The sequence below is a fragment of the Oncorhynchus mykiss genome, chromosome 15 (genome assembly GCF_013265735.2).
Source record: "Oncorhynchus mykiss isolate Arlee chromosome 15, USDA_OmykA_1.1, whole genome shotgun sequence".
Taxonomy (NCBI): Eukaryota; Metazoa; Chordata; class Actinopteri; order Salmoniformes; family Salmonidae; genus Oncorhynchus; species Oncorhynchus mykiss.
In genome coordinates this window covers 10,884,480-10,956,568 of record NC_048579.1, presented here as the reverse complement: position 1 = coordinate 10,956,568, position 72,089 = coordinate 10,884,480, and positions in this window count along the sequence as shown.

Sequence of the window (72,089 nt, the reverse complement as noted above, 5' to 3'; positions counted from 1 at the left end):
GCAGCTCTTTGTGTAGATTAAGTATATGTGGGTCTGTAATGTTTGACTTCCTCTCTTCCTCTCTTGAATAAACTCTTATTAACTGGATGAAATAGTAACAGACGGAAAATGAAATAAATCTCTGTCTCATCTTCAGTTGATTCATTTCAATACTCCCTGCCAGGTTATTGTTAATGTGGCATCTGAGATGCAGGTAGAGAGTGGAGGTGGGTGGAGGATTGCATAGTTTCATTCTCAAATTCATTTAAATGTCAGAGAAGGAAATAATATGTGTGTGTAATGGTGTGTGTGTGTCCGTGTGTGTGTCTGTGAGGCACAGGATTTTTATACCATTGTGAGGTAAAAGGCTTGTTAAAAACACTTTAGCTTTTAGTGTTACCTCCATAATGGGAGAGAGATGAAGAGAAGGGGAGAGTAAGGAGACAGAAAACGAATGGGGAGGGAGAATGAGAGAAGGGGAGAGTAAGGAGACAGAAACAGAATGGGGAGGGAGATTGAGAGTGGAGATGGGAGATGGAGGGAAAAGTGTGAAAGGGAGAGGTGGGGTGAGACATGAAGAGAGAAGGAAGTGGTGGAGATAGAGGGAGGGAACATGAAAAAGCTAGAATAAGAGAGGGAGAACAGGAAAAAGCAAGAAGAGAGAGAGAGAGGGAGAGAACAGGAAAAAGCAAGAAGAGAGAGAGAGAGGGAGTGAACAGGAAAAAGCAAGAAGAGAGAGAGGGAGAGAGAACAGGAAAAAGCAAGAAGAAGAGAGAGGGAGAGAACAGGAAAAAGCAAGAAGAATTGAATTGAATTGAGAGAGAACCGGAAAAAGCAAGAAGAGAGAGAGGGAGGGACCAGGAAAAAGCAAGAAGAGGGAGAGAACCGGAAAAAGCTAGGAGAAGAGAGACAGGGAGGGAAAAGGAAAAAGCAAGAATAAGAGAGAGAGGGAGGGAGGGAAAAGGAAAAAGCAAGAAGAAGAGAGAGAGGGAGGGAAAAGGGAAAAAGCAAGAAGAAGAGAGAGGGAGGGAACAGGAAAAAGCAAGAAGAAGAGGGAGAGAACCAGAAAAAGCTAGAAGAAGAGAGAGAGAGGGAGGGAAAAGGAAAAAGCAAGAAGAAGAGAGAGGGAGGGAACAGGAAAAAGCAAGAAGAAGAGAGAGGGAGGGAACAGGAACAAGCAAGAAGAAGAAAGAGGGAGGGAACAGGAAAAAGCAAGAAGAATAGAGAGGGAGGGAACAGGAAAAAGCAAGAAGAAGAGAGAGGGAGGGAACAGGAAAAAGCAAAAAGAACAGAGAGAGAGAGAAAATGAAAAAGCAATAAGAAGAGAGAGGGAGGGAACAGGAAAAAGCAAGAAGAAGAGAGAGAGAGAGAGAACAGGAAAAAGCAAGAAGAAGAAGAGAGAGGGAGAGAGAACAGGAAAAAGCAAGAAGAAGAGAGAGAGAGGGAGAGAACAGGAAAAAGCAAGAAGAAGAGAGCGAGGGAGAGAACAGGAAAAAGCAAGAAGAAGAGAGAGAGAGAGAGAGAACAGGAAAAAGCAAGAAGAAGAGAGAGAGAGAGAGAACAGGAAAAGGCAAGAAGAAAAGAGAGAGGGAGAGAACAGGAAAAAGCAAGATGAAGAGAGAGAGAGAGAGAACAGGAAAAGGCAAGAAGAAGAGAGAGAGAGAGAACAGGAAAAAGCAAGAAGAAGAGAGAGAGAGAACCGGAAAAAGCAAGAAGAAGAGAGAGAGAGAGAGAACAGGAAAAAGCAAGAAGAAGAGAGAGAGAGAGAGAGAGAGAGAGAACAGGAAAAAGCAAGAAGAAGAGAGAGAGAGAGAGAGAACAGGAAAAAGCAAGAAGAAGAGAGAGAGAGAGAGAGAGAACATGAAAAAGCAAGAAGAAGAGAGAGAGAGAGAGAGAGAGAGAGAGAGAGAACAGGAAAGAGCAAGAAGAAGAGAGAGAGAGAGAGACATAAATTTCAACATACCGATTAGGATTTGGCTAAAAATACTTGAATCAGTCATAGAGCCCATTGCCCTTTATGGTTGAGAGGTCTGGGGTCCGCTCACCAATCAAGACTTCACAAAATGGGACAAACACCAAATTGAGACTCTGCACGCAGAATTCTGCAAAAATATCCTCCGTGTACAACGTAGAACACCAAATAATGCATGCAGAGCAGAATTAGGCCGATACCCACTAATTATCAAAATCCAGAAAAGAGCCGTTAAATTCTACAACCACCTAAAAGGAAGCGATTCCCAAACCTTCCATAACAAAGCCATCACCTTCAGAGAGATGAACCTGGAGAAGAGTCCCCTAAGCAAGCTGGTCCTGGGGCTCTGTTCACAAACACAAACACACCCTACAGAGCCCCAGGACAGCATCACAATTAGACCCAACCAAATCACGAGAAAACAAAAAGATAATTACTTGACACATTGGAAAGAATTAACAAAAAAACAGAGCAAACTAGAATGCTATTTGGCCCTACACAGAGAGTACACAGCGGCAGAATACCTGACCACTGTGACTGACCCAAAATGAAGGAAAGCTTTGACTATGTACAGACTCAGTGAGCATAGCCTTGCTATTGAGAAAGGCCGCCGTAGGCAGACATGGCTCTCAAGAGAAGACAGGCTATGTGCTCACTGCCCACAAAATGAGGTGGAAACTGAGCTGCACTTCCTAACCTCCTGCCCAATGTATGACCATATTAGAGAGACATATTTCCCTCAGATTACACAGATCCACAAAGAATTCGAAAACAAATCCAATTTTGAAAAACTCCCATATCTACTGGGTGAAATTCCACAGTGTGCTATCACAGCAGCAAGATTTGTGACCTGTTGCCACGAGAAAAGGGCAACCAGTGAAGAACTAACACCATTGTAAATACAACCCATATCTATGCTTATTTATTTTATCTTGTGTCCTTTACCATTTGTACATTGTTAAAACACTGTCTATATATAATATGACATTTGTAATGTCTTTATTGTTTTGAAACTTCTGTATGTGTAATGTTTACTGTTAATTTTTATTGTTTATTTCACTTTATATATTTACTTTATATATTATCTACCTCACTTGCTTTGGCAATGTTAACACATGTTTCCCATGCCAATAAAGCCCTTGAATTGAATTGAATTGAATTGAGAGAGAGAACAGGAAAAAGCAAGAAGAAGAGAGAGAGAGAGGACCAGAAAAAGCAAGAAGAAGAGAGGGAGGGAGAGAACAGGAAAAAGCAAGAAGTAGAGAGAGAGATAACCGGAAAAAGCAAGAAGTAGAGAGAGAGATAACCGGAAAAAGCAAGAAGAAGAGAGAGAGAGAACCGGAAAAAGCAAGAAGAAGAGAGAGAGAGAGAGAGAGAGAGAGAGAACAGGAAAAAGCAAGAAGAAGAGAGTGAGGGAACAGGAAAAAGTAAGAAGAATAGAGTGAGGGAACAGGAAAAAGCCAGAAGAAGAGAGAGAGAGAGAACCGGAAAAGCAAGACGGAGAGAGAGAGAGAACCAGAAAAAGCAAGAAGAAGAGAGAGGGAGAGAACCGGAAAAAGCAAGAAGAAGAAAGAGAGAGGGAACCGGAAAATGAAGGAAGAGAGAGGGAGGGTACAGGAAAAAGCAAGAAGAAGAAAGAGGGAGAACCGGAAAAGCAAGGTGAAGAGAGTGAGAGAGAACAGGAAAAAGCAAAAATAAGAGAGAGAGAGAGGGAACCGGAAAAAGCAAGAAGAAGAAAGAGAGACGGAACCGGAAAAAGCAAGAAGAAGAGAGAGGGAGGGTACAGGAAAAAGCAAGAAGAAGAAAGAGGGAGAACCGGAAAAAGCAAGAAGTAGAGAGAGAGAGAGAACAGGAAAAAGCAAGAAGAAGAAAGAGAGAGAACCGGAAAAAGCAAGAAGTAGAGAGAGAGAGAACCAGAAAAAGCAAGAAGAAGAGAGAGAGAACCGGAAAAAGCAAGAAGAAGAGAGAGATGGAGAGAACAGGAAATAGCAAGAAGAAGAGAGAGAGGGAGAGAACAGGAAGTAGCAAGAAGAAGAGAGAGAGGGAGATAACAGGAAATAGCAAGAAGAAGAGAGAGAGTGCGAGAAGAAATCATAGCATCTTCACCATGCTGCTGTTGGTTCCACAGTGGTCGGTCTTTGTTAGCCAGTGTGTATGTAAATCTTTGAATAGAGTTTGTGTTAGAGATTATCCATATGTAAACACAGGCAATAAACCCTGTTCTCTTGTTACCGGCTGACTGTGTGTGTGTGTGTGTGTGTGTGTGTGTGTGTGTGTGTGTGTGTGTGTGTGTGTGTGTGTGTGTGTGTGTGTGTGTGTGTGTGTGTGTGTGTGTGTGTGTAAGGGCGGTGGGATAGAAACCCACAGGAGTTTTTGATCCAGCAGCCAAGTGAGTTCATTACGGGTGTTACATACACAGAGAGAGAGAATGGCCACTCTTGCCGACAAAATCCAACACAACGTAGGAGAGAAAAGTCAATGGGATGTTTACACTAGAAAACTATACATTGATGCGGGACTGAACACACACACTCAAACTGAACAAACACACACTCACCCTGAACACACACACTCACCCTGAATACACACACTCACCCTGAACAAACACACACTCACCCTGAATACACACACTCACCCTGAATACACACACTCACCCTGAACAAACACACACACTCATCCTGAACAAACACACTCACCCTGAATACACACACTCACCCTGAACACACACACTCACCCTGAACAAACACACACTCACCCTGAATACACACACTCACCCTGAATACACACACTCACCCTGAATACACACACTCACCCTGAACACACACTCACCCTGAACAAACACACACTCACCCTGAATACACACACTCACCCTGAACAAACACACACTCACCCTGAATACACACACTCATCCTGAACAAACACACACTCACCCTGAATACACACACTCACCCTGAATACACACACACTCACCCTGAATACACACACTCATCCTTAACAAACACACACTCACCCTGAATACACACACTCATCCTGAACAAACACACACTCACCCTGAATAAACACACACTCACCCTGAATACACACACTCCTCCTGAACAAACACACACTCACCCTGAATACACACACTCACCCTGAACAAACACACACTCACCCTGAATACACACACTCACCCTGAACACACACACTCACCCTGAATCCACACACTCATCCTGAACAAACACACACTCACCCTGAATACACACACTCACCCTGAACAAACACACACTCACCCTGAATACACACACTCATCCTGAACAAACACACACTCACCCTGAATACACACACTCATCCTGAACAAACACACACTCACCCTGAATACACACACTCATCCTGAACAAACACACACTCACCCTGAATACACACACTCACCCTGAACACACACACACTCACCCTGAATACACACACTCATCCTGAACAAACACACACTCACCCTGAATACACACACTCATCCTGAACAAACACACACTCACCCTGAATACACACACTCATCCTGAACAAACACACACTCACCCTGAATACACACACTCACCCTGAATACACACACACTCACCCTGAATACACACACTCATCCTGAACAAACACACACTCACCCTGAATACACACACTCATCCTGAACAAACACACACTCACCCTGAATAAACACACACTCACCCTGAATACACACACTCCTCCTGAACAAACACACACTCACCCTGAATACACACACTCACCCTGAACAAACACACACTCACCCTGAATACACACACTCACCCTGAACACACACACTCACCCTGAATCCACACACTCATCCTGAACAAACACACACTCACCCTGAATACACACACTCACCCTGAACAAACACACACTCACCCTGAATACACACACTCATCCTGAACAAACACACACTCACCCTGAATACACACACTCATCCTGAACAAACACACACTCACCCTGAATACACACACTCATCCTGAACAAACACACACTCACCCTGAATACACACACTCACCCTGAACACACACACACTCACCCTGAATACACACACTCATCCTGAACAAACACACACTCACCCTGAATACACACACTCATCCTGAACAAACACACACTCACCCTGAATACACACACTCATCCTGAACAAACACACACTCACCCTGAATACACACACTCACCCTGAACAAACACACACTCACCCTGAATACACACACTCATCCTGAACAAACACACACTCACCCTGAATACACACACTCACCCTGAATAAACACACACTCACCCTGAATACACACACTCATCCTGAATACACACACACTCACCCTGAATACACACACTCATCCTGAATACACACACTCACCCTGAATACACACACTCATCCTGAATACACACACTCATCCTGAACACACACACACTCACCCTGAATACACACACTCACCCTGAATACACACACTCATCCTGAACAAACACACACTCACCCTGAATACACACACTCACCCTGAATACACACACTCACCCTGAACAAACACACACTCACCCTGAATACACACACTCACCCTGAATACACACACTCACCCTGAATACACACACTCACCCTGAACACACACACTCACCCTGAACACACACACTCACCCTGAACACACACACTCACCCTGAATACACACACACTCACCCTGAATACACACACTCACCCTGAACACACACACTCACCCTGAACACACACACTCACCCTGAACACACACACTCACCCTGAATACACACACACTCACCCTGAATACACACACTCACCCTGAATACACACACTCACCCTGAACAAACACACACTCACCCTGAATACACACACTCACCCTGAATACACACACACTCACCCTGAATACACACACACTCACCCTGAATACACACACACTCACCCTGAATACACACACTCACCCTGAATACACACACTCACCCTGAATACACACACTCACCCTGAATACACACACTCACCCTGAACAAACACACACTCACCCTGAATACACACACTCACCCTGAATACACACACTCACCCTGAATACACACACTCACCCTGAATACACACACTCATCCTGAACAAACACACACTCACCCTGAATAAACACACACTCACCCTGAATACACACACTCCTCCTGAACAAACACACACTCACCCTGAATACACACACTCACCCTGAACAAACACACACTCACCCTGAATACACACACTCACCCTGAACACACACACTCACCCTGAATCCACACACTCATCCTGAACAAACACACACTCACCCTGACTACACACACTCACCCTGAACAAACACACACTCGCCCTGAATACACACACTCATCCTGAACAAACACACACTCACCCTGAATACACACACTCATCCTGAACAAACACACACTCACCCTGAATACACACACTCACCCTGAATACACACACTCATCCTGAACAAACACACTCACCCTGAACACACACACGCACCCTGAATACACACACTCACCCTGAATACACACACTCACCCTGAATACACACACTCACCCTGAATACACACACTCATCCTGAACAAACACACTCACCCTGAACACACACACTCACCCTGAATACACACACTCACCCTGAATACACACACTCACCCTGAATACACACACTCACCCTGAATACACACACTCACCCTGAATACACACACTCACCCTGAATACACACACTCATCCTGAACAAACACACTCACCCTGAATACACACACTCACCCTGAACACACACACACTCACCCTGAATACACACACTCACCCTGAATACACACACTCACCCTGAATACACACACTCATCCTGAACAAACACACACTCACCCTGAATACACACACTCACCCTGAATACACACACTCACCCTGAACACATGGAAATAGATATTCATACACCATCTGGGCCTAGCTCCAGCAATCAAACGTTGTACCACATATCCCACACCAATTTTCTCTCTCTCTCTCGCCCTCTCGCCGTTGATTCCTCTACCTCGTTAATCTGCCATAATAGGCCGTTTCAACGGACCAATGACAGCCATAATTGTAGACAAATTACACCAATTAGATTGCTTTATTACACATATTTTAACTGGCTAGATTGCTAGATTATTGAATCTATGTCCCCCTCTCTATCTTTCACTGTCCCCCTCTCCCATTCCTTCTCTCCCTCACTCCTTTCATCCCCATGTCTATCCTCCGCTCTTTCCCCCCCTCTATCAGCTCCGTTGCTATGCGGAGGATGTTCCTCAGAGGAGTGAGTCATTGTTTTAGTGTTTAAAGTGCAGGTGCAGAGCTAGGTCCCACAGCTTTACACCCAGGCCTACAGCTGTAGACTCAGGCTAGCACGCCACACTAGGCAGGCAGCCAGGAGACCAGCCCCACATAAGGTGCACCAGGCTGGTGGAGGGCAGCAGCTGGGGGGTGAAGAGGAAGGAGAGCTGACCGGTAGGGGAAGGGTAGACGTGCCTCACAAGAGGAACATAGGGAGTGACGACGGAGGGGGAGGGAGGGAGGTAATATACTAACAGGCAGCGCAGAGACAAGGGAGGCATGTGGGAGAGTGAAGGAGAGAAGGGAGACATGGAGGAGATGCGGGTAGAGAGAAGGGAGATATGGGGAGAGTGAAGGAGAGAAGGGAGGCATGTGGGAGAGGTGGGTAGAGAGAAGGGAGGTGTGGGGGAGAGGCGGGTAGAGAGAAGGGAGGTATGGGGGAGAGTGAAGGAGAGAAGGGAGGCATGGGGGAGAGGTGGGTAGAGAGAAGGGAGGTGTGGGGGAGAGGCGGGTAGAGAGAAGGGAGGTATGGGGGAGAGTGAAGGCGAGAAGGGAGGCATGGGGGAGAGTGAAGGAGAGAAGGGAGGCATGTGGGAGAGTGAAGGAGAGAAGGGAGACATGGAGGACATGCGGGAAGAGTGAAGGGAGGCATGTGGGAGAGTGAAGGAGAGAAGGGAGACATGGAGGAGATGCGGGAAGAGAGAAGGGAGGCATGTGGGAGAGGCGGGTAGAGAGAAGGGAGGCATGTGGGAGAGTGAAGGAGAGAAGGGAGGCATGTGGGAGAGTGAAGGAAAGAAGGGAGACATGAGGAGAGGCGGGTAGAGAGAAGTGAGATATGGGGGAGTGAAGGAGAGAAGGGAGGCATGGGGGAGAGGCGGGTAGAGAGAAGGGAGATATGGGAGAGTGAAGGAGAGAAGGGAGGCGTGGGGGAGAGGCGGGAAGAGAGAAGGGAGGCATGGGGAGAGGCGGGTAGAGAGAAGGGAGGCATGGGGAGAGTGAAGGAGAGAAGGGAGGCATGGGGGAGAGTGAAGGAGAGAAGGGAGGCATGGGGGAGAGGCGGGTAGAGAGAAGGGAGAAATGGGGGAGAGTGAAGGAGAGAAGGGAGGAATGGGGGAGAGGTGGGTAGAAAGAAGGGAGGCATGGGGAGAGTGAAGGAGAGAAGGGAGGCATGGGGGAGAGGCGGGTAGAGAGAAGGGAGGCATGGGGAGAGTGAAGGAGAGAAGGGAGGCGTGGGGGAGAGTGAAGGAGAGAAGGGAGGCATGGGGGAGAGGCGGGTAGAGAGAAGGGAGAAATGGGGGAGAGTGAAGGAGAGAAGGGAGGCATGGGGGAGAGGCGGTTAGAGAGAAGGGAGGCATGGGGAAGAGGCGGGTAGAGAGAAGGGATGCATGGGGAGAGTGAAGGAGAGAAGGGAGGCATGGGGGAGAGTGAAGGAGAGAAGGGAGGCGTGGGGGAGAGTGAAGGAGAGAAGGGAGACATGGAGGAGATGCGGGAAGAGTGAAGGGAGGTGTGGGGGAGAGGTGGGTAGAGAGAAGGGAGGTATGGGGGAGGGTGAGGGAGAGAAGGGAGGCATGGGGGAGAGGCGCGTAGAGAGAAGGGAGATATGGGGGAGAGGCGCGTAGAGAGAAGGGAGATATGGGGGAGAGGCGGGTAGAGAGAAGGGAGGAATGGGGGAGAGGCGGGTAGAGAGAAGAGAGGCATGGGGGAGAGTGAAGGAGAGAAGGGAGGCATGGGGGAGTGAAGGAGCGAAGGGAGGCATGGGGGAGAGAAGGGTAGAGAGAAGAGAGGCATGGGGGAGAGTGAAGGAGAGAAGGGAGGCATGGGGGAGTGAAGGAGTGAAGGGAGGCATGGGGGAGAGGCGGGTAGAGAGAAGGGAGGCATGGGGGAGAGTGAAGGAGAGGAGGGAGGCATGGGGGAGAGGCGGGTAAAGAGAAGGGAGGCATGGGGGAGAGTGAAAGAGAGGAGGGAGGCGTGGGCGAGAGTGAAGGAGAGAAGGGAGGCATGGGGGAGAGTGAAGGAGAGGAGGGAGGCATGGGGGAGAGGCGTGTAGAGAGAAGGGAGGCATGGGTGAGAGTGAAGGAGAGAAGGGAGGCATGGGGGAGAGGCGGGTAGAGAGAAGGGAGGAATGGAGGAGAGGCGGGTAGAGAGAAGGGAGGTATGGGGGAGAGTGAAGGAGAGAAGGGAGGCATGGGGGAGAGTGAAGGAGAGAAGGGAGGCATGTGGGAGAGTGAAGGAGAGAAGGGAGACATGGAGGAGATGCGGGAAGAGTGGAGGGAGGTGTGGGGGAGAGGTGGGTAGAGAGAAGGGAGGTATGGGGGAGAGTGAAGGAGAGAAGGGAGGCATGGGGGAGAGTGAAGGAGAGAAGGGAGGCATGGGGGAGAGTGAAGGAGAGAAGGGAGACATGGAGGAGATGCGGGAAGAGTGAAGGGAAGCATGTGGGAGAGTGAAGGAGAGAAGGGAGACATGGAGGAGATGCGGGAAGAGAGAAGGGAGGCATGGGGGAGAGTGAAGGAGAGGAGGGAGGCATGGGGGAGAGGCGGGTAGAGAGAAGGGAGGCATGGGGGAGAGTGAAAGAGAGGAGGGAGGCGTGGGCGAGAGTGAAGGAGAGAAGGGAGGCATGGGGGAGAGTGAAGGAGAGGAGGGAGGCATGGGGGAGAGGCGGGTAGAGAGAAGGGAGGCATGGGGGAGAGTGAAGGAGAGAAGGGAGGCATGGGGAGAGGCGGGTAGAGAGAAGGAAGGAATGGGGGAGAGGCGGGTAGAGAGAAGGGAGGCATGGGGGAGAGTGAAGGAGAGAAGGGAGGCATGGGGGAGAGTGAAGGAGAGAAGGGAGGCATGGGGAGAGGCGGGTAGAGAGAAGGGAGGAATGGGGGAGAGGCGGGTAGAGAGAAGGGAGGAATGGGGGAGAGGCGGGTAGAGAGAAAGGAGTAATGAGGGAGAGGCGGGTAGAGAGAAGGGAGGCATGGGGGAGAGGTGGGTAGAGAGAAAGGAGGAATGGGGAGAGGCGGGTAGAGAGAAGGGAGGCATGGGGGTGAGGCGGGTAGAGAGAAGGGAGGCATGGGGAGAGTGAAGGAGAGAAGGGAGGCATGGGGGAGAGTGAAGGAGAGAAGGGAGGCATGGGGGAGAGGCGGTAGAGAGAAGGGAGATATGGGGGAGAGGCGGGTAGAGAGAAGGGAGGAATGGGGGAGAGGCGGGTAGAGAGAAGGGAGGCATGGGGGTGAGGCGGGTAGAGAGAAGGGAGGCATGGGGGAGAGTGAAGGAGAGAAGGGAGGCATGGGGGAGAGGCGGGTAGAGAGAAAAGAGGAATGGGGGAGAGGCGGGTAGAGAGAAAGGAGGCATGGGGAGAGGTGGGTAGAGAGAAGGGAGGCATGGGGGAGAGGCGGGTAGAGAGAAGGGTGAAATGGGGGAGAGGCGGGTAGAGAGAAGGGAGGCATGGGGGAGAGGCGGGTAGAGAGAAGGGAGGAATGGGGGAGAGGCGGGTAGAGAGAAGGGAGGAATGGGGCAGAGGCGGGTAGAGAGAAGGGAGGAATGGGGGAGAGGCGGGTAGAGAGAAGGGAGGAATGGGGGAGAGGCGGGTAGAGAGAAGGGAGAAATGGGGGAGAGGCAGGTAGAGAGAAGGGAGGCATGGGGGAGAGGCGGGTAGAGAGAAGGGAGGTGTGGGGGAGAGGCGGGTAGAGAGAAGGGAGGCATGGGGGAGAGTGAAGTAGAGAAGAGAGATGTGGGGGAGAGTGAAGGAGGGAAGGGAGGTGTGGGGGAGAGTGAAGGAGAGAAGGGAGGTGTGGGGGAGAGTGGAGATAAGGGAGGTGTGGGGGAGAGTGAAGGAGAGAAGGAAGGTGTGGGGGAGAGGCGGGTAGAGAGAAGGGAGGTATGGGGGAGAGTGAAGGAGAGAAGGGAGGCATGGGGGAGAGGTGGGTAGAGAGAAGGGAGGTGTGGGGGAGAGGCGGGTAGAGAGAAGGGAGGAATGGGGGAGAGTGAAGGAGAGAAGGGAGGCATGGGGGAGAGTGAAGGAGAGAAGGGAGGCATGTGGGAGAGTGAAGGAGAGAAGGGAGACATGGAGGAGATGCGGGAAGAGTGAAGGGAGGCATGTGGGAGAGTGAAGGAGAGAAGGGAGACATGGAGGAGATGCGGGAAGAGAGAAGGGAGGCTTGTGGGAGAGGCGGGTAGAGAGAAGGGAGGCATGTGGGAGAGTGAAGGAGAGAAGGGAGGCATGTGGGAGAGTGAAGGAAAGAAGGGAGGCATGGGGGAGAGGCGGGTAGAGAGAAGGGAGATATGGGGGAGTGAAGGAGAGAAGGAAGGCATGTGGGAGAGTGAAGGAGAGAACGGAGGCGTGGGGGAGAGTGAAGGAGAGAAGGAAGGCATGGAGGAGAGTGAAGGAGAGAAGGGAGGCATGGAGGAGAGGCGGGTAGAGAGAAGGGAGATATGGGGGAGTGGAGGAGAGAAGGGAGGCATGTGGGAGAGTGAAGGAGAGAAGGGAGGCGTGGGGGAGAGTGAAGGAGAGAAGGGAGGCATGGGGGAGAGGCGGGAAGAGAGAAGGGAGACATGGGGGAGAGGAGGGTAGAGAGAAGGGAGGCATGGGTAGAGTGAAGGAGAGAAGGGAGGCATGGGGGAGAGGTGGGTAGAAAGAAGGGAGGCATGGGGAGAGTGAAGGAGAGAAGGGAGGCATGGGGGAGAGGCGGGTAGAGAGAAGGGAGGCATGGGGAGAGTGAAGGAGAGAAGGGAGGCATGGCGGAGAGTGAAGGAGAGAAGGGAGGCGTGGGGGAGAGTGAAGGAGAGAAGGGAGGCATGGGGGAGAGGCGGGTAGAGAGAAGGGAGAAATGGGGGAGAGTGAAGGAGAGAAGGGAGGCATGGGGGAGAGGCGGGTAGAGAGAAGGGAGGCGTGGGGAAGAGGAGGGTAGAGAGAAGGGAGACATGGGGAGAGTGAAGGAGAGAAGGGAGGCATGGGGGAGAGTGAAGGAGAGAAGGGAGGCGTGGGGGAGAGTGAAGGAGAGAAGGGAGACATGGAGGAGATGCGGGAAGAGTGAAGGGAGGTGTGGGGGAGAGGTGGGTAGAGAGAAGGGAGGTATGGGGGAGAGTGAAGGAGAGAAGGGAGGCATGGGGGAGAGGCGCGTAGAGAGAAGGGAGATATGGGGGAGAGGCGCGTAGAGAGAAGGGAGATATGGGGGAGAGGCGGGTAGAGAGAAGGGAGGAATGGGGGAGAGGCGGGAAGAGAGAAGAGAGGCATGGGGGAGAGTGAAGGAGAGAAGGGAGGCATGGGGGAGTGAAGGAGCGAAGGGAGGCATGGGGAGAGAAGGGTAGAGAGAAGAGAGGCATGGGGGAGAGTGAAGGAGAGAAGGGAGGCATGGGGGAGTGAAGGAGTGAAGGGAGGCATGGGGGAGAGGCGGGTAGAGAGAAGGGAGGCATGGGGGAGAGTGAAGGAGAGAAGGGAGGCATGGGGGAGAGTGAAGGAGAGAAGGGAGGCATGGGGGAGAGGCGGGTAAAGAGAAGGGAGGCATGAGGGAGAGTGAAAGAGAGGAGGGGGGCGAGAGTGAAGGAGAGAAGGGAGGCATGGGGGAGAGTGAAGGAGAGGAGGGAGGCATGGGGGAGAGGCGGGTAGAGAGAAGGGAGGCATGGGGGAGAGTGAAGGAGAGAAGGGAGGCATGGGGGAGAGGCGGGTAGAGAGAAGGGAGGAATGGAGGAGAGGCGGGTAGAGAGAAGGGAGGTATGGGGGAGAGTGAAGGAGAGAAGGGAGGCATGGGGGAATGTGAAGGAGAGAAGGGAGGCATGTGGGAGAGTGAAGGAGAGAAGGGAGACATGGAGGAGATGCGGGAAGAGTGAAGGGAGGTGTGGGGGAGAGGTGGGTAGAGAGAAGGGAGGTATGGGGGAGAGTGAAGGAGAGAAGGGAGGCATGGGGGAGAGGCGCGTAGAGAGAAGGGAGATATGGGGGAGAGGCGGGTAGAGAGAAGGGAGGAATGGGGGAGAGGCGGGGAGAGAGAAGAGAGGCATGGGGGAGAGTGAAGGAGAGAAGGGAGGCATGGGGGAGTGAAGGAGCGAAGGGAGGCATGGGGGAGAGAAGGGTAGAGAGAAGAGAGGCATGGGGAGAGTGAAGGAGAGAAGGGAGGCATGGGGGAGTGAAGGAGTGAAGGGAGGCATGGGGGAGAGGCGGGTAGAGAGAAGGGAGGCATGGGGGAGAGTGAAGGAGAGAAGGGAGGCATGGGGGAGAGTGAAGGAGAGGAGGGAGGCATGGGGGAGAGGCGGGTAAAGAGAAGGGAGGCATGGGGGAGAGTGAAAGAGAGGAGGGAGGCGTGGGCGAGAGTGAAGGAGAGAAGGGAGGCATAGGGGAGAGTGAAGGAGAGGAGGGAGGCATGGGGGAGAGGCGGGTAGAGAGAAGGGAGGCATGGGGGAGAGTGAAGGAGAGAAGGGAGGCATGGGGAGAGTGAAGGAGAGAAGGGAGGCATGTGGGAGAGTGAAGGAATGAAGGGAGACATGGAGGAGATGCGGGAAGAGTGAAGGGAGGTGTGGGGGAGAGGTGGGTAGAGAGAAGGGAGGTATGGGGGAGAGTGAAGGAGAGAAGGGAGGCATGGGGGAGAGTGAAGGAGAGAAGGGAGGCATGGGGGAGAGTGAAGGAGAGAAGGGAGACATGGAGGAGATGCGGGAAGAGTGAAGGGAAGCATGTGGGAGAGTGAAGGAGAGAAGGGAGACATGGAGGAGATGCGGGAAGAGAGAAGGGAGATATGGGGGAGAGGCGGGTAGAGAGAAGGGAGGCATGGGGGAGAGTGAAGGAGAGAAGGGAGGCATGGGGGAGAGTGAAGGAGAGGAGGGAGGCATGGGGGAGAGGCGGGTAGAGAGAAGGGAGGCATGGGGGAGAGTGAAGGAGAGAAGGGAGGCATGGGGGAGAGGCGGGTAGAGAGAAGGGAGGAATGGGGGAGAGGCGGGTAGAGAGAAGGGAGGCATGGGGGAGAGTGAAGGAGAGAAGGGAGGCATGGGGGAGAGTGAAGGAGAGAAGGGAGGCATGGGGGAGAGGCGGGTAGAGAGAAGGGAGATAAGGGGGAGAGGCGGGTAGAGAGAAGGGAGGAATGGGGGAGAGGCGGGTAGAGAGAAGGGAGGAATGGGGGAGAGGCGGGTAGAGAGAAGGGAGGCATGGGGGAGATGCGGGTAGAGTGAAGGGAGGCATGGGGGAGAGTGAAGGAGAGAAGGGAGGCATGGGGGAGAGGCGGGTAGAGAGAAGGGAGGCATGGGGGAGAGGCGGGTAGAGAAAAGGGAGGCATGGGGGAGAGGCGGGTAGAGAGAAGGGAGGCATGGGGGAGAGGCGGGTAGAGAGAAGGGAGGAATGGGGGAGAGGCGGGTAGAGAGAAGGGAGGAATGGGGGAGAGGCGGGTAGAGAGAAGGGAGGTGTGGGGGAGAGGTGGGTAGAGAGAAGGGAGGCATGTGGGAGAGTGAAGGAGAGAAGGGAGGCATGGGGGAGAGGCGGGTAGAGAGAAGGGAGGAATGGGGGAGAGGCGGGTAGAGAGAAGGGAGGCATGGGGGAGAGTGAAGGAGAGAAGGGAGGCATGGGGGAGAGTGAAGGAGAGAAGGGAGGCATGGGGGAGAGGCGGGTAGAGAGAAGGGAGATATGGGGGAGAGGCGGGTAGAGAGAAGGGAGGAATGGGGGAGAGGCGGGTAGAGAGAAGGGAGGAATGGGGGAGAGGCGGGTAGAGAGAAGGGAGGCATGGGGGAGAGGCGGGTAGAGTGAAGGGAGGCATGGGGGAGAGTGAAGGAGAGAAGGGAGGCATGGGGGAGAGGCGGGTAGAGAGAAGGGAGGCATGGGGGAGAGGCGGGTAGAGAAAAGGGAGGCATGGGGGAGAGGCGGGTAGAGAGAAGGGAGGCATGGGGGAGAGGCGGGTAGAGAGAAGGGAGGAATGGGGGAGAGGCGGGTAGAGAGAAGGGAGGAATGGGGGAGAGGCGGGTAGAGAGAAGGGAGGTGTGGGGGAGAGGTGGGTAGAGAGAAGGGAGGTATGGGGGAGAGTGAAGGAGAGAAGGGAGGCATGGGGGAGAGTGAAGGAGAGAAGGGAGGCATGGGGGAGAGTGAAGGAGAGAAGGGAGACATGGAGGAGATGCGGGAAGAGTGAAGGGAATCATGTGGGAGAGTGAAGGAGAGAAGGGAGACATGGAGGAGAGTGAAGGAGAGGAGGGAGGCATGGGGGAGAGGCGGGTAGAGAGAAGGGAGGCATGGGGGAGAGTGAAAGAGAGGAGGGAGGCGTGGGCGAGAGTGAAGGAGAGAAGGGAGGCATGGGGGAGAGTGAAGGAGAGGAGGGAGGCATGGGGGAGAGGCGGGTAGAGAGAAGGGAGGCATGGGGGAGAGTGAAGGAGAGAAGGGAGGCATGGGGGAGAGGCGGGTAGAGAGAAGGGAGGAATGGGGGAGAGGCGGGTAGAGAGAAGGGAGGCATGGGGGAGAGTGAAGGAGAGAAGGGAGGCATGGGGGAGAGTGAAGGAGAGAAGGGAGGCATGGGGGAGAGGCGGGTAGAGAGAAGGGAGATATGGGGGAGAGGCGGGTAGAGAGAAGGGAGGAATGGGGGAGAGGCGGGTAGAGAGAATGGAGGAATGGGGGAGAGGCGGGTAGAGAGAAGGGAGGCATGGGGGAGAGGCGGGTAGAGAGAAGGGAGGCATGGGGGGGAGGCGGGTAGAGAGAAGGGAGGCATGGGGGAGAGGCGGGTAGAGAGAAGGGAGGCATGGGGGAGAGGCGGGTAGAGAGAAGGGAGGCAAGGGGGAGAGGCGGATAGAGAGAATGGAGGAATGGGGGAGAGGCGGGTAGAGAGAAGGGAGGAATGGGGGAGAGGCGGGTAGAGAGAAGGGAGGAATGGGGGAGAGGCGGGTAGAGCGAAAGGAGTAATGAGGGAGAGGCGGGTAGAGAGAAGGGAGGCATGGGGGAGAGGTGGGTAGAGAGAAAGGAGGAATGGGGAGAGGCGGGTAGAGAGAAGGGAGGCATGCGGGAGAGGCGGGTAGAGAGAAGGGAGGCATGGGGGTGAGTGAAGGAGAGAAGGGAGGCATGGGGGAGAGGCGGGTAGAGAGAAAAGAGGAATGGGGGAGAGGCGGGTAAAGAGAAAGGAGGCATGGGGAGAGGTGGGTAGAGAGAAGGGAGGCATGGGGGAGAGGCGGGTAGAGAGAAGGGAGATATGGGGGAGAGGCGGGTAGAGAGAAGGGAGGCATGGGGGAGAGGCGGGTAGAGAGAAGGGAGGAATGGGGGAGAGGCGGGTAGAGAGAAGGGAGGAATGGGGGAGAGGCGGGTAGAGAGAAGGGAGGAATGGGGGAGAGGCAGGTAGAGAGAAGGGAGGCATGGGGAGAGGCGGGTAGAGAGAAGGGAGGAATGGGGGAGAGGCGGGTAGAGAGAAGGGGGACATGGGGGAGAGGCGGGTAGAGAGAAGGGAGGCATGGGGGAGAGTGGAGAGAAGGGAGGTGTGGGGGAGAGTGAAGGAGAGAAGGGAGGTGTGGGGGAGAGTGAAGGAGAGAATGGAGGTGTGGGGGAGAGTGAAGGAGAGAAGGGAGGTGTGGGGGAGAGTGGAGATAAGGGAGGTGTGGGGGAGAGTGAAGGAGAGAAGGAAGGTGTGGGGGAGAGGCGGGTAGAGAGAAGGGAGGTATGGGGGAGAGTGAAGGAGAGAAGGGAGGCATGGGGGAGAGGTGGGTAGAGAGAAGGGAGGTGTGGGGGAGAGGCGGGTAGAGAGAAGGGAGGTATGGGGGAGAGTGAAGGAGTGAAGGGAGGCATGGGGGAGAGTGAAGGAGAGAAGGGAGGCATGTGGGAGAGTGAAGGAGAGAAGGGAGACATGGAGGAGATGAGGGAAGAGTGAAGGGAGGCATGTGGGAGAGTGAAGGAGAGAAGGGAGACATGGAGGAGATGCGGGAAGAGAGAAGGGAGGCATGTGGGAGAGGCGGGTAGAGAGAAGGGAGGCATGTGGGAGAGTGAAGGAAAGAAGGGAGGCATGGGGGAGAGGCGGGTAGAGAGAAGGGAGATATGGGGGAGTGAAGGAGAGAAGGAAGGCATGTGGGAGAGTGAAGGAGAGAACGGAGGCGTGGGGGAGAGTGAAGGAGAGAAGGAAGGCATGGAGGAGAGTGAAGGAGAGAAGGGAGGCGTGGGGGAGAGTGAAGGAGAGAAGGGAGATATGGAGGAGATGCGGGAAGAGTGAAGGGAGGTGTGGGGGAGAGGTGGGTAGAGAGAAGGGAGGTATGGGGGAGAGTGAAGGAGAGAAGGGAGGCATGGGGGAGAGGCGCGTAGAGAGAAGGGAGATATGGGGGAGAGGCGCGTAGAGAGAAGGGAGATATGGGGGAGAGGCGGGTAGAGAGAAGGGAGGAATGGGGGAGAGGCGGGAAGAGAGAAGAGAGGCATGGGGGAGAGTGAAGGAGAGAAGGGAGGCATGGGGGAGTGAAGGAGCGAAGGGAGGCATGGGGAGAGAAGGGTAGAGAGAAGAGAGGCATGGGGGAGAGTGAAGGAGAGAAGGGAGGCATGGGGGAGTGAAGGAGTGAAGGGAGGCATGGGGGAGAGGCGGGTAGAGAGAAGGGAGGCATGGGGGAGAGTGAAGGAGAGAAGGGAGGCATGGGGGAGAGTGAAGGAGAGAAGGGAGGCATGGGGGAGAGGCGGGTAAAGAGAAGGGAGGCATGGGGGAGAGTGAAAGAGAGGAGGGGGGCGAGAGTGAAGGAGAGAAGGGAGGCATGGGGGAGAGTGAAGGAGAGGAGGGAGGCATGGGGGAGAGGCGGGTAGAGAGAAGGGAGGCATGGGGGAGAGTGAAGGAGAGAAGGGAGGCATGGGGGAGAGGCGGGTAGAGAGAAGGGAGGAATGGAGGAGAGGCGGGTAGAGAGAAGGGAGGCATGGGGGAGAGGCGGGTAGAGAGAAGGGAGGCATGGGGGAGAGTGAAGGAGAGAAGGGAGGCATGTGGGAGAGTGAAGGAGAGAAGGGAGACATGGAGGAGATGCGGGAAGAGTGAAGGGAGGTGTGGGGGAGAGGTGGGTAGAGAGAAGGGAGGTATGGGGGAGAGTGAAGGAGAGAAGGGAGGCATGGGGGAGAGGCGCGTAGAGAGAAGGGAGATATGGGGGAGAGGCGCGTAGAGAGAAGGGAGATATGGGGGAGAGGCGGGTAGAGAGAAGGGAGGAATGGGGGAGAGGCGGGGAGAGAGAAGAGAGGCATGGGGGAGAGTGAAGGAGAGAAGGGAGGCATGGGGGAGTGAAGGAGCGAAGGGAGGCATGGGGGAGAGAAGGGTAGAGAGAAGAGAGGCATGGGCAGAGTGAAGGAGAGAAGGGAGGCATGGGGGAGTGAAGGAGTGAAGGGAGGCATGGGGGAGAGGCGGGTAGAGAGAAGGGAGGCATGGGGGAGAGTGAAGGAGAGAAGGGAGGCATGGGGGAGAGTGAAGGAGAGGAGGGAGGCATGGGGGAGAGGCGGGTAAAGAGAAGGGAGGCATGGGGGAGAGTGAAAGAGAGGAGGGAGGCGTGGGCGAGAGTGAAGGAGAGAAGGGAGGCATAGGGGAGAGTGAAGGAGAGGAGGGAGGCATGGGGGAGAGGCGGGTAGAGAGAAGGGAGGCATGGGGGAGAGTGAAGGAGAGAAGGGAGGCATGGGGAGAGTGAAGGAGAGAAGGGAGGCATGTGGGAGAGTGAAGGAGAGAAGGGAGACATGGAGGAGATGCGGGAAGAGTGAAGGGAGGTGTGGGGGAGAGGTGGGTAGAGAGAAGGGAGGTATGGGGGAGAGTGAAGGAGAGAAGGGAGGCATGGGGGAGAGTGAAGGAGAGAAGGGAGGCATGGGGGAGAGTGAAGGAGAGAAGGGAGACATGGAGGAGATGCGGGAAGAGTGAAGGGAAGCATGTGGGAGAGTGAAGGAGAGAAGGGAGACATGGAGGAGATGCGGGAAGAGAGAAGGGAGATATGGGGGAGAGGCGGGTAGAGAGAAGGGAGGCATGGGGGAGAGTGAAAGAGAGGAGGGAGGCGTGGGCGAGAGTGAAGGAGAGAAGGGAGGCATGGGGGAGAGTGAAGGAGAGGAGGGAGGCATGGGGGAGAGGCGGGTAGAGAGAAGGGAGGCATGGGGGAGAGTGAAGGAGAGAAGGGAGGCATGGGGGAGAGGCGGGTAGAGAGAAGGGAGGAATGGGGGAGAGGCGGGTAGAGAGAAGGGAGGCATGGGGGAGAGTGAAGGAGAGAAGGGAGGCATGGGGGAGAGTGAAGGAGAGAAGGGAGGCATGGGGGAGAGGCGGGTAGAGAGAAGGGAGATAAGGGGGAGAGGCGGGTAGAGAGAAGGGAGGAATGGGGGAGAGGCGGGTAGAGAGAAGGGAGGAATGGGGGAGAGGCGGGTAGAGAGAAGGGAGGCATGGGGGAGAGGCGGGTAGAGTGAAGGGAGGCATGGGGGAGAGTGAAGGAGAGAAGGGAGGCATGGGGGAGAGGCGGGTAGAGAGAAGGAAGGCATGGGGGAGAGGCGGGTAGAGAAAAGGGAGGCAAGGGGAGAGGCGGGTAGAGAGAAGGGAGGCATGGGGGAGAGGCGGGTAGAGAGAAGGGAGGAATGGGGGAGAGGCGGGTAGAGAGAAGGGAGGAATGGGGGAGAGGCGGGTAGAGAGAAGGGAGGTGTGGGGGAGAGGTGGGTAGAGAGAAGGGAGGCATGGGGGAGAGTGAAGGAGAGAAGGGAGGCATGGGGGAGAGGCGGGTAGAGAGAAGGGAGGAATGGGGGAGAGGCGGGTAGAGAGAAGGGAGGCATGGGGGAGAGTGAAGGAGAGAAGGGAGGCATGGGGGAGAGTGAAGGAGAGAAGGGAGGCATGGGGGAGAGGCGGGTAGAGAGAAGGGAGATATGGGGGAGAGGCGGGTAGAGAGAAGGGAGGAATGGGGGAGAGGCGGGTAGAGAGAAGGGAGGAATGGGGGAGAGGCGGGTAGAGAGAAGGGAGGCATGGGGGAGAGGCGGGTAGAGTGAAGGGAGGCATGGGGGAGAGTGAAGGAGAGAAGGGAGGCATGGGGGAGAGGCGGGTAGAGAGAAGGGAGGCATGGGGGAGAGGCGGGTAGAGAAAAGGGAGGCATGGGGGAGAGGCGGGTAGAGAGAAGGGAGGCATGGGGGAGAGGCGGGTAGAGAGAAGGGAGGAATGGGGGAGAGGCGGGTAGATAGAAGGGAGGAATGGGGGAGAGGCGGGTAGAGAGAAGGGAGGTGTGGGGGAGAGGTGGGTAGAGAGAAGGGAGGTATGGGGGAGAGTGAAGGAGAGAAGGGAGGCATGGGGGAGAGTGAAGGAGAGAAGGGAGGCATGGGGGAGAGTGAAGGAGAGAAGGGAGACATGGAGGAGATGCGGGAAGAGTGAAGGGAAGCATGTGGGAGAGTGAAGGAGAGAAGGGAGACATGGAGGAGAGTGAAGGAGAGGAGGGAGGCATGGGGGAGAGGCGGGTAGAGAGAAGGGAGGCATGGGGGAGAGTGAAAGAGAGGAGGGAGGCGTGGGCGAGAGTGAAGGAGAGAAGGGAGGCATGGGGGAGAGTGAAGGAGAGGAGGGAGGCATGGGGGAGAGGCGGGTAGAGAGAAGGGAGGCATGGGGGAGAGTGAAGGAGAGAAGGGAGGCATGGGGGAGAGGCGGGTAGAGAGAAGGGAGGAATGGGGGAGAGGCGGGTAGAGAGAAGGGAGGCATGGGGGAGAGTGAAGGAGAGAAGGGAGGCATGGGGGAGAGTGAAGGAGAGAAGGGAGGCATGGGGGAGAGGCGGGTAGAGAGAAGGGAGATATGGGGGAGAGGCGGGTAGAGAGAAGGGAGGAATGGGGGAGAGGCGGGTAGAGAGAAGGGAGGAATGGGGGAGAGGCGGGTAGAGAGAAGGGAGGCATGGGGGAGAGGCGGGTAGAGAGAAGGGAGGCATGGGGGAGAGGCGGGTAGAGAGAAGGGAGGCATGGGGGAGAGGCGGGTAGAGAGAAGGGAGGCATGGGGGAGAGGCGGGTAGAGAGAAGGGAGGCAAGGGGGAGAGGCGGGTAGAGAGAATGGAGGAATGGGGGAGAGGCGGGTAGAGAGAAGGGAGGCATGGGGGAGAGGTGGGTAGAGAGAAAGGAGGAATGGGGAGAGGCGGGTAGAGAGAAGGGAGGCATGCGGGAGAGGCGGGTAGAGAGAAGGGAGGCATGGGGGAGAGTGAAGGAGAGAAGGGAGGCATGGGGGAGAGGCGGGTAGAGAGAAAAGAGGAATGGGGGAGAGGCGGGTAGAGAGAAAGGAGGCATGGGGAGAGGTGGGTAGAGAGAAGGGAGGCATGGGGGAGAGGCGGGTAGAGAGAAGGGAGATATGGGGGAGAGGCGGGTAGAGAGAAGGGAGGCATGGGGGAGAGGCGGGTAGAGAGAAGGGAGGAATGGGGGAGAGGCGGGTAGAGCGAAGGGAGGAATGGGGGAGAGGCGGGTAGAGAGAAGGGAGGAATGGGGTAGAGGCGGGTAGAGAGAAGGGAGGAATGGGGGAGAGGCAGGTAGAGAGAAGGGAGGCATGGGGAGAGGCGGGTAGAGAGAAGGGAGGAATGGGGGAGAGGCGGGTAGAGAGAAGGGGGACATGGGGGAGAGGCGGGTAGAGAGAAGGGAGGCATGGGGGAGAGTGGAGAGAAGGGAGGTGTGGGGGAGAGTGAAGGAGAGAAGGGAGGTGTGGGGGAGAGTGAAGGAGAGAATGGAGGTGTGGGGGAGAGTGAAGGAGAGAAGGGAGGTGTGGGGGAGAGTTAAGGAGAGAAGGGAGGTGTGGGGGAGAGTGAAGGAGAGAAGGGAGGTGTGGGGGAGAGTGAAGGAGAGAAGGGAGGTGTGGGGGAGAGTGAAGGAGAGAAGGGAGGTGTGGGGGAGAGTGAAGGAGAGAAGGGAGGTGTGGGGGAGAGTGAAGGAGAGCCCACTGACAGCCAGCTAGAGTTAAATTTAGACCATTCCTCCAGACATTTACATTTGGGACATGCAGGCTAACTATTGTAGCAGGATATCCACTCAGAAAAGAACATCTAGGCCCAGGGACTAAAGAGAGGGACAGTACACAACACCACATTTAACACATTAGGGTTGGCAACCCTGGACCTGGAGAGATGCGTGAAATGCAGGGTTTAGTTCCAACCCAGCACCACAACTGATTCCCAGAAGTCATAAGTGTTGCAGGTTTTTCAGACGTCAGAGAAGAGAAGATTTCACTTACAGAGAGGCTCTACTGATGAACTTTAGTAAACTAATGGACCTGACCCAGAAACACATCTCCTGAGATTTTTTCGCTGAGCAATGATATTAAATCACATTTATCAAACCAGGTTTGTTTGTTTCGCTCTGCTGTCCGCCTGCTACTGATGATGAATATAAGTGGAGACTAATGATGGGTGCATTTGGTAGAGAAGATTGCCACGGCAACAACTAATTACCACGGCAACAATGACAACACATCATCGAGCTCATTAGCGCTGGCTCGATGCGCATCCCGTACAGGCGCAATGCACCATGGGTAATAAGACAGAAGACAAATCTACAGCACCAGAAACCATATTTATACAGAATAGACAGTTTACAACGAGAGAGGGAGAGACAGAGAGATTGAGACCAAGAGAGAGAGAGAGAGAGAGAGAGAGAGAGAGACAGAGAGACAGAGAGACAGAGAGAGACAGAGAGAGATAGAGAGAGAGAGAGAGAGAGAGAGAGAGAGGGAGAGAGAGAGGGAGAGAGAGATAGAGAGAGAGAGAGAGAGAGAGAGAGAGGGAGAGAGAGAGAGACAGAGAGAGAGAGAGAGAGAGAGAGAGAGAGAGAGAGACAGCGAGACAGAGAGAGAGAGAGAGAGAGAGGGACAGAGAGAGAGAGAGAGAGAGAGAGAGAGAGAGAGATTATGAGGTGCTGGGGTGGGAAAACTACTAATAAATTTAAGTTAGAGCCCCAAAGCTGTATTGGCTAGTGAGGAGATGTAAACCAATAATGTTGTGGTGTGGTTTATAGCCTACTTTATCCCTATAGTGTGCTGCTAGCAGCCTGGCACAACAACACCACCATACAGGGTGCTAGCTAGACCAGACCATTAGCCCAGACCACTAGACCAGAACACTAGCCCAGACCACTAGACCAGAACACTAGCCCAGACCACTAGACCAGACCACTAGCCCAGACCACTAGACCAGAACACTAGCCCAGACCACTAGACCAGAACACTAGTCCAGACCACTAGACCAGACCACTAGACCAGACCATTAGCCCAGACCACTAGCCCAGACCACTAGACCAGACCATTAGCCCAGACCACTAGCCCAGACCACTAGACCAGAACACTAGCCCAGGCCACTAGACCAGACCACTAGACCAGACCATTAGCCCAAACCACTAGACCAGAACACTAGCCCAGACCACTAGACCAGACCACTAGACCAGACCACTAGCCCAGACCACTAGACCAGAACACTAGCCCAGACCACTAGACCAGACCATTAGCCCAGACCACTAGACCAGACCACTAGACCAGACCATTAGCCCAGACCACTAGCCCAGACCACTAGACCAGACCACTAGACCAGACCACTAGCCCAGACCATTAGACCAGAACACTAGCCCAGACCACTAGCCCAGACCATTAGCCCAGACCACTAGACCAGAACACTAGCCCAGACCATTAGCCCAGACCACTAGACCAGAACACTAGCCCAGACCACTAGACCAGACCACTAGACCAGACCACTAGCTCAGACCAATAGCTCCAGATCCACTAGCCCAGACCACTAGACCAGACCACTAGCCCAGACCACTAGCCCAGACCACTAGCCTAATAAATGCATGGTCATTGTCAGAGTTCTCTCTCCCTGAGCCTCTTAAATTGTTCTGTCCAACCTGAAGCCATCTTTCCATTTTGTCAGATCGATAGAAAACAGAAGGGAAATGAAAGAGCTACTTCCTCTACACTATAGTAAGAGCCTTCAATCAGGTTTTTTTTTGTGGTAGCTCATGTACAGAGATCCTATCTTCCTATCATTAGACAGCAAGCTGAACATGGTGTGATGAGAGGGGGAAACCTGTCCACGCATGTCGAAATACATCTTATATCATCTGGAGAGTCAATATCAACCTGGGCAATCTGAAGAGTCAGACATTGGGGAGACATGGAGGAGAGAGTATGGGAGGAGATAGGGGGCACGGCACGGTGGGGGGGGGGGGGGGGGGGGGGGGGGGGGGGGGATGGGGAGACATGGAGGAGAGAGTAGGGAAACATTGGTAGAGACAGTGGGCATTGGTAGAGACAGATAGGGGGCAAGGCATGGTGGGGGGGGGGAATGAGGAGACATAGAGGAGACAGTGGGCAAGGTGGGGGGGGGGGATGAAGAGACATAGAGGAGACAGTGGGGGGGAGACATAGAGGAGACAGTGGGCAAGGCGGGGGGGGGGGTGAGGAGACATAGAGGAGACAGTGGGCAAGGCGGGGGGGGGGGATGAGGAGACATAGAGGAGACAGTGGGCAAGGCGGGGGGGGGGGGAATGAGGAGACATAGAGGAGACAGTGGGGGGGAGACATAGAGGAGACAGTGGGCAAGGCGGGGGGGGGGGATGAGGAGACATGGAGGAGACAGTGGGCAAGGCGGGGGGGGATGGGAAGACATAGAGGAGACAGTGGGCAAGGCACGGGGAGACATGGAGAGACAGTGGGGGGAGACATTGAAGGAGGAAGTGGGGGAGCAATTGGGGGAGACAGGGAAAGACAGTGGAGAAGACATGGGGGAGACAGGGGGGGAAACAGAGGGAGAATGTAGTGGAGATAGTAGGGGATACATGGGGGGACAGTGAGGAGAGAGGGGGAAGAAATCAAATCAAATAAAATGTTATTGGTCACTTACACATGGTTAGCAGATGTTAATGCGAGTGTAGTGAAGAGAGGGCAGAGGAGAGAGGAGAGAGGAGAGAGGGAAGAGCAAACAGGGGAGAAGGGAGAAGGGAGAGGAGATAGAGGAGAGGAGATAGAGGGGAGAGGGAAGAGAGTGGAGGAGAGATGGGAGAGGAGAGGAGAGAGGGGACATAGCAGGCCAGAACGGTATGTTTTAGACCAGGGATGGGCAACTGGTGGATTGTGTACTAAATTGGTGACATACCACCTATGTCTGCCTCTCTCAGGCCTAGCCAGTGATATAGGCTCTCTACACTGTAACATCAATGAGAGAGTGGAGAAGTGAACATGTAAGTGAATTGTCACCAAGAGTCAGCCCTAGAAATCAAATGGAAGTACCTAGAGGTTCATGTATTGGGTGTTTGCCTCATTTGAGGAACATTTGTCTTTCAATTTTTTACTGCCAAAAGATTCATTTGGAAGGATTACACTGATACTAGATCTGACCATGCATCATTCTATATCCTAACCATAACACTATAGTCTAATACATCATTCTCTATCCTAACCATAACACTATAGTCTAATACATCATTCTCTATCCTAACCATAACACTATAGTCTAATACATCATTCTATATCCTAACCATAACACTATAGTCTAATACATCATTCTATATCCTAAAGATATCACTATAGTCTAATACATCATTCTATATCCTAACCATAACACTATAGTCTAATACATCATTCTCTATCCTAACCATAACACTATAGTCTAATACATCATTCTATATCCTAACCATAACACTATAGTCTAATACATCATTCTATATCCTAACCATAACACTATAGTCTAATACATAATTCTCTATCCTAACTACAACTCTGATTCTGATACAGGGCCAGGGTTCGTTCTGTCTGTCTGTCTGTCTGTCTGTCTGTCTGTCTGTCTGTCTGTCTGTCTGTCTGTCTGTCTGTCTGTCTGTCTGTCTGTCTGTCTGTCTGTCTGTCTGTCTGTCTGTCTGTCACAGTGTTAGGGCTAATGACACAGAACCAGAGAGAGATGAGAGGAGATGAGGGGAGGAGGAGAGGGGATGAGGGAAGATTTAGATATGCCCTGATTAGAGCACAGTGATCCCATGTGTGCGAGATCACAGGCTAATGGTGCAAAATCACAAACACAGCCGCATGCACCGTCTCACAGGAAGTTGTCTTCTTAATGAGGAAGTCCAGCAGACATCCACTTTTCAAACCTGCCATTCAGCATTGATAAAAAAGCCTCACGTTTTCTCATCTCTTTTTCCCCGTTAATCAGCTCTATCTCCCTCTCTCTCGTTCTCCCTCCCTCTCTCCATCACCCCACTCCAGAAGGTTCTACTGTATGATATCTGGGTGTGTGTCTGTGGTTGACGTGGTAACCACCGTGTTTACATCCGAGGGTAGGGATGTTCTCAAGGTCTTTGTGATTAAAACACCACATAACCACTCCTGACACTCCATTACCCAGTGTGCCGCAGGTGATGCAGCATTGTACATATTGATTTCACGCCTCATTAAACTTCCTGTCTAACGATGTCATTGTTCTTCCTGGTTCTACGGCGTTCCGCAGTGTTCCGGGTGTTCCGGAATGACCAGGTATAATTCTGGGAGGGGACGTTGGACACATAACGAATGGACAACATTAATATCGGCCAAGTTGTTAAAACTTCTGACAGAACAAAACTACTTCTTCCATCCTAAATGTGCTCCGGACTGTTTAGGTATCCATATAGATGCATGCTCCAATAATATTCACCCCGGGGATGCTCTGATGAAGGTCACAGTGGTTTTAATAAATAGTTGAATTCTAAAAATCCATACAAATATAAATATTTATTCTAAAACCATCCATCATCTGAAAAGTAATATTTCAGGCAGAAGCACTAGGAGAGACAACCTCAGTCTGTTGGATGAGGAACGACCTCACTCTAAAGAGGGGTGGCATCCACTAAGAGCCAGACAGCGTCTGAGAAAGGCCCGAAAAGACCCCTGACACTCCAGACATGGACTGCTCTCCCTGCTCACGTCCGACAGGTGGTACCGGTGAATCAAAGCTCAGACAAACAGACCCCTGAACAGCTCCTAACCCCCGGAAATAAGACTGTTAAATGGCTAACAACTACTGCTCTCCCTCACCCACAGTCTATTCACACTAACTATGTCTATCCACAGGTCTCTGCCCACTCAGACACAACCACTTTCACTGTCACACACACTCACATTCGCACATACACACACACACATACTCACATACACATCACGCTGCTGTTAAAACTATTATTGGTTAGATCTATTACTACCACTACAATGCTGTTCATTAGACTATTGATTGCAATTGCCATTAGTATCTATATATTTATCCTGCTACTGGTCTCTATTACTCCAGTTTACATGTACAGTATATATTACCATAAGTATTTCAATATCCCTGCTACCAGTCACTTTTTAGCCCTGTTTACATGTACTGTATATCCGCCTATCATGCCAACACTGACACACACACACACACACACACACACACACACACACACACACACACACACACACACACACACACACACACACACACACACACACACACACACACACACACACACACACACACACACACACACATCACTTATGCTGCTGCCAAACTGTTTACTATTATTATTATTAAATATCCTGCTACCAGTCACTTTCTACCTTAACTACTGTAGTATCTGTGCACATTCGATGCTGGTCCTGACACAGTATCCTCTCTCATTCTTCCTATTTAGAAGCTCTAATATTTTGATATTGAATACTGCACTGTTGGGTAGGGCTTGCAAGTTAAGCACTTTACTGTAAAAAAAAATACAAATAAACTTGAAAGTCAAAGTTTGTTGGACATTTTCAGACCTCAAAAGTGGTATATAATGCTGAGATGAATTCACATCACATGAACGGGAGCAGTTGAGATTTTAGCTTTTAATTCTTGGTGAGGCAAACTAAACATGTTTATTTTAGATGCCGCAAAGCCACAACACAACACAAAAGTAAACAATACATGAATTGCACCATAAAGCTGTCCCAACAGAAGAGCTTTCTTTTCAGCACCATGGAGTGAATCCTTACCACCGCTACACCTGGCTATCAGCGGAGCCTTGTCTGGCAGCAAAACAGTTAATTCAGCCTCATTTACTGCCTTTTAAAAAATATATCTGATATGGCTGACTTGCTTAAACAAATGGGGTTTCTACTGGAAATTGAGATGTACAAACTATGGCATAAGGGAACGACAAGCGGATAAGAGGCAATTCTCAATTTCAATTAAGACTGAGCGAGCTAGGACAGACGTAGTCAGTATAACCATTTGAAATGTACAACGACAGAATTCAGAACATGGGCCGTTCTTACAGTATTCTCCCTGTACACCAAGTCAGAACCGTAGGATAAATAAAGAGGGCATATAAGCAGTCAATGAAAGCTCTTTCAATATTCAATGACTACATTTCTCTAAAAGAGGCTATAGGCTACATGTGCACCACCAAGTCAGGAACAGTAGGCTAAGTTAAGAGGGGGAAAGGGACCAATTTATTAGTGTGAGGCACATGGGCTTCTAACAGCTTACTACACAACATACACTTAGTATTACTTTCTTAGCTACAGTCTACATATCTCTCTGGCATATTACATCATTATGCAGCAGCATACAAGATATGTTTGGACTCACCTTGTTGTTCTGTGCTCACTTGAACAGGATGGTGGCTCTGCTGTCCTTCTTGTGGACAGATTTCGTCATCAAAGTCTGGCATTCTCTGGATTTATGGTGCTTTCAGGACAACAGGAAACTCTGAAAAAACCCAGGTTGAATCATGACGTCAGTGATCTTCAGGTCGGAGTTCTAGAAAGAGGGCCGAGTCCCAGTTGGATGACCGTTCAAAATATATTTTCCCATCGGAGCTCTCATTTTTCTCAGAGTTTCCAGGTGTCTTGAACTCAATGAAGTCTGATATTTCCCAGTTTTGAGTTTCCAGTTGTCTTGAACTCAATGAAGTCTGATATTTCCCAGTTCTGAGTTTCTAGTTGTCTTGAACTCAATGAAGTCTGATATTTCCCAGTTCTGAGTTTCTAGTTGTCTTGAACTCAATGAAGTCTGATATTTCCCAGTTCTGAGTTTCCGGTTGTCTTGAACGTGGCAGGAGTCATGCTGGATTGACAGCATGGCCAATGTATTCAACCTTTTCTGGCCTATGGTGTTTTATGCGTGGCAGGTAGTCTAGTGGTTAGAGCGTTGGGCCAGTAACCGAAAGGTTGCTGGATCAAATTCCTGAGCTGACAAGGTAAAAATCTGTCGTTCTGCCCCTGAACAAGGCAGTCATTGAAAATAGGAATTTGTTTTTAACTGACTTGCCTAGTTAAATAAAGGATAAATGTGAATGTTTATCCTTCCAAGATTGGAAAAGAGATCCTTTAACCCAGACTTGGACCACACACCCACTCCACTGAATAGCAGGCTACTGATTGCTTTGCAACGCTCGCTGTTAGCCATTGATTCCTTCCAAACCACTCATTGTTGAATTTGCGATTTCCAACTTGTTGTGTGATGTTTATGGCCTATGAGCACCGATACCGTTTATCTATAATGTATCTTCATATGACAAGGATTGAAAAGCATTTCCCAGTGGATGGTCGACTTGATTCACGATGATGACTGCTTTTCTAGCTTGCTAGCCAAGATTTTGAAAGTATGATGTTGACATAATCAGCCCAATCAAAGCTACGGTAGATATAACGTGATTTGCAATCATATTATCTGTGACTAATGATCTTGAGCCTTCTTGGATGGGCACTTCTAATGTAAATATTTTGCGGCACACAACGGGCTTAAATTTTTAGAGCCCTCCCCGTAGATTTTGCAGTGACATAGTGTCCCCATGAGTGACAGAACACGGAACCAATCACGGCACAACTTGAGAACATGATCAACCCCTGCGCTCCGTATTTTCCCTTGGCTGCCCCACCACCACAGAAAGCACTGAGCTAGACTGAAACACCTGTATTTTGGAGGTATTTTGGAGCTGCCTTACTCAAGAAATCAAAAAAAGAGACCATGTTTGTATGCGGCTTTATTAACTCCATTTACATTGTTTGCAAACTGAAATGTGACACGTATTAATGACAAAGGAATAATACTGCTATTTTGGGGGAGGCTAAACGGGTGGGGCTTGAATCAAGTTGGTCTCAACCCCACCTGTTCTGAATGACGAGTCGTCACTGAATGGAAGAGATAGGCACCATCCCATATCGTGATTGGATTAGTCGTCACTGAATGGAAGAGATAGGCACCATCTCATATCGTGATTTTATTAGTCGTATACTGAATGGAAGAGATAGGCACCATCCCATATCGTGATTGGATTAGTCGTCACTGAATGGAAGAGATAGGCACCATCCCATATCGTGATTTTATTAGTGGTCACGGAATGGAAGAGATAGGCACCATCCCATATCGTGATTGTATTAGTCGCCACTGAATGGAAGAGATAGGCACCATCTCATATCGTGATTTTATTAGTCGTATACTGAATGGAAGAGATAGGCACCATCCCATATAGTGATTGTATTAGTCGTCACTGAACGGAAGAGATAGGCACCATCCCATATCGTGATTGTATTAGTCGTCACTGAATGGAAGAGATAGGCACCATCCCATATCGTGATTTTATTAGTCGTCACTGAATGGAAGAGATAGGCACCATCCCATATCGTGATTGTATTAGTCGTCACTGAATGGAAGAGATAGGCACCATCCCATATCGTGATTGTATTAGTCGTCACTGAATGGAAGAGATAGGCACCATCCCATATCGTGATTGTATTAGTCGTCACTGAATGGAAGAGATAGGCACCATCCCATATCGTGATTGTATTAGTCGTCACTGAATGGAAGAGATAGGCACCATCCCATATCGTGATTTTATGTGTTGCCTTTCCATTCCATTCACATCACTTTTAACTGTCACGGTGTTAGAAAAGTAAACTTGGTAGCAGTTTGACTTAAAAGCAGCCAGCAGAGAGAAGCTTCCATATCGGACTCCTGCTGCGACACAGAGAAAGAGATTTAAATGTCTTTCCTCCCGCCCTGACCCCGAGAAGGAATTCATTTAAACAGATTACAAATCAAGACACAACACTGATAGAAAGAGAGAGTGGGAGGGGGGGAGAGGGTGAGAGACTGATAGAGAGAGGTGAGAGAGAGGGGGGATTGAGAGAGAGAGAGAGAGAGAGAGAGAGAGAGAGAGAGAGAGGGGTGAGAGAGAGAGAGGGGAATGAGAGAGAGAGAGAGGGGGGAGATAGAAAGGGGGGAGTGAGAGAGAGGGGAGTGAGAGAGGGGGGAGATAGAGAGTGGGGAGTGAGAGAGAGAGGAGTGAGAGAGAGAGGGACAAAGGGAAGGGAGAGAGAGAGAGTAGGGAGAGAGATCCTCACACACACAGTCACACACACATTTTGTCTCAACAATATTTACCATTACTCCCCGACCAAGAATTCCTGAGATTTCCCACCCAAACCAACTCCTTTTGCCCGGGAGAAATAACTGTGAAAAAACAAGTAAATTATAATAAATTATTTCCATTTACAGCAGGATGTGAAATAGAACTGTTAAATGATATGCAATGTCCAAATCTTGCTTCCCAATGCAGAATGAGCCTTATACATAGCTAATGAATGAGGGGTTATGGATAAGCTTCTAACTTATAGCATCTGTCTCTTGCGCAAGGCCTCTGTCCTTAAAAATGCTCCTTAGCTCTTGGAGCCACAGGAAAAGCTAGACTAGAATAGCTTGCTGGACATTTTTTCAGCATTTCTTATGCTAATAGACTATTCAAAGAGGGATGCAATTTCTTGTTTGCTGAATGTTAAATTCCACAGCCAATAGAACTCGCCCGCTTGTAGGCCTAAAACCCAGAAAATGAGTTACCCTCTGGTTTGTTCATTAAATGGGGAAAGAATAAGATTTTGGAATAAACGCTGAAAATAAGGTCTGTAATTCTATTATTACATAAATTCCTCAAAATTCACAAAATAAGTTTTTCATAAAACAAAACGTATAAGACCTCCTAAGCCTGTGTTTACCACACACCTTGTTTTCGGCTTTATCCCAAAATTTCCCCATGGATTTTGTCCAACGAACCATAGCAGAGTTAGTGCCGACAAAAAGACACCACTCACAGGGATTTCAGATGAAGAGGGAACCTTGACGGTAGTCTATAGCAGGTATTTATTCAGACCCATAACCAGTCAACCTTCTTGAAGAGAAGTGAAAGCCATCTGCATCTTATTCTAGTCCAATATTAATCAAGCATGTCATTACAATGATGAAGAAAAGGATAACGAAATGTATTTAATTTAACTGTTGAAAGCGAGGAAGGAATGAAGAAACACCAGAGAAAGAGGAGGTAGGCTAATATGAACAGTTAGGAGAAATATCATAAAAGGTAAAAAAAAAAATCATTAGCATACTGGAGCTAGTTTAATTTATTTACCGAAGATAGCTACATTATATCTATGGGCCTTTATGTTCCTCTGTCATGTGTAAAACATGTTGTACTATATATCATATGTTATGTATTGAATAAAGGTACAATCATTTGGTCTTTTTTTGGCTTGGAACCATAACATGTCTTTAATGTAGGGCTTATAAAATGTCTCTAATGTAGGACTCATAAAATGTCTTTAATGTAGGACTCATAAAATGTCTCTAATGTAGGGCTTATAAAATGTCTCTAATGTAGGACTCATAAAATGTCTTTAATGTAGGACTCATAAAATGTCTCTAATGTAGGGCTTATAAAATGTCTCTAATGTAAGACTCATAAAATGTCTCTAATGTAGGACTCATAAAATGTCTCTAATGTAGGACTCATAAAATGTCTTTAATGTAGGACTCATAAAATGTCTTTAATGTAGGACTCATAAAATGTCTCTAATGTAGGACTCATAAAATGTCTTTAATGTAGGACTCATAAAATGTCTCTAATGTAGGACTCATAAATTGTCTTTAATGTAGGACTCATGAAATGTCTTTAATGTAGGGCTTATAAAATGTCTCTAATGTAGGACTCATAAAATATCTTTAATGTAGGACTCATAAAATGTCTCTAATGTAGGACTCATAAATTGTCTTTATTGTAGGACTCATGAAATGTCTCTAATGTAGGACTTATAAAATGTCTCTAATGTAAGACTCATAAAATGTCTTTAATGTAGGACTCATAAAATGTCTCTAATGTAGGACTTATAAAATGTCTCTAATGTAAGACTCATAAATTGTCTTTAATGTAGGACTCATAAAATGTCTCTAATGTAGGACTCATAAATTGTCTTTAATGTAGGACTCATGGAATGTCTTTAATGTAGGACTCATAAAATATCTTTAATGTATAGCTCATCAGGCTCAGGTAGCATCAGGCTTGAATCATCATGCCGATCAAATCTCTAATCAAACCCAGACATATTCATATGCTTTAGAATGACACTTCTGGTTTGGGCGGGAAATTAACAGCGAGAAAAATGATTTATTCTCAGGATAGATACCAGGAAAATATTCAACCCTAAAGGCACTGACCGACCGCTCGCTGTGGACCCATTCATTTTTAGGCGGGGGCAAAATTATATCCAGGCTGAGTGGTCAGCTGTGCCCCTGGAGAAAATAGGATTCACCCCAAAAAATGTACTTGCCCACTCTAGCTAGCTGGCTAAAACTATCAGTTTACAGAGTCACGATTAACAGTACAATTACTGTTTTCTAATCCATTTTTTGATTAATCATTTATTTTCAAGGCAAATAGTTTTTATCTATGCTCATGGTGCTCAAGCAATTATTTTTTCGTTGTTCTGGTTGTCGGCGGCTGTCGGCCTCATGTATGTTTTCTTCCTTAGTCGTGGATGTTCTGTTCTAGTATTTCTAATTCTTTATGGGTCTTTTTTTTCTTATATGAAGAGTAACACACAATACCACCTCTCAAAAATGCTTTAATGAACTTTGTGTCATCTTCATTTGGGCAATAACAATTCAGTAGAGTGACTTGATCTTGTGCCAGGTTTCCTATTGCCATTATTTACATTTGGGTCTTTAGTACTTTCTGTAGACTTAAATGGGACTTTATCAATGATAATTGATTCTCCTCTGGATCCTGGGGAGTAGGTGGAGGAGAATACCAACCCATTCCAAGCTTCCACAAACCTTTCACTTTCTATTGCTGATAGGTGAGTTTCTTCAAAAAATAAAAATTATTAAGTATTCTGGCTGGATGCACAATTATTATTGGTGCCTCTGTAGTGATCATTACCTTTAATGAAGGTTATTGTCTCTATGCAATACAAAAAAAGAAAGAAAAATATATACATGTACAGTACCAGTCAAACGTTTGGAAACACCTACTCATTCCAGGGTTTTTATACATTGTAGAATAATATTGAAGACATCAAATCTATGAAATAACATGGAATCATGCAGTAACCAAAAAAGTGTTAAACAAATCAAAATATATATTATATTTGAGATTCTTCAAAGTAGCCACCCTTTGCCTTGATGACAGCGTTGCACACTCTTGGTATTCTCTCAACCAGCTTCATGACGTAGTCAACTGGAATGCATTTCAATTAACAGGTGTGCCTTGTTAAAAGTTCATTTGTGGAATTTATTTCCTTCTTAATGCGTTTGAGCCAATCAGCTGTGTTGTGACAAGGTAGGGGTGGCATACAGAAGACAGCCTTATTTGGTAAAAGACCAAGTACATATTATGACAAGAACAGCTCAAATAAGCAAAGAGAAACGACAGCCCATCATTACTGTAAGACAAGAAGGTCAGTCAAATCGGAAAATTTCAAGAACTTTGAAAGTTTCTTCAAGTGCAGTCGCAAAAACCATCAAGCGCTATGATGAAACTGGCTCTCATGAGGACCACCACAGGAAAGGAAGATGCAGAGTTATCTCTGCTGAAGAGGATAAATTCATTAGACTTAACTACACCTCAGAAATTACTGCCCAAATAAATGCTTCACAGCGCTCAAGTAACAGACACATCTCAACATCAACTTTTCAGAGGAGACTGCGTGAATCAGTCCAATGTCACCAGCAAAGCACCCCTACATCATCACGTCTCCTCCATGCTTCACGGCGGGAACCACACATGAGGAGATCATCCGTTCACCTACTCTGCGTCTCACAAAGAGGTTGGAACCAAAAATCTCACAATTGGACTCCTCAGACCAAAGCACAGATTTCCACAGTTCTAATGTCCTGTGCTTGTGTTTCTTAGCCCAAGCAAGTCTCTTTTCATTATTGGTGTCCTTCAGTAGTGGTTTCTTTGCAGCAATTTGACCATGAAGATCCTGACTAGTCTCCCAGTCCCTGCCGCTGAAAAACATCCCCATAGCATGATGCTGCCACCACCATGCTTCACTGTAGGGTTGGGGCCAGGGTTCCTCCAGACGTGACGCTTGGCATTCAGGCCAAAGAGTTTCATCTTGGTTTCATCAGAACAGAGAATCTTGTTTCTCGTGGTTTGAGAGTCTTTATTGGCCTTTTGGCAAACTCCAAGCAGGCTGTCATGTGCCTTTTACTGAGGAATGGCTTCCATCTGGCCACTACCATTAAGGCCTGAGATGGGAGAACCTTCCAGAAGGACACAGAGGAACTCTACAGAGGAACTCTAGAGCTCAGTCAAGATGACCATCGGGTTCTTGGTCACCTCCCTGACCAAGACCCTTTTCCCCCAATTGCTCAGTTTGCCTGGATGGCCAGCTCTAGGAAGAGTCTTGGTGGTTCCAAACTTCTTACATTTAAGAATGATGGAAGCCACTGTGTTCTTGGGGACCTTTAATGCTGCAAACATGTTCTGGTTCCCTTCCCCTGATCTGTGCCTCGACATAATCCTGTCTCGGAGCTCTACGGAAAATTCCTTCGACCTCATGGCTTGGTTTTTTGCTCTGACATGCACTGTCAACTGTGGGATCTTATGTAGAAAGGTGTGTGCCTTTCTAAATCATGTCCAATCAATCTAATTCACCATAGGTGGACTCCAATCAAGTTTTAGAAACATCTCAAGGATGATCAATGGAAACAGGATGCACCTGAGCTCAATTTCAAGTATCATAGCAAAGGTTAGACACTTCTGCAGTGATCATTTACCATGTGTCCGGGTCAACATGATAGGCCTCCTCTTGTTTTTTCATCCAAAGAAGAGGAATACATTATCCCTCTAAAGGTCAATAACGAGAAAAACTATATCAAAAAACTAAAATGGCACTCTAAAATGTGCAGTTTTGTCACACAACACAATGCCACAGATGTCTCAAGTTTTGAGGGAGCGTGCAATTGGCATGCTGACTGCAGGAATGTCCACCAGAGCTGTTGGCAGATAATTTAATGTTCATTTCTGTACCCTAAGCCACCTCCAATGTTGTTTTAGAGAATTTGGCAGTACGTCCAGCCGGCCTCACAACTGCAGACCGCTTCCAGCTTCTTCACCTGCAGGATCATCTGAGGAGTGGTGTGTGTGGGGGGGGGGGTGGTGAGGAGTATTTCCATCTGTAATAAAGCTCTTTTGTGGGGAAAAACTCATTCTGCCTGGCTGGGTCTGCTGAACCTGGCTCCCAAGTGGCTGCGCCCCTGCCCAGTCATGTGAAATCCATAGATTAAGGCCTAATTAATTGTTTATAAATTGACTGATTTCCTTCTACGAACTGTAAATCAGTAAAATATTTTTAAATGAATGCATGTAGCGTTTATATTTTTGTTCATTTTTGTTCAATACTCCAATTAAATAAATACAAAAAGATGCAGGCATATAACCAGTTCCGTTGAATTGCACGCGACCACATGTAGGTCTCAGTCGTTTTGACGAGGGACAGGCGGATCACTAAGAGCATGGCGTTATAATGACTCGTAACATCAATGCAACATCCGTCTGCTCTTTCGCGCGCGTCGAGCCAAAGCGAGTGCGTCCATTTATTCACTAGATTTGTCTGAGATTATCGGCTACAATGTTCAATTGGCCTAGCTACAGGATTAAGTTAATGAATTAATTTCAACATAATTATCTAACAAAGAGCTGGGGATAATAATTGAAAGGTGGATAATTGTAGGCTTTGCGCACAAAGCTGGCTTGATTGTCTTTCTCTTTTATAAACTCTGCAGTTGCGCATGTTTCTTCAATATTCATTCATCAAACTAACATGGTTTATTGTACTTTCCATGGGAGAGTAAAAATAAAAGGATAATTGACACGTGACAATATCATGTTACCCACATTGATTAAACATGTTTTTCAATACATATATCAATTGCTACGTTAAAAGGGCAAAAGTAAAAAAAAAAAAAAATTTAAAAAAAAAGGGAGTGAGAGCAACGGAATAAAAGTACTGTGTGTTTACAGTTTCACCGTTCTAGGATGTCTTTTTTTCCCACATATTGGCCATTTCAATTCATCCCACCCACTCAGGGCTTTGAAGCCGATTGGCTGGACGGCATTCAAAAAGATTTGTCCAGATCATAGACATCATCATGTTATTCCCTTGTCAGTTCGTTACTTAAACAAATAGATCATGGCTATTTATGCTGCATGGCCAAAGTCATTAAAGTGTTGTTCATTTTTTTGACAGATGCTTGAGTGGTGCTGTGCTTGTCTTGCCAATAGGCGTGTGAGTGAAGGCATTGACATCTTTGTTGTCTAATCCACAATACCTTTCTCTTTTGTATCGTTGATGTGGTGGCGTTGTGCAGTCCGTCAGTCGCATCATTTCAGTAGACTAAACAGTTCAATGGTCCAGTGCCGCATCTGTCGTACATCGTCTGTTGAGAGGCTGTCCTATAGTCTATACAGTTCATTCATTACCATTTCCACCGTTCTCCTTGTCCTGGTTATCCAGGAATCGGGTAGCTTATTTTGCTGATTTCCTTCCATTTGACCCATAGTTGTGTGGGGTACACCAGAGAGAACGGGATTCGTTTTTTTCCCCATAACCTTTTCTTTATGGGGTCGAATTATCTGCGTTAATGTAACGGTCTCTGCTCATGTCGGCGTTGATGTAGATCCGATGACATCAAAGGTCCAACTCCTGACTTTTTGGCTAGGATTGGCCAGTTGTAAAATGTTATATTTGTCCATATAGGGGAGAACCAGGAAGTAATTAATGCTTTCGTTTTTTTTCACCAAATTACTCACAGACGGATAGAGATACCATTTTCTATTACAAAGTACATACGTCCTCTACCATTAGCAACTCTCATTTAATTTCTAGGGTCAATGAGTTGAAATTAAATAGACCAAGAACAGAACTACCCCAACGTTACTTTTGTACCCGTTGGCAGGGCGGCAGAAACACAGCCTTGGGAAGGAATTAACAGCTTGCGAGAAGTGCACAAAATCTGTTTTATCTCCATGTTTTTTATTAAATGTTTAATACATGTTTTTATTTACTTCACAAACATCATCAGGTTTATCACATTTTCATGGCTTTAAACACGGTAATTTACTCCCAGAAAAAAAAAAAATTTAACCACTAAGATGTCGACAAAGGTTTGTGAGAAGCTGATCCATCAAGTCAATTGATTAAGGCATGATTCTAATGATGTCATATAGAATTTTTACACATTCAGTCACTTGTATAATATAAAAGCAATATGAGCAATATGAGCTACTGTGCTGCTGCTCCAGTTTCAACTATTCTGCCTTATTATTATTATTCGACCATGTTGGTCATTTATGAACATTTGAACATCTTGACCATGTTTTGTTATAATCTCCACCCGGCACAGCCAGAAGAGGACTGGCCACCCCACATAGCCTGGTTCCTCTCTAGGTTTCTTCCTAGGTTTTGGCCTTTCTAGGGAGTTTTTCCTAGCCACCGTGCTTCTACACCTGCATTGCTTGCTGTTTGGGGTTTTAGGCTGGGTTTCTGTACAGCACTTTGAGATATCAGCTGATGTACGAAGGGCTATATAAATACATTTGATTTGATTTGATTTGAGGAGACAATGCTGTGCTCAAACATTTATTTGTATTGTATTCCAGGTCATCAGTTTACATTGTGTTACTTTCCTCCTACCCATCTATCCCCTATCTTCTCCCAGGCTAACAACAAGACTAGCTAGCATGACACTTGAAACCTATGCTGTTATTTAGTCACTAGATGGGTGAATAAAATAACATTGTTTGGAACTAACAACTCTACACCCGAAAAACACTTCCGGGTCAGTTTTTTTTTAACTTACATTTAACTCAGACCCACTTTTTGTTGATGACTCTGCGAAAAACATGGTCGGACTGGGTTGTTTTTTTTTGCAGGAAGGTCATCCTCCACAGTAAGGACATGCTGACTCCACTACGTCATTACAGTTTCTGTCCTATCTGAGTAAATGGGTGTGTTTCTTTCTCCCCGGCTCTCCCTTAGTTAACCCTCCTGTTGTGTTCGTTTCCTGTTAATTCATTTTGTGTTCCCGGTCCAAAATGACCGCCCCATTATAGCTGATTATAAATCCATAATAATTCATATATTATCACCTAATGTTGTGTTAGATCTTTTTATCAACTTAAGTTCTTGTGAACATGACACGTTTCAAACTTCTTTTATCTGTTTATGACCTGTAGGCCTCATTGACCTGAGCTCATACTACTGGGTTTTGAGTTTACAAAAGCATCATGTATGGATTATTTTGACTATAAAAAATGTATTACATCAACTGGTGGTAGATTGGTTTCTGGATCTGGGGACACAGTCAAAATAAAGAGACCCCCGTCTGCTTGGACGTCTGTCTGGTCCACCTCCTTCCAGTTGTCTTCGTAAACGCGTCTCCCCTCCAAGTTGGTCATGTTTAATACTATAGTTTTAATTGACTCTGTCAGGAACATTTCGAAGCAGGATCTTATGTCATCAACCCGGGATATGGCGTATCTCATTGGCCCTGGGGTCATCCTGATAACATTTTCAGCCGACAGCCGACCTCTCCTCTCAGGTGGCGATGAAGACAAGGACAAATTCCCATTCTTTGACCAGAATGTAGCAACAACCTCAGCAGGGTCCTCTTCCTCATCACTGGAATGTAACAACGACCTCAGCAGGGCCCTCTTCCTCATCACTGGAATGTAACAACGACCTCAGCAGGGTCCTCTTCCTCATCACTGGAATGTAACAACGACCTCAGCAGGGTCCTCTTCCTCATCACTGGAATGTAACAACGACCTCAGCAGGGTCCTCTTCCTCATCACTGGAATGTAACAACGACCTCAGCAGGGTCCTCTTCCTCATCACTGGAATGTAACAACGACCTCAGCAGGGTCCTCTTCCTCATCACTGGATGGTTCCACATCGGTTGTCTCTTGGTCTGTGTTGTCTTCAACTTCTGACACTTCCTCCTCTAATGCATCTTCACTGTCAGTTTCCTGGCCTCTGTCCTCCTCGCCAGTGTCATGATCAAAGATGTGATCAAGAGCCTCACATACAGTATATCGTTTGGTCATTGTACTGCCACAGAATGAACTGTGAGCAAGGTCTCAAAAAAGCTTTATATACCAGAGCTGTGAGAAAAAGTCTATATATATTATTGAAACATTGTTGTGATTGTTTGTGAGAATGCCAACAGGTGTGGTTCCCGTGGGGGACCGATTCTATTGGGGAAAGGTCCCCGGTGGGGGTTGCCATGGAAGCCAAGAAGGGGAGTGAGGTGTGTGTGTGTGCCCAAACACACACACATGTGAGAGTCTGGGAGAGGAAGTGTGTCCATATGATGAATGGGCATGTGCCTGAACTCAGTTGTATACACTAATTGTAGTCTCACCCATTTCATTTCTAATGACCGGTCATTTTTGACCGGGAACACCACAGGTATACAAAAGTTAAATAAATGTATTATGTGTGTTCAGATGCCCTGTGTGGACAAAGTCATGGAACTTTATGACAATCAGATTCAATTAAGTACATTTTCCAGAGAAAACTTGTAAATCAGTTGAATTCGACTGGAACACAACAGGAGGGTTAAGGAACTTCGCAGAGATGGCCCTTGAATTGCTGCTCTTGTCGTCTCTCGGGCCCCAAGTTTGATTCTGGGAGCCCGTGTGAAGTTCTCCTGGCCCAGTAGTTGTGGCATTACCTTTTCCAGGAATTTTTACATTCCGGATGTTCTACAGTGTTCTGGGAAATGTATGAAACAAAGATTTGAACGGGGACGGGGAAGCCTTTCATCCCATGTACTCTTTCATTAAGCTCCTTAGTGATGTCTTTTTGTACATCCACAGTTTTCTGGAGTTTTTCTCGTGCGGTTTTCTCCAGGGTTAATCCGGTTTCGGCCTCCTCCACTCATTCGCCCAGTTCAGTCATATCAGTTTTGATATTTTTTACATCATCAGATATTCTGCTCTTCAACCGCTTGGACAGTTTCTCATTGCCAGTGCAAATTTCTGTTTGTAGTGTTTCTTAACTCATTTTAGTCGTGTTGACAGGTTCTTGGTTGCGTTGTTTTGCTGGTCTCTATTTGTCAATCTACTATTTGCCATAACATGCAGTTTCCAACATTTCAGTTCTTTCTTAACTTTAGAGTCAAATTCTTTCCTGTTTAAGAGGCATATTTCAGTAAAGAAAGGAAATGTCAAACTGATTACCACACGGTCTCCATACCGGAAATATGTCTTTGTTAAAACACATATTCTAAGCATATAGCTAGATTCTAACTCAAGTTTGTGGAAAACAGAGCAAAAAATGACATTTAAAAATAGCACCTCAAATGATTTTGAGTTCGACATCAACACCACTAGTCTGCAATTATAAATTGTTTCATGGCAAACCGAATCCGCAATTTGTCAAATGCTCATTTCTCATCACAGTATTTTAACATTTAATTCGACTTCACAGTCTGTCCTCTTAAAGGCGATAATATCATACAATTATACATTTAAACCACAATCACATGACTTAATCGTCAGAAGTAATTAATATTCAGCCGCTGTCGGGTCCTTGACGACTTCACGTCTGATAGCAGCTGCTCCACTCGTTTGTTTAAACAGTATTAGTCTATTATATAATATAGACTCTATAGCCATGAAGAGACGCAGAGAGATTAGCCATGTCACTGTGAACACCATATTCTATATACAAAGGAAAAATGTGACTTATTTGAAATAATTGAAAAGCTATTTTTTATGTGTTTAATGTGGATGTGGCCACTAAGTGCTGTCCTGGTGAGCTTGGCAACGTGAACCTGCCTGAGCACTGACAGAACATATTATGATTTTTCCAGCAAAAGTACACTCCGAACTCTACAGTCCCACTGGGTCTGTCATAATGTGTGACATTAAAAAACACGAGCTGGCGCACACCCAGAGAAAATTACTTTATGTAGAGGTGCTGACTAACGGCAAATAAACTTTAGACGATAAAAATAAAGACTCCCAGTAATTTATAGGGTAAATCACCAACGTTTCGGCATCACTGTGCCTTCTTGCCCTGAAGAACTCTCTTTATTTGTATAGTTTATAATGTGTGACATTAAAATGGAAAACGGCCCTATAGAGGAACTGACAGTCAGGCCTTGTGCGGCTCTATTATAGCATATTACGTCAACGGAACAGGGTGGTCACACTAAGATACATTATACCAGCAGGTACAGTAGTAGGTTAGCATTGTGAACAGCTCCTGGAGACGGGAAAGGAGAGAATCATTATTTACAGAAAGAGTCAAGGAACACTGTCGAGAGTGAAAGGGGGGGGGCTGAGACTGAGAGACGGAGACAGAGAGTAGGAGAGAGACAGCGAGGGGGGAGAGACCGAGTGAGGGAGAGAGAGAAAGAGAGGAAGAGAAATAGAGAGAGAGACAGACAGACAGACAGACAGACAGACAGACAGAATGGGAGTAGGGTGTTCCAGTATAATGATATAATATCAGACTGTATAATTGGTTGCCTGACTGTCAGAACACACAGCTGGTCTCCTCAATGGTCACAAGAAAAAAATGTGTTGTGTGTGTGTGTTGGGGGGGGACCTCCCTGCTAACAGCCAGGTGTGTCCTCTTTCTGAAAGAGTCACCATGGTGATAGCCATGTGTTTAGCATGTAGGATGGCCACAGAGGTACTGCTAGGTTATCAGCACATTACCAGCACATGGCTGAAGGAACACACACATTTACACATTGTTACTGTACAACATTGCCAATAATATAGCATTTTAAATGTCTATATTCTTTAAAAACTTTCTTGAGTGTAATGTTTACTGTTTTTGATTGTTTATTTCCCTTTTGTTTCTTGTATATTCCACTTGTTTTGGCAATGTAGACATACAGTATATTTCCCATGACAATAAAGCCCTTTGAATTGAATTGAGAGAGCGAGAGAATGAGAGAGAGAATGAGAGAGAGAGAGAAATAAAGGAGAGAGAGGGCTCTGTTCACAAACACAAACAGACCCCACAGAGCCCCAGGACAGAAACACCTTTAGACCCAAACAAATTACGAGAAAGCAAAAAAATGACTACTTGACACACTGGAAAGAATCAACCATAAAATTGAGAAAACTGGAATGCTCTCTGGCCCGAAACAGAGAGTACACAGTGGCAGAATACCTGACCCCTGTGACTCAATATTAAGAAAATCCTTGACTATGTACAGACTCAGTGAGCATAGCCTTGCTATTGAGAAAGGCCGCTGTAGGCAGAGAGAAGATAGGCTATGTGCACACTTATGATCTATTCCACTTGTTTTGGCAATGTAAACTTAAGTTTTCCATGCCAATAAAGATAATTCAAATCAAATGAAGCAGGGCAGTCAAGAAAGTAAAATATTATAAAAAGTAACACAATAAAATAACAATAACGAGGCTATATACATGGGGTACCGGTACCGAGTCAATGTGGAGGCTATATACATGGGGTACCGGTACCGAGTCAATGTGGAGGCTATATACATGGGGTACCGGTACCGAGTCAATGTCCGGGGATACAGGTTAGTCGAGGTCATTTGTACATGTAGGTAGGTGACTATGCGTAGAGGTGACTATGCGTAGATGATAAACAGCGAGTAGCAGCAGTTTACAAACCAAATGGGGGGGGGGGGGGGGGGTCAATGTAAATAGTCCGGTGGCCATTTTATTAATTGTTCAGCAGTCTAATGGCTTGGGGGAAGAAGCTGTTAAGGAGCATTTTGGTCCGAGACTTGGCGCTCTTGTACCGCTTGCTGTGCGGTAGCAGAGAAAACAGTCTTTGACTTGGGTGACTGGAGTCTCTGACAATTCTTTGGGCTTTGCTCTGACACCGCCTAGCATGTAGGTCCTGGATGGCATTTGAATTGAATTGAAATGAAAGAGAGGGAGGCAGGTGCAGAGTTTATTATCTTTCACTTGCTTTGGCAAATGTAAACATATATTTCCCATGCCAATATAAAGCCTTTGAATAGGAGAGGGAGAGAGAGAGAGAGAGAGAGAGAGAGAGAAAAGGGCAGTCTGTGTTTAATCTCTCCATACACACACTCACTTTCTCTCTCCCCTCCCTCTCTCCCCCTCTCTACAGATGTAGGATCTTAAATAGATCAACCTGTTGCAGGATAACTTTTTAGTGTATTTGAAGTTTAAAAAGGCTTCTGAAATTTGTAATTTCCAATTGTCTGACTTTATTTTCCCTTACAAAAAATTACCATTAATTATAATCCACACAATAATTCACATTTCCTGTTGCTGCAGGATTATTTTCTTGTTGTAGTATACTGGCCACACACAGACACACATCACAATACATGAGGGAAAACTGAAAGATCAGGCAGGCATTTACATTCCATATGTGTGTGTGTGTGTGTGTGTGTGTGTGTGTGTGTGTGTGTGTGTGTGTGTGTGTGTGTGTGTGTGTGTGTGCGAAAGTCGTCTCTTCTTTAGTCCAATCAAGATTTTTAAACATTTATTTTTCCATATATAGACATACCCAATGTGTTTTAATAAAATCAACGATATGCATGAACTGAACTTGTCTGATGCTTAAACCTTTCGATTTGATGAAATAAGACAAATGCCTCAAGAGGGCGCCAGAGATCTAGATAAACAGAAGAAAAAGACAACCTTACCCAACTATTTTCCTCCCGCTCCTGTTGGTATTGGCAGATTCTGCCATTACTCTCCTGACAGCAACCTTTCTATGCAAATGCTCGTCAAATAGCTTAATTTATAACAACTTCTTCATATCTCAATCTTGTCATTTGGTTAATCGAAATTATATCCAAATCTAAATGAAAATTATACTAACCTAAAAAGTAACTTCTATTACCAACTATTTAAAAAAATAACCTAGATAAAGCCATCAAATAAAAATATTGCAGCCTGAAGGTAGAAGATAACCTGATAAAAATAAATATCCTATAAATCATGGGTACACATGGCCTGTCTGCAATAAACTTGAAACGTATCAACTATAACTTGGGACCACTCAGAAGCTTGTACTAGCAAACTTGCAACATCGTATAAAATATTCTGGGCCCTCAGAGTTTCCTGTGCCAGTGATCTCGGGACAGACACAGATGTAGGCTATTTGCATAAGGGATAAGATGCAGTGCTTGACTTGGGCAGGAGCTCACCGGAGCTGTGTACCGGCATCTCAAATGTTCTACTGCTTCAGCTCCTGTTCCTCTTATAGAATATTAATTCAAAAGTATTGTGGAGCTCCTGCACCTGAATATAAACAGTACCAGCACCCAAAATGAGTACCGGAACCTATTTCAGTCCAGGTCAAGCACTGATAAGAAGTAATCAGGTAGGCCTATTTTATGATGTTTCCATTGGATCAGAGCATTACATTTTTCCCTTTCACGCTGAGTGGTTATCGAAAGGGAGAGGGCTAGAAAGATTTTTCAAATACATTGAGGAACTACTGTAATTCTCAATGGATGTAAAAACAGACTTTGTTTGCTTGCTGTTTGGGGTGAATATTACTTTGTGAAGCTCCACAGGTCATTAGTGGTGGTGCGTTAAGCCAATCGGAAATACTATCAGAACCCCAAATGGGCACATTTATATGCCTACATTTTCTTGCAGGACAGGCAGGCCTACTTCTATGCGTGCGGGTCTTAACTCAACATTAACAGGAGCGCTCCAAACAAAAGACAATGACTAAATTGACAAAACGTAAAAGACGTAAAAGAAAACGAAATAAACCCAAACTTTTGCACTCTGCAAACAATGTGTCAAGGAAGTGAGTTTATGTTTATACGGGATGTACCGCCCCCCGCAACCAATCATGTCAATGCAGAGCTGTTGTCAAGGAAGTGAGTTTATGTTTATATGGGATGTACCGCCCCCCGCAACCAATCATGTCAATGCAGAGCTGTTGTCAAGGAAGTGAGTTTATGTTTATATGGGATGTACCGCCACCCGCAACCAATCATGTCAATGCGGAGCCCCTGCAATGTCACAGCATTTGGGAGGCTCATGGCGATGCGGTACGGAGTGCGATTTGGCCTCTGGATGCCTGTGGAAGCTCCACAATAGCATCACACCCTCCATATGGAGCCTCCATCACAGTATAGGCCTCCGCAATGGATTAGTTCACTGAGATGGGCGCAAATATATATATAAATTACTGTTCAAAAGTTTGGGGTTACATAGAAATGTCCTTGTTTTTGAAAGAAAATAAAAAAAAATGTATCCATTAAAATAACATCAAATTGATCAGAAATAAAGTGTAGAAATTGTTCATGTTGTAAATGACTATTGTAGCTGGAAACGGCATATTTTTTATGGAATCTCTACATAGGCGTACAGAGGCCCATTATCAGACTAGTTGAGTATCTGGAGCATCAGCATTTGTGGGTTTGATTACAGGCTCAAAATGGCCAGAAACAAAAAACGTTCTTCTGAAACTCGTCAGTCTATTCTTGTTCTGAGAAATGAAGGCTATTCCATGCGAGAAATTGCCAAGAAACTGAAGATCTCGTACAACGCTGTGTCCTTCACAGAACAGCGAACTGTCTCTAACCAGAATAGAAAGAGGAGTGGAGGCCCCAGTGCACAACTGAGCAAGAGGACAAGTACATTAGAGTGTCTAGTTTGAGAAACAGATGCCTCATATGTCCTCAACTAGTAGCTTCATTAAATAGTACCCGCAAAACACCGGCCAGTCGCAACGTCAACAGTGAAGAGTCGACTCCGGGATGCTGGCCTTCTAGGCAGAGTTCCTCTGTCCAGTGTATGTGTACTTTAGCCCATCTTAATCTCTTCTCCTTATTGGCCAGTCTGAGATATGGCTTTTTCTTTGCAACTCTGCCTCAAAACAAGTGACCACAACCTTTTGAACGGTAGTGTATATATATTTGTTACTGCTGAACTAAAACAATCTTGGTCGACCAACAGCCATACACCACACCACACACACACACACTACACCTACACACAATACACACTCACTACACCTACACACACACTACACACTCACTACACCTACACACACACTACACACCACACACGATACACACTCACTACACACTCCACACAACACCTACACACACTACACACCCACTACACCTACACACACACTACACACTCACTACACCTACACACACACTACACACCACACACAATACACACTCACTACACCTACACACACACTACACACTCACTACACACCACACCACACACACACACACACACACTACACCCACACACAATACACACTCACTACACTTACACACACACTACACACTCACTACACCTACACACACACTACACACTCACTACACATCACACACTCACTACACACTCCACACAACACCTACACACACACTACACACCCACTACACCTACACACACACTACACACTCACTACACACCACACACTCACTACACACTCCACACAACACCTACACACAATACACACCCACTACACCTACACACACTACACACTCACTACACACCACACACTCACTACACACTACACACTACACCCACACACAATACACACTACACAAACACGACTGTAGTGCCTTAAACCACTGCACCACTCAGGAGCCCCAAATGTTTTACTTAATAAGTGTTAAGTAAAAAAATACATAAGTACAAATAAAAATAATTAATAATTGAAGAGCAGCAGTGAAATAACAGTAGCGAGGCTATATACAGGGTATTACGGTAGAGAGTCAATGTGGAGGCTATATACAGGGTATTACGGTAGAGAGTCAATGTGGAGGCTATATACAGGGTATTACGGTAGAGAGTCAATGTGGAGGCTATATACAGGGGGTACCGGTACAGAGTCAATGTGGAGGCTATATACAGGGGGTACCGGTACAGAGTCAATGTGGAGGCTATATACAGGGGGTACCGGTACAGAGTCAATGTGGAGGCTATATACAGGGGGTACCGGTACAGAGTCAATGTGGAGGCTATATACAGGGGGTACCGGTACAGAGTCAATGTGGAGGCTATATACAGGGGGTACCGGTACAGAGTCAATGTGGAGGCTATATACAGGGGGTACCGGTACAGAGTCAATGTGGAGGCTATATACAGGGGGTACCGGTACATAGTCAATGTGGAGGCTATATACAGGGAGTACCGGTACAGAGTCAATGTGGAGGCTATATACAGGGGGTACCGGTACAGAGTCAATGTGGAGGCTATATACAGGGGGTACCGGTACAGAGTCAATGTGGAGGCTATATACAGGGGGTACCGGTACAGAGTCAATGTGCGGGGGCACCGATTAGTCGAGGTAATTGAGGTAATATGTACATGTAGGGAGAGTTAAAGTGACTATGCATAGATAATAAACAGAGAGTAGCAGCAGTGTAAAAGAGGGGGGGGGGTGTTAATGCAAATATTCTGGGTAGCCATTTGATTAGCTGTTCAGGAGTCTTATGGCTTGGGGGTAGAAGCTGTTAAGAAGCCTTTTTGTCCTAGACTTGGTGCTCCGGTACCGCTTGCCGTGCGGTAGCAGAGAGAACAGTCTATGACTAGGGTGGCTGGAGTCCTTGACAATTTTTAGGGCCTTCCTCTGACATTGCCTGGTATAGAGGTCCTGGATGGCAGGAAGTTTGGCCCCAGTGGTATACTGGGCCCTACGCACTACCCTCTGTAGCGCCTTACGGTCAGATGCCGAGCATTTTCCATACCAGGCAGTGATGCAACCAGTCAGGATGCTCTAGATGGTGCAGCTGTAGAACTTTTTGAGGATCTGGGGACCCACACACACACACTACACACTCACTACACAGACACACACTCAATACACACTCACTACACAGACACACACACACACTACACACTCACTACACAGACATACATTCAGCTCATATCTCCATGATGTGAATATCTATTGTCCATCTATATGTGTAGCTGTGTGGGAGAACAGATAGAGGGTGTAAACACGCTGAGTTACTAAGTCAGGTTGTCAGACAGTTATGATGTGGACATGGAATGACTTTGCATGTATTTTACAATATAACCCCCCCCCCTCCCTCTCCAATCTCATTACTTTCTGAATACAGATTTAGCAATAGGAAAGGCTTTTCAAAATGTCCAACTTAGTTTGCCCTTGACCTACAGGTTACATATGACAAAATACAAATCTCAGACGTATAAAATGTTTTACAAAATGATTTGGCAAAGTCTTTGTGACAACCCGTGGTGAATCAACATTCTATCAGTCAAAGCATTGTTCAAGGCCCAGAAATATCTCCCTATTCAATCTCCCTATTCAATCTCCCTATTCAATGATTCTCAAAGGAATGTGTTCCATGAAAGAATACCGTTTTATCCTGGAGGCAAGGGAACTTTTTACTTTTAATTGAATGTGAGGGGAGAGAACTCAGAGCTATATTGACACAAACACTTACAGAGACTTCCATTTCCCAAGCCGTTGATTTATTTATTTTTGTATTTTAACCCTTTTTTCTCACCCATTTCGATCTTGTCTCATCGCTGCAAATCTCGTGAGGCAAAGGTGTAGTCATGCGTCCTCCGAAACAAGACCTGCCAAACCACGCTTCTTAAACTTCTTAAGGCTAGGGGGCAGTATTTTCACGTCCGGATGAAAAGCGTGCCCAAAGTAAACTGCCTGCTACTCAGGCCCAGAAACTAGGATATGCATATAATTGGTAGATTTGGATAGAAAACACTATATAACAATCTATAAAATAATGTCTGTGAGTATAATAGAACTGATTTGGCAGGCGAAACCCCGAGGACAAACCATCCAGGGAAAAAATTTCCTAATGGTTTACTATGGGAACCCCTATTTATGAGGAACCTGCTTGCAGTTCCCATGGCTTCCACTAGATGGCAACAGTCTTCAGAAATTGGTGGATGTGTTTCTTTTGAGATATGAAGAAGTAGTGCTATTCATTCCATGTGTCACTCTGAAGGTCTCTACTATTTTGGTGTGCGTGAACAGGAGCGCGCTCCGTGTTATTTTTCTTTGGGAATTGGAAACAGATTATCCCGTTTTAAATTGTATAGATTATTTACATTTTAGGATACCTGAGGTTGGATTAGGGACATTGTTTTAAATGTTTGGACCAAGTTTTTCAGATAACTTACTTTGTAGTCATGTTGGGACCGGTGTATTTCTGAATCAAACGCGACAAATAAATGGACATTTTTGGGGATATAAAGAAGGAATTTATCGAAAAAAACGACCATTCATTGTGTCACTGAGACATTTGGGATTGCAAAAAGAAGAAGATCTTCAATGGTAAGGCATTTATTATATCATTATTTCTGACTTTTGTGGCGCACCTGCATGGTTGAAAAAGGATTTCCATGCGTTTGTATGCGGGACGCTGTCCTTAGATAATCGCATGGTCTGCTTTCACCGTAAAGCCTTTTTGAAATCTGACACAGCGGCTGGATTAACAAGAATTTAAGGTTTATTTTGATGTATTACATATATTTTCGTGAATGTTGAATATTGATATAACTGTAGTTTGAATTTTGCGCTCTGCAATTTCACTGGATGTTATCAAATCTATCCAGCTAAAGGGATTGGCGCATGAAGGGATCACTAAGAGGTTAAAACCTCTTCAGTCTACCCCCTCCTTTTTCGAACATTCTGTTAAAAATCGCGCAACATTTCAGCGTCCTGCTACTCATGCCAGGAATATAGTATATGCATATGATTAGTATGTGTGGATAGAAAACACTCTGAAGTTTCTAAAACTGGTTAAATCACGGCTGTGACTATAAGAGAGCGTGTGTTTCATCGAAAAGCGCAAGAAAAACTGGTCACTGAAAGCTGAAAATAATATCCATGCGCCACTTGCATGTATTGTTTAAAGGACACCAAATTAAATAGGACCAAGGATGCAATTCCTACAGCTTCCACACGATGTCGCCATTGTCGTCATTTTCCTGAGAGTTATTTCTTGGTAAAACAAAGGAAAGGGATTCCATTTCTTCCGGTCTCCGACAGGATGTTTTGGAGGAGAGATTTCCGACCATGATTTCAAGACGTGGAGCTATTGAATACACATCGCCCCGTGATCATTTTGATAGATTATAAACGTTTACCAATACCTAAAGTTGGATTACAAAAGTATTTCGAAGTGTTTTGTGAAAGTTTATCGTCAACTTTTTTAATTTTAAAAAATGACGCAGCGTTTTGAAACAATGTTTTTTTCTGAATTACACAGTTTCCATAGATGGCTATTTTGGGTATATATACCGATTTAATCGAAAAAAAGACCCAATAGTGATGTTTATGGGGCATATAGGAGTTCCAAGAAAGAAGCTCGTCAAAGGTAATGAATGTTTTATATTTTATTTCTGCTATTTGTGTAGCGCCGGCTACGCTAATTATTTTGTTTACGTCGCCTTCAGGCATTTTGGGGTGTTGCATGCTATCAGATAATAGCTTCTCATGCTTTCGCCGAAAAGCATTTTAAAAATCTGACTTGTTGGCTAGATTCACAACGAGTGTAGCTTTAATTCAATACCCTGTATGTGTGTTTTAATGAACGTTTGAGTTTTAACGAGTACATTTAGCATTTAGTGTAGCGCATTTGCATTTCCAGGTGCCTAGTTGAGACATCTGCGTCTCAGATAGGAGCAACTGGTTTTAACAGCTTAACTGACAGGTTAAAGTCTGCTTGAAAGAGCCACTAAGCTGCTAACATTAGCCATTAAGCTAACAAAGTTACTCCCAGATGTGTTTTCCGATTGATCCCTCTTTGTCTGGAGAAGTAAATTAAATCAAAAAAGCGCTGTAGGAGCTGTATCTACTACGCTTTGTTTCGGGACAAGGTGGATCCCTCAGAGTTCTAATGCGGAAAATGTTTGCTTGCCGAGGATTATAGGCTTGAGGTGGCTTCCTGGATCACGCAGGTCGCTAACCTACGTAAGAAACTGGGGATGAATGCACTAACTGTAAGTGACTCTGGATAAGAGAATCTGCTAAATGACTAACATGTACAACGTAAACAGGGTACCTTCTATCTAGATACGTTATTGCAAAGAGACACCGGAAAGAGGTCATTGTGTGTGTGAGTTTTAGGTGTCTGTGTGCAGTTTGTCTTTGTGTTTGAGAGAGAGAGAGAGAGGAGTCACACGTTGAAATCAATACCCTAGGCCTCCCGAGTGGCGCAGCGGTCTAAGGCACTACTTCTCAGTGCTAGAGGCGTCACTACAGACCCGGGTACGATCACAACCGGCCGTGATCAAGAGTCCCATAGGCGGCGCACAATTGGCTTTAATTGGCTCATCATGCTCTAGCGACTCCTAGTGGTCAGGTGAACAGTGTTTCCTCAGAAACACATTGGTGCAGCTGGCTTCCGTGGGTGTTAAAAGCTAACCGCGTCATGGAATCCATGCAAAAACTAGGTGGGACAACCACATATCACAGTTATAGTAAGTGCATTTTTTCTCAATAAAGAAGCTACCAGCAAAGTCAGAGCGCCAGAGGAGATAGGAGACCATAAAACGGCAGCCAACTATTGTGTGTTTTTTCATGTTATTTGCAACTTATTTCGTACATAATGTTTCTGCCACTGTTTGTTATGACCGAAAAAAGCTTCTAGATATCAGGACAGCGATTACTCAGCCCGCACTGTAGGAATATTTTTCTTCAACGAGTCAGATGGGAAGGATTTACTGTACTTCAGACACCCGACAAGACCCTCATCCCTGTCATTTGCATGAGAAAGAGACGATCTGGGTGCCTTGTAAGGATCCAACGCAGAGTGGGTAATCTGCCTTTACCATCAGTCCTATTAGCCAACGTACAATCAATGGAAAATAAGACAAACTACGATCATGTATATCCTACCAACGGGATATTAAAAACTGTAATATCTTATGTTTCACCAAGTCATGGTTGAACAATGACATGATTAACCTACAGCTGGTGGGTGTTAATATTTTTCATCAGGATAGAACAGCGGCCTCTGGTAAGACAAGGGATGGCGGTCTATGTATGTTTGTAAACAACAGCTGGTGCACGAAATCTAAGGAAGTCTTGAGGTTTTGCTCGCCTGAGGAAGAGTATCTCATGAAAAGCTGTAGACCACACTATTTACAGAGAGAGTTATCATCTATATTCTTTGTAGCTGTCTATTTACCACCACAAACCAATGCTGGCACTAAGACTGCACTCAGTGAGCTGTATATGGCTATAAGCAAACAGGAAAACACTCATCCAGAGACTGCACTCCTAGTGGCCAGGGACTTTAATGCATGGAAACTTAAATCTGTTTTACCTAATTTCTACCAGCATGTTAAATGTGCAGCTAGAGGGAGAAAACTCTAGACCACCTTTACTCCACACACGCCTAAATGACTACCGACCCGTAGCACTCACGTCTGTAGCCATGAAGTGCTTTAAAAGGCTGGTCATGGCTCACATCAACTCCAAGTTGCATACCGACCCAACAGATCCAGAGATGATGCAATCTCTATTGCACTCAACACTGCCCTTTCCCACCTGGACAAAAGGAACACATATGTGATTGATTAATTAATTAATTGACTACAGCTCAGCGTTCAATACCATAGTGCCTTCAAAGCTCATCACTAAGCTAAGGACCCTGTGACTCACTGCAACTGGATCCTGGACTTCCTGACGAGCCGCCCCAAGGTGAGAAGGGTAGGTAACAACACATTCTCCGCGCTGATTCTCAACACGGGGCCCCTCAGGGGTGCGTGCTCAGTCCCCTATTGTACTCCCTGTTCACTCATGAATGCATGCACGGCTCCACACCATCATCAAGTTTGCCGATGGCAGTTGTCCTGATCACCGACAACGATGAAACAACCTATAGGGAGGAGGTCAGAGACCTGGCCGTGTGGTGCCAGGACAACAACCTCTCCCTCAACGTGATCAAGACAATGGAGATGGTTGTGGACTACAGGAAAAGGAGGACTGTCCCACCTTGGGACGGCTCGGCTTCCGACCGCAAGGCAATATGACTAGGGTCCTTTCCTCACTGGGGCCAAGCTTCCTGCCATCCAGGACGTCTGTACCAGTTGGTGTCAGAGGAAAGCCCTAAAAATTGTCAAAGACTACAGCGACCCTAGTCATAGACTTTTTTTGTCTCAACATTACTTCCTGATTCCTCCTCTACACATTCAATATTGACTTCTAACATGGACTGTCCTGAACCAACTGCATAGGACTGGAATACTGATATCTGCTCCAGCAGCAGGTTCTAAAGCAAATAATTCATAGTACACAGTGTACGTTTGTGTGTTCCAAGTACAGATCAGTGTGTTTAAGTCTCACTTGCTGATATGGACACACACACACAGTGAGAGACAGGCAGACAGACCTACAGTACCTGTTCTTTGACAGAGGCCAGGATAGCGGAGGTGGTCTCTGTCCCGTCTGATCCGTCTCCATTAGATGACGGTAGACCTGGACTCAGCAGACTGGCTCCCTGCTCTGATGGCTGGTCTGGCACCGGCATACCTTCTATAGACAACAACAATATTACATTATATAATATACACACATCACATAGAATTCCTCCTATAGACAACAACAATATCACATTATATAATATACACACATCACATAGAATACCTCCTATAGACAACATTAATATCACATAATATAATATACAATCATCATTACTCATACTCATAGTATACCTCTTATAGACAACAACACCATCATTACTAATACTCATAGTATACCTCCTATAAACAACAACAACATCATCACCATTACTAACACTCATAGTATACCTCCCATCAACAACAACATCATCATCATTACTAATACTCAAAGTATACCTCCTATAAACAATATCATCATCATTACTAATACTCATAGTATACCTCCTATAGACAACAACAACATCATCATCATTACTAATTGTTATGTGATTTTTGATGAATAATTACTTAATTATGTATACATTTAACGTAGAACTATAACTGACAGAATACTACCCTGTCACTGTATGATTGTATGAATCTTATTAGAATCATAACACTAAATCTAATATGTGTAGTGTTAATCAAGAATTAGAACAGGGACTTTCTGTTCCTTGTTAGAAACTAATGGAGCTATCGTCAGACCGGCTGGAATACTGTGTTCCTTACAGGACATCCTGTCCCCACCAAGGGAGGGGAGAGACCTTGGGCTTGTAGTAGATTGTTTAACAGGTGGCAGACTATTTATGAGTAGGAGAAGACTTGTGAACTATGTTGCCATTGTATCTGAGAGGAGGAGGGAGATGTGTGACGAAATGTGAGGTATATAGACCAATGTGCCGGAAATGATAGGCAGAGCTCTCTAAATAAACATTCCTGACAATTGTAGCTGGGCCTCCGTCTGATTCATTCCAACCAGTTTCCTACAAATGCTGGGTATCAGGCTGAGTAATCAATTCAATTGGGTTTATGAACACTGAGAACTTAATTATCTTGACACTAATACTCATAGTATACCTCCTACAAACAACAACATCATCATCATCATTACTAATACTCATAGTATACCTCCTATAGACAACATCATCATCATCATTACTAATACTCATAGTATACCTCCTATAGACAACAACATCATCATCATTACTAATACTCATAGTATACCTCCTAAAGACAACAACATCATCATCATTACTAATACTCATAGTATACCTCCTATAGACAACAACATCATTACTAATACTCGTAGTATACAGTGGGGCAAAAAAATATTTTTTCAGCCACCAATTGTGCAAGTTCTCCCACTTAAAAATATGAGAGAGGCCTGTAATTTTCATCATATGTACACCTCAACTATGACAGACAAAATTAGGAGAAAAAAATCCAGAAAATCACATTGTAGGATTTTTAATTAATTTACTTGCAAAATATGGTGGAAAATAAGTATTTGGTCACCTACAAACAAGCAAGATTTCTGGCTCTCACAGACCTGTAACTTCTTCTTTAAGAGGCTCCTCTGTCCTCCACTCGTTACCTGTATTAATGGCACCTGTTTGAACTTGTTATCAGTATAAAAGACACCTGTCCACAACCTCAAACAGTCACACTCCAAACTCCACTATGGCCAAGACCAAAGAGCTGTCAAAGGACACCAGAAACAAAATTGTAGACCTGCACCAGGCTGGGAAGACTGAATCTGCAATGGGTAAGCAGCTTGGTTTGAAGAAATCAACTGTGGGAGCAGTTGGAAATGGAAGACATGAATGGAAGACATAAAATATCCCTGATAATCTCCCTCGATCTGGGGCTCCACGCAAGATCTCACCCCGTGGGGTCAAATGATCACAAGAACGGTAACACACTACGCCGCCAGGGACTCAAATCCTGCAGTGCCAGATGTGTCACCCTGCTTAAGCCAGTACATGTCCAGGCCCGTCAGGCCCGTCTGAAGTTTGCTAGAGAGCATTTGGATGATCCAGAAGAAGATTGGGAGAATGTCATATGGTCAGATGAAACCAAAATATAACTTTTTTGGTAAAAACTCAACTCGTCGTGTTTGGAGGACAAAGAATGCTGAGCTTCATCCAAAGAACACCATACCTACTGTGATGGGGGGTGGAAACATCATGCTTTGGGGCTGTTTTTCTGCAAAGGGACCAGGACGACTGATCCGTGTAAAGGAAAGAATGAATGGGGCCATGTATTCAGAGATTTTGAGTGAAAACCTCCTTCCATCAGCAAGGGCATTGAAGATGAAACGTGGCTGGGTCTTTCAGCATGACAATGATCCCAAACACACCACCAGGGCAACGAAGATGTGGCTTCGTAAGAAGCATTTCAAGATCCTGGAGTGGCCTAGCCAGTCTCCAGATCTCAACCCCATAGAAAATATTTGCAGGGAGTTGAAAGTCCGTGTTGCCAGCAACAGCCCCAAAACATTTATTTATTTATCCATTATTTTACCAGGTAAGTTGACTGAGAACACATTCTCATTTGCAGCAACGACATGGGGAATAGTTACAGGGGAGAGGAGGGGGATGAATGAGCCAATTGTAAACTGGGGATTATTAGGTGACAGTGATTGTTTGAGGGCCAGGTTGGGAATTTAGCCAGGACAGCGGGGTTAACACCCCTACTCTTACGATAAGTACCATGGGATCTTTAATGACCTCAGAGAGTCAGGACACCCATTTAACGTCCCTTCCGAAAGACGGCATCCTACACAGGGCAGTGTAGTGGGGCATTGGAATATTTTTAGACCAGAGGAAAGAATGCCTCCTACTGGCCCTCCAACACCACTTCCAGCAGCATCTGGTCTCCCATCCAGGGACTGACCAGGACCAACCCTGCTTAGCTTCAGAAGCAAGCCAGCAATGATATGCAGGGTGGCCCCAAAACGTCACTGCTCTAGAGGAGATCTGCATGGAGGAATGGGCCAAAATATCAGCAACAGTGTGTGAAAACCTTGTGAAGACTTACAGAAAACGTTTGACCTCTGTCATTGCCAGCAAAGGGTATATAACAAAGTATTGAGATATACTTGTGTTATTGACCAAATACTTATTTTCGACCATAATTTGCAAATAAATTCATTAAAAATCCTACAATGTAATTTTTCTGGATTTTTTTTCTCATTTTGTCTGTCATAGTTGAAGTTTACCTATGATGAAAATTACAGGCCTCTCTCATCTTTTTAAGTGGGAGAACTTGCACAATTGGTGGCTGACTAAATACTTTTTTGCCCCACTGTACTTCCTATAGACACCAACAACAACATGACTAATACTCATAGTACAGTATATCTTCTAAACAACAACAATTATATCATAATTACTATTCAAATATCACATAATAAGAACTTGAGTGAAAAACCTCTTCTTTATTATCAAACGACAACACATTAGGGTCTTCCAGCCTTCATGTAAAGTAGACACGAGTAGTTAATTTGGGATTGAGTAAATAGCAGGCTTATTATGAGAGTTACGGGAGTGAAATTCAATCACTTCAGATTCTACTGGATTTTCCACAGTGTTGCTGGAGCTCCCTCTCTCACACTTCAGAGTGTTAACTGGCTTAGATAAACTACAGTGAGCAGTCTCTCAGCCTATCCTAAGGTCCGAAAAAGGGAGGTAGGGAGGGACTGGGAGAGTGGGAGAGAGAACTCACTGAGAACTCACAGAACAGTGTCTCGCTTTTGAACGTCCCCAGGAGCTCTGAGAGTGCTTACTGCTAATCTGCAGGATGGCACCCACCGTCATGTTCAAGAGGTAAAAGTGGTACTGTGAGGAGAAATTTTAAGAGGTACCTGGGTGTGCGTCTCTCTCTTTCTCTCTCTCCCTATCGCTCCCCCCCCCCCCCCCCCCCCCCCACTGTCTCTCCTTAAACATGTTTAACCTTCAGCAGTGTAACTGGCTCCATGGCAGCCAAATCACTATGGCAGCCAAATCACATCACTGTGGAAACTGTTTCAGTGCTAGCTTGAGAACAGACAGGGAATCCCTGTTAAAGTGGTTCCTTTCTCTGTCCTGTTACTGAGACAGAGAGAGACATGGACAAGGGCCTACCAACAGGCACACACACAAGGCAATAACAAACACAAATGGCAGACAAGATATTGCTAATGTCACAAACACAAATGGCAGACATTACAGTGCATGAGGAAAGTATTCAGACCCCTTGACTTTTCCACATTTTGTTACATTACAGCATTATTCTAAAATGTCTTAAATAGTTTTCCTCCCCTCATCAATCTACACACAATACACCATAATGACAAAGCAAAAATAGGTTTCTAGAAATGTTTGCATATGTATTAAAACTGAAAAACAGAAATATCACATTTACATAAGTATTTAGACCCAATATTCAGTACAGCACATTTGGCAGCGATTTCAGCCTTGAGTCTTCTTGGGTATGACGCTACAAGCTTGGCACACCTGTATTTGGGTAGTTTATCCCATTCTTCTCTGCAGATCCTCTCAAGCTCTGTCAGGTTGGATGGGGAGCATCGCTGCACAGCTATTTTCAGGTCTCTCCAGAAATGTTTGATCGGGTTCAAGTCCGGGCTCTGGCTGGGCCACTCAAGGACATTCAAAGACTTGTCCCGAAGTCACTCCTGCATTGGCTTGGCTGTGTGCTTAGGGTTGTTGTCCTGTTGGAAGGTGAACCTTTGCCCCAGTCGAGGTCCTGAGCAATCTGGAGCAGGTTTCCATCAAGGATCTCTCTGTACATTGCTCCATTCATCTTTCCCTCGATCCTGACTAGTCTCCCAGGCCCTGCCACTGGAAACCATCCTCACAGCATGGTTCTACCACCACCATGCTTCACCGTAGGGATGGTGTCAGGTTTGCTCCAGATGTGATGCTTGGCATTCAGGCCAAAGAGTTCAATCTTCCTTTCATCATACCAAAGAATCTTGTTTCACAAACACAAAGGTGCCTTTCGGCAAACTCCAAGCAGGCTGTCATGTGCCTTTTACTGAGGAGTGGCTTCCATCTGGCCACTCTACTATAAAGGCCTGATTGGTAGAAGACTGCAGATATGGTTGTCTTTCTGGAAGATTCTCCACAGAGGAACTGGAGCTCTGTCAGAGTGACCATTGGGTCCTTGGTCACCTCCCGCCCTTCTCTCCCGATTGCTCAGTTTGGCCGGGTGGCCAGCTCAAGGAAGAGTCTTGGCGGTTCCAACTTTCTTCCATTTTAGAATGATGGAGGCCACTGTGTTCTTGGGGACCTTCAATGTTGCAGAAATGTTTTGCTACCCTTCCCCAGATCTGTGCCTCGACACAACCCTGCCTCGGAGCTCTACGGACCATTCCTTCAAACTCATGGCTTGGTTTTTACATGCACTGTCAACTGTGGGACCTTACATAGACAGGTGTGTGCCTTTCCCAATCATGTCCAATCAATTGAATATAACACAGGTGGACTCTAATCAAGATGTAGAAACATCTCAAGGATGACCAATGGAAACAGGATGCACCTGAGCACAACATCAAGTATCATAGCAAAAGCTCTGAAAACGTACGTAAATAAGGTATTTCTGCTTTACATTTTTTTCAAAAAATGTAAATGAAAACCTGTTTTTGCTTTGTCATTACAGGGTATTGTGTGTAGATTGGTAATGGATTTTTTTTAATACATTTTAGAATAGGACTGTAACGTAACAACATTTTGAAAGAGTCAAGGGATCTGAACACTTCCCGAACACACTGTACACTGCTGATGTCACAAACACAAATGGAATACATAAAGCTGATGTCACAAACACAAATGGAATACATAAAGCTGATGTCACAAACACAAATGGAATACATAAAGCTGATGTCACAAACACTAATGGAAGACATAAAGCTGATGTCACAAACACAAATGGAAGACATAAAGCTGATGTCCCAAACACTAATGGAAGACATAAAGCTGATGTCACAAACACAAATGGAAGACATAAAGCTGATGTCCCAAACACTAATGGAAGACATAAAGCTGATGTCACAAACACAAATGGAATACATAAAGCTGATGTCCCAAACACTAATGGAAGACATAAAGCTGATGTCACAAACACAAATGGAAGACATAAAGCTGATGTCCCAAACACTAATGGCAGACATTATATTGCTGATGTCACACACAAATGTCAGACATTATATTTCTGATGTCGCCAACACCAATTACAAAATTTATTTTGCAGATGTCACACACAAATGGCAGCCGTTATATTGCTGATGTCACACAAAAATGGCAGCCATTATATTGGTGATGTCACAAACACAAATGGCAGACATTATATTTTTTTATTTATGTATTTTTATTTCACCTTTATTTAACAAGGTAGGCTAGTTGAGAACAAGTTCTCATTTACAACTGCGACCTGGCCAAGATAAAGCAAAGCAGTTCGACACAAACAACAACACACAGTTACACACGGAATAAACAAACATACAATCAATAATACAGTAGAAAAATCTATATACAGTGTGTGCAAATGAGGTAGGATAAGGGAGGTAAGGCAATAAATAGGCCATGGTGGCGAAGTAATTACAATATAGCAATTAAACACCGGAATGGTAGGATGTGCAGAAGATTTATGTGCAAGTAGAGATACTGGGGTGCAAAGGAGCAAGATAAATAAATAAACCCAGTATGGGGATGAGGTAGATAGATGGGCTGTTTACAGATGAGCTATGTACAGGTGCAGTGATCGGTGAGCTGCTCTGACAGCTGGTGCTTAAAGCTAGTGAGGGAGGTAAGAGTCTCCAGCTTCAGAGATTTTTGCAGTTAGTTCCAGTGATTGGCAGCAGAGAACTGGAAGGAGAGGCAGACAAAGGAAGAATTGGCTTTGGGGGTGACCAGTGAGATATACCTGCTGGAGCGTGTGCTACGGGTGGGTGCTGCTATGGTCACCAGTGAGCTGAGATAATGTGAGGCTTTACCAAGCAGAGACTTGTAGATGACCTGGAGCCAGTGGGTTTGGCGACGAGTATGAAGCGAGGGCCAGCCAACGAGAGCATACAGGTCGCAGTGGTGGGTAGTATATGGGGCTTTGGTGACAAAACGGATGGCACCGTGATAGACTGCATCCAATTTGTTGAGCAGAGTGTTGGAGGCTATTTTGTAAATGACATCGCCAAAGTCAAGGATCGGTAGGATGGTCAGTTTTACGAGGGTATGTTTGGCAGCATCAGTGAAGGATGTTTGTTGAGAAATAGGAAGCCGATTCTAGATTTAATTTTGCATTGGAGATGTTTAAAGTGAGTCTGGAAGGAGAGTTTACAGTCTAACCAGACACCTAGGTATTTGTAGTTGTCCACATATTCTAAGTCAGAACCGTCCAGAGTAGTGATGCTGGACAGGCGGGCAGGTGCAGGCAGCGAATGGTTGAAGAGCATGCATTTAGTTTTATTTGCATTTAAGAGCAGTTGGAGGCCACAAAATGAGAGTTGTATGGCATTTAAGCTCATCTGGAGGTTAGTTAACACAGTGTCCAAAGAAGGGCCAGAGGTATACAGAATGGTGTCGTCTGCGTAGAGATACATCAAAGAATCACCAGCAGCGAGAGCGACATCATTGAGAGTCGGCCCGAGAATTGGAAGAGAGTCGGCCCGAGAATTGGAAGAGAGTCGGCCCGAGAATTGAACATATTGCAGATGCCACACACACAAATGGCAGACATTATATTGCTGATGTCACAAACACAAATGGCAGACATTATATTGCTGATGTCACAAACACAAATGGCAGACATTATATTGCTGATGTCACAAACACAAATGGCAGCCATTATATTGCTGATGTCACAAACACAAATGGCAGACATTATATTGCTGATGTCACAAACACAAATGTCAGACATTATATTTCTGATGTCACACACACAAATGGCAGACATTATATTGCTGATGTCACACACACACACACACACACACACACACACACACACACATACACAGACACACACACACACACACAAATGGCAGACATTATATTGATGATGTCTGATCTTAAATCAATGGGAAATATTGAGTCGGTCTGATGTAATGGTGCCAGTCTCCGTCACTGAATCGGACAGATGGACAGGAATATGGCACAGACACAAAAATATAGAGAGAGAGACAGACACACAGACACTATAAAGAGAGAGGGAGAGAAAGATAGAAAGAGAGAGGGAGAAAGTGGGTGGGAGAGTGAGTGAGTGAGTGAGTGAGTGAGTGAGTGAGTGAGTGAGTGAGTGAGTGAGTGAGTGAGTGTGTGAGTGAGTGAGTGAGTGAGTGAGTGAGTGAGTGAGTGAGTGAGTGAGTGAGTGAGTGAGTGAGTGAGTGAATGAGTGAGTGAGTGAAGAGAGGGAGAGACGCTTGTGGTGACTAGTTGAACACAACATTCTGTATCCTGTTAGTTGACATTGATTGGTGTCTAAACACACACGCACTCTGACAGTGTGTGTTTAGATGTGTCACTATCTAAACAGGGGTCCCTGGCAGGCTCGTTATAAGTGACGGACTGCTTATCACTGCTTGGCAATTAACTAACGACGAGACCGCACACACTCCCATCACACTCTTTGTTTATTAACACTGGGGTAGACACGAAGTGAGAAAACAAATCCAGGACCTGGGACCAGATGATGGAGGGTTAAACTGTGATGTCATGAATGATACTGCCTGAAGGAAGATAGTTTTTTGAGTGTCATTAAAATAATCAACAGGGAGGACTATCTATCAAAACAGAACGAGAGCCAGGGAAACATGGGGGAATAGAGAGAGAGAGAGAGAGAGAGAGAGAGAGAGAGAGAGAGAGAGAGAGAGAGAGAGAGAGAGAGAGAGAGAGTTACCATCTCATTTAACCATCATAGCAAGGCTTTAAATTACAATATTTTGGAAAGACATTTGAAAGCCAAAATCTTTTTAAATGTTACAATGCTTGACTTGTTTATGTATTTAAGCAGAAAATAAATCATGAATTAATCTAAATTCCATGTGGAGAAACTCAACAGCAATTTGACTACAAGAGCCTAGGCTTGATGTGTCCACACACAAACACACGCACACACACACACACACACACACACATACACACACACACACACACACACACATACACACACACACGCACACGGACACGCACACGCACACACACACACACACACACAAACACACACAGGGCTATATTTTAAAACCTTAATGCAACGCTAAATCTATGCACTGGCGGTAGTGCTGTAGGATCGGAGGTTCATAACCAGAATTATGGACAGTAGCTGGTGGTAGTGCTGTAGGATCGGAGGTTCATAACCAGAATTATGGACAGTAGTTGGTGGTAGTGCTGTAGGATCAGAGGTTCGTAACCAGAATTATGGACAGTAGCTGGTGATAGTGCTGTAGGATCGGAGGTTCATAACCAGAATTATGGACAGTAGCTGGTGGTAGTGCTGTAGGATCGGAGGTTCATAACCAGAATTATGGACAGTAGCTGGTGGTAGTGCTGTAGGATCAGAGGTTCGTAACCAGAATTATGGACAGTAGCTGGTGATAGTGCTGTAGGATCGGAGGTTCATAACCAGAATTATGGACAGTAGCTGGTGGTAGTGCTGTAGGATCGGAGGTTCATAACCAGAATTATGGACAGTAGCTGGTGGTAGTGCTGTAGGATCAGAGGTTCATAACCAGAATTATGGACAGTAGCTGGTGGTAGTGCTGTAGGATCGGAGGTTCATAACCAGAATTATGGACAGTAGCTGGTGGTAGTGCTGTAGGATCGGAGGTTCATAACCAGAATTATGGACAGCAGCTGGTGATAGTAGCTGGTGGTAGTGCTGTAGGATCGGAGGTTCATAACCAGAATTATGGACAGCAGCTGGTGATAGCAGCTGGTGGTAGTGCTGTAGGATTGGAGGTTCATAACCAGAATTATGGACAGTAGCTGGTGGTAGTGCTGTAGGATCGGAGGTTCATAACCAGAATTATGGACAGTAGCTGGCGGTAGTAGCTGGTGGTAGTGCTGTAGGATCGGAGGTTCATAACCAGAATTATGGACAGTAGCTGGCGGTAGTGCTGTAGGATCGGAGGTTCATAACCAGAATTATGGACAGTAGCTGGTGGTAGTGCTGTAGGATCGGAGGTTCATAACCATAATTATGGACAGCAGCTGGTGATAGCAGCTGGTGGTAGTGCTGTAGGATTGGAGGTTCATAACCAGAATTATGGACAGCAGCTGGTGGTAGTGCTGTAGGATCGGAGGTTCATAACCAGAATTATGGACAGCAGCTGGTGGTAGTGCTGTAGGATCGGAGGTTCATAACCAGAATTATGGACAGCAGCTGGTGGTAGTGCTGTAGGATCGGAGGTTCATAACCAGAATTATGGACAGTAGTTGGTGGTAGTGCTGTAGGATCGGAGGTTCATAACCAGAATTATGGACAGTAGCTGGTGATAGCAGCTGGTGGTTTTGCTGTAGGATCAGAGGTTCATAACCAGAATTATGGACAGTAGCTGGTGGTAGTGCTATAGGATCAGAGGTTCGTAACCAGAATTATGGACAGTAGTTGGTGGTAGTGCTGTAGGATCGGAGGTTCATAACCAGAATTATTGACAGTAGCTGGTGGTAGTGCTGTAGGATCGGAGGTTCATAACCAGAATTATGGAGAGTAGCTGGTGATAGCAGCTGGTGGTTTTGCTGTAGGATCAGAGGTTCATAACCAGAATTATGGACAGTAGTTGGTGGTAGTGCTGTAGGATCGGAGGTTCATAACCAGAATTATGGACAGTAGCTGGTGGTAGTGCTGTAGGATCGGAGGTTCATAACCAGAATTATGGACAGTAGCTGGTGATAGCAGCTGGTGGTTTTGCTGTAGGATCAGAGGTTCATAACCAGAATTATGGACAGTAGTTGGTGGTAGTGCTGTAGGATCGGAGGTTCATAACCAGAATTATGGACAGTAGCTGGTGGTAGTGCTGTAGGATCGGAGGTTCATAACCAGAATTATGGACAGTAGCTTGTGGTAGTGCTGTAGGATCGGAGGTTCATAACCAGAATTATGGACAGTAGCTGGTGGTAGTAGCTGGTGGTAGTGCTGTAGGATCAGAGGTTCATAACCAGAATTATGGACAGTAGTTGGTGGTAGTGCTGTAGGATCGGAGGTTCATAACCAGAATTATGGACAGTAGCTGGTGGTAGTGCTGTAGGATCGGAGGTTCATAACCAGAATTATGGACAGTAGCTGGTGGTAGTGCTGTAGGATCAGAGGTTCATAACCAGAATTATGGACAGTAGCTGGTGGTAGTGCTGTAGGATCGGAGGTTCATAACCAGAATTATGGACAGTAGCTGGTGGTAGTAGCTGGTGGTATTGCTGTAGGATCGGAGTTCATAACCAGAATTATGGACAGTAGCTGGTGGTAGTGCTGTAGGATCGGAGGTTCATAACCAGAATTATGGACAGTAGCTGGTGGTAGTGCTATAGGATCAGAGGTTCATAACCAGAATTATGGACAGTAGCTGGTGGTAGTGCTGTAGGATCAGAGGTTAATAACCAGAATTATGGACAGTAGCTGGTGGTAGTGCTGTAGGATCAGAGGTTCATAACCAGAATTATGGACAGTAGCTGGTGGTAGTGCTGTAGGATCAGAGGTTCATAACCAGAATTATGGACAGTAGCTGGTGGTAGTGCTGTAGGATCAGAGGTTCATAACCAGAATTATGGACAGTAGCTGGTGGTAGTGCTGTAGGATCGGAGGTTCATAACCAGAATTATGGACAGTAGCTGGTGGTAGTAGCTGGTGGTAGTGCTGTAGGATCGGAGGTTCATAACCAGAATTATGGACAGTAGCTGGTGGTAGTGCTGTAGGATTGGAGGTTCATAGCCAGAATTATGGACAGTAGCTGGTGGTAGTGCTGTAGGATCAGAGGTTCATAACCAGAATTATGGACAGTAGCTGGTGGTAGTAGCTGGTGGTAGTGCTGTAGGATCGGAGGTTCATAACCAGAATTATGGACAGTAGCTGGCGGTGGCATGAAAGCCTGTTAACAATTTTTTTATTTTTATGAATAAACACGTTGAAGGTGTGTCGAGGCATGACCCCTCACTGGCCAATCAGAATGTGCTCCATGACCCCTCACTAGCCAATCAGAATGTGCTCCATGGCCCCTCACTGGCCAATCAGAATGTGCTCCATGACCCCTCACTGGCCAATCAGAATGTGCTCCATGGCCCCTCACTGGCCAATCAGAATGTGCTCCATGACCCCTCACTGGCCAATCAGAATGTGCTCCATGACCCCTCACTGGCCAATCAGAATGTGCTCCATGACCCCTCACTGGCCAATCAAAATGTGCTCCATGGCCCCTCACTGGCCAATCAAAATGTGCTCCATGGCCCCTCACTGGCCAATCAGAATGTGCTCCATGGCCACTCACTGGCCAATCAAAATGTGCTCCATGGCCCCTCACTGGCCAATCAAAATGTGCTCCATGGCCCCTCACTGGCCAATCAGAATGTGCTCCATGACCCCTCACTGGCCAATCAGAATGTGCTCCATGGCCCCTCACTGGCCAATCAAAATGTGCTCCATGACCCCTCACTGGCCAATCAAAATGTGCTCCATGACCCCTCACTGGCCAATCAGAATGTGCTCCATGGCCCCTCACTGGCCAATCAGAATGTGCTCCATGGCCCCTCACTGGCCAATCAGAATGTGCTCCATGACCCCTCACTGGCCAATCAGAATGTGCTCCATGGCCCCTCACTGGCCAATCAGAATGTGCTCCATGACCCCTCACTGGCCAATCAGAATGTGCTCCATGGCCCCTCACTGGCCAATCAGAATGTGCTCCATGACCCCTCACTGGCCAATCAGAATGTGCTCCATGACCCCTCACTGGCCAATCAGAATGTGCTCCATGGCCCCTCACTGGCCAATCAGAATGTGCTCCATGGCCCCTCACTGGCCAATCAGAATGTGCTCCATGGCCCCTCACTGGCCAATCAGAATGTGCTCCATGGCCCCTCACTGGCCAATCAGAATGTGCTCCATGGCCCCTCACTGGCCAATCAGAATGTGCTCCATGACCCCTCACTGGCCAATCAGAATGTGCTCCATGGCCCCTCACTGGCCAATCAGAATGTGCTCCATGGCCCCTCACTGGCCAATCAGAATGTGCTCCATGGCCCCTCACTGGCCAATCAGAATGTGCTCCATGACCCCTCACTGGCCAATCAGAATGTGCTCCATGGCCCCTCACTGGCCAATCAGAATGTGCTCCATGGCCCCTCACTGGCCAATCAGAATGTGCTCCATGACCCCTCACTGGCCAATCAGAATGTGCTCCATGACCCCTCACTGGCCAATCAGAATGTGCTCCATGACTAAATTTGTGGTTGCTTCAAGTTGTGTTTTTACGGTATTTTATGTATTTCATTGTCATCAACCGCAATTGGATTGTTAGTCCACTATAGCCTATATAAAGCAAACAAGCTGATGTTACACAAGTAAATTGTGAAAATTTGACATTTGTACCTCCTTACCGCCAGTCGAAAATAAAGCCCCGAAGCTTATCCCAGCTGGAACCCTACTTCATTTAGTACACTGCTTTTGACTAGAGTCCTATGGATCCTATGAGCACTATGGGTCCTATGGATCCTATGAGCACTATGAGCACTATGGATCCTATGAGCACTATGAGCACTATGTGTCCTGTGAGCCCAATGAGCACGATGGGTCCTATGAGCACTATGGGTCCTATGAGCACTATGAGCACTATGAGCATTATGAGCACTATGAGCACTATTGGTCCTATGAGCACTATGAGCATTATGAGCACTATTGGTCCTATGAGCACTATGACCACTATGAGCACTATGGGTCCTATGAGCACTATGAGCACTATGAACACTATGAACATTATGAATCCTATGATCCCTATGAACACTATGAGCACTATAAGCCCTATGAGCACAATGAGCACAACGAGAACAATGAGCACTATGGGTCCTATGAGCCCTATGAACACTCTTAGCACTGAGCACTATGACCCTATGGGCCAGGGCCTTATGAACACTCTGAGCACTTTGAGCACTATGACCCTATGGGCCCGGGCCATAAGTAGTGGACAGAGCCCCTGATCAGATGGACTCAATGCTCACTATCTGGACCAAGACTTTGAGCAAATCTACAGTGTCCAGGTGTACTCTGGGTTAAGCTTGGTGTTAGCTGCTGGTTTATCCTGCATTAGTCTATTCGCCACAACAAATAAAACACACCTCTAGAGGGAGTACGCTACCTGGCAGGTGTCTGGAGAGTTTAAGAGAAGGACATAGAGCTCTCAGGTGAGGCCAATTAACAGCCAATTAACAGGTCTGAAGACCTACACTATATATACAAAGGTATGTGGACACCCATTCAAATGAGTGGATTCTGCTATTTCAACCACACCCGTTGCAGATAGGAGTATAACAATGAGCACACAACCATGCAATCTCCATAGACAAACATTGGCAGCAGAATGGCCTTACGGAAAAGCTCAGTGACGTGGCACAGTCATACTGTAAGTGCTGTTATTGTGAAGAGGAAACATCTAGGAGCAACAACGGCTTAGCCGCGAAGTGGTAGGCCACACAAGCTCACAGAACGGGAACCGCAGAGTACTGAAGCGTCTGTCCTCGGTTGTAAAACTTCAGAGTTCCAAACTGCCTCTGGAAGCAACGTCAGCACAAGAACTGTTCGCTAGGAGCTAAAGTGAAATGGGTTTCCATGGCCGAGCAGCCGCACACAAGCCTAAGATCACCATCCGCAATGCCAAGCGTCGGCTGGAGTGGTGTAAAGCTCGCCACCATTGGACTCTGGAGCAGTGGAAACGTGTTCTCTGGAGTAATGAATCACTCTTCACTATTTGGCAGTCCGCTGGACGAATCTGGGTTTGGCGGATGCCAGGAGAACGCTACCTGCCCCAATGCATAGTGCCATCTGCAAAGTTTGGTGGAGGACGAATAATTGTCTGGGGCTGTTTTTCATGGTTCGGGCCCCTTAGTTCCAGTGATGGGAAATCTTAACACTACAGGATACAATTACATTCTAGAAGATTCAGTGTTTTCAACTTTGTGGCAACAGTTTGGGGAAGGTCCTTTCCTGTTTCAGCATGACAATACCCCCGTGCAAAAAGCAAGGTCCATACAAAAATGGTTTGTCGAGATCGGTGTGGAAGAACTTAACTGGCCTGCACAGAGCCCTGGTCTAAACCAAGATCGAACCCCTTTGGGATGAATTGGAACGCTGACTGCGAGCCATGCCTAATCGTCCAACATCAGTGCCCATCCTCACTAATGCTCTTGTGGCTGAATGGAAGCAAGTCCCTGCAGCAATGTTCCAATATCAAGTGGGAATGCTTCCCAGAAGAGTGGAGGCTGTTGTAGCAGGAAAGGGGGGGGACCAACTCCATATTAATGCCCATGATTTAGGAATGAGATGTCGGATGAGCAGCTGTCCACATACTTTTGGTCATGTAGTGTATCTGGGAGGAACGCCTAATGACGTTGCCTGGGTTTTTTATTAAGGTTTGGAATTTTTTATTTTGAGCACTATCACTGTTTTTACCACCATCACCTGAATGAGGTCAATTAAGCTGCTTGTGCTCGGTGACTGTTGAAAGTTTGTCTGTGGTGCACCCCAAATTCAGCAGGGATTGAACTTGACCCTGGATTTCCCAAAATCAGATAGCTTGATCACAGTGTCAAACATGACTAAAAGGTTATTCTGGGCCATTGTTGTGGGCGCTGCTAAGCCTGTGTTGAATGGAGACTCTTTCCCTACGGGCAGACTGTAACACGAAGCAGGGCTCAGGGGCTTTTGTGCCTTTGGGGACACATTTAATTGAGGCGCGTTATGGCAGATTTGAGTTGTGTGCCGTTTCCTGTTTGTCTGGAGAAGTGAAGGCCTGAAATTTCATTTCTCTGGTTGAGATAAGACATGAAAAACTGACAAAGCCTCCCGTTCTGACAGACACAGAGAGACAGAGAGGAGAGGGGGGGGGGGGGGGGGGAGACAGAGAGATGGAGGAGCTCAATGTTTAGAGAATTACCCCGGCGGTGAACGGAACAGTAAACAGAATCCTCCATCAAAAGACCTTCCCTTGTTCTCTCTCCTCACAGTTAAAAGTGATACTTCAATAATATCTGTCTTCTGAAGTTAGCTTAGGAAAGACAACAAACTACAATCAGCAGAGGACATAGTTTAGCTCATAACTGGGATGGT